The sequence below is a fragment of the Ricinus communis genome, chromosome 5 (assembly GCF_019578655.1).
Source record: "Ricinus communis isolate WT05 ecotype wild-type chromosome 5, ASM1957865v1, whole genome shotgun sequence".
Lineage (NCBI taxonomy): Eukaryota > Viridiplantae > Streptophyta > Magnoliopsida > Malpighiales > Euphorbiaceae > Ricinus > Ricinus communis.
Window position 1 is genome coordinate 22235074 of NC_063260.1, and position 62939 is coordinate 22298012.

Sequence of the window (62939 nt, forward strand, 5' to 3'; positions counted from 1 at the left end):
CCCATCAAAAAAAAAATTTAAAAAAAAAAAGAAAAGAAAAATATCCGGGACTGAACAACGACGATACAGTTTTGGGAAGAGAGAGCGCTAAAGAGGAAGACGTCTAGGCGAGCTAATTTCTTCCTTTTTTTTTTGATTTTATGTCTAGAAATTTGCCTTAGGGATTTTGTCTTTCTGAATGAAAAATTGAGAGGTGCGGCGGTGTGTTCTAAAAAGGAAGACGTCTACGCGAGCGAATTTCTTCCTTCTTCCTTTTGAGTTTCTATTTAGAAATTTGCCTTAGGGATTTTCTCTTTATGAATTGTAAAATAGGAAGTGCGGCGGTGTATTCTAAAGAGGAAGATGGTGTGTTCAAATTGTTAGGTATATGCTTGTAGTATGTGGTAAGAAAATATATTAGGGTTAAGTTAGTAGATAGTAAATTATAAATTTAGTGTTAGAGTATGTATATTAGTATCAGTATACTATATGATATATTAATATATAACTTATATTTTTTTTATAGAGTATAAAGTACATTATAATATTATAGTTATTTTTAATATGTAGTATTTTTTTTAATTTCAATAATACTTGCTTGAATTACATAAAATGATAAATATAAAATAATTTTTTTATAGAGTATAAAGTATTTTATAATATTATAGTTATTTTTAATAGGTATTATTTATATAATATAAATAATTATTAATAAATATATGTAAAAAATTCGGTTCTACGGTTTGGTCCGGATCAGTACAAGACGGATCGGTTCTAATACAATTATGGTACGGTTTTTACTAAAGAACCAGTACCATATTGTAATAGAAAAAAAAATTCGGATTAGTTCAATTCAGTTATAAAAAATTTCGGTTATTTCGGTTATGGTACTTTTCGTTATGGTTATTCGGTTCAGGCGGGAATCACCGAGATCCATGCTCAACCCTAATAGTAAGTGATATTGCTATTATTGCGAAATCTTATATATCTTAATCTTAATATAAAGTATTTTCTTTTCAATCTCATATTCTTCACTTTTTAGATATTTTACATTTATCTAACTTGAATTTTGAAGTCAACAGAGTGAAATGTGGATGTTAGATCATACAGTGTATTTGAAAAAATTTTAATTTAATTAAAATTTTGGATTGAATTTAAGTTTATATTTATAAATAATAATTAAATTGAAAACCAAGCTAAAATAAATCAAAGCTGGAATTTATATAAGTTAATATATTATTATGAAAAACTTTTAGCTATTTTATTATATTACACTTTGATTGTGGTTCATTTACACTCCTACTTATTCTCACATTTAAATTTTCGATTCACAAATTTTAAGTCAACCGCATCTCTCACACTTAAAATTAGATTTATATTTTAATGCTATATAAATTTTATAATTTCTTATTTTAGTGCTAGCAATCTGTAAATATTATTATGTTAGCAATAACAGATATTTTAATAGTTTATATTTGAACATTAAATTATTATATTTATAAGTGGATTCAATTGCAAAGTAAGTTGTTCAAGAATGTTATTGCAATTATATCTAATTACAATTTTTATACCAGTTTCATTTAGATGTCAATTATATTTTTTTAATGTATTAATTAAAAATAAGATTTAAAATTGTATTTTCTCTAAACGTTAGAACTGAAAATATCAGCGAATCGAATTGTGTTGAACCGAAAAAATTGGTTCAATATGGTATAGTGCCATTTTATGTTTGATACGGTAGTGATTTAATTTTTTTTTAAAAAAATAAAATTTAATACGATACTGATAATTTATAAATAACGGAATTGAATAGATTCGTGCTCAGCTCTAATCCTAAGTTATAGAGATTGGCAAGTGAATGCTATTCTGAGACATGTCAACATATATATTTCATTATTTAATCAATTATACATAAGAAAATAATCATCCTAAAAGATTTTATAAGTATATACCCAAGACTTGATAAACGTACATGTATCTAAACTTTATTATAAACTTAGAGAGACTAAATTTTATTTTCCTGGACGTTAGGTGAATAGGCATTTTTGGTTGCTAAAAGTTTCCAAATTAATCTTAGAAATTGATTTCCAAAACCTGGAAAAAATATGTTCATAATAGAAGGAGTTCCATTATGTGATAATTGCTCTTTCAGAGATTGAATCATTCTGAAGCGTCATGTTGTCCATGAGTTTCTACATTTGGCTTCTTAATTTGCAAGACATGGCAAATTGATAAACAAAGTGACAAACTCTACTTGCAAAGCTCATTAGGTGTAATATCACAATGCAGACCTAACTAATTCCATATATAGTTTGGCAATAATCAGAGAGAAAAACAACTTGGTTGATCGGTTGCCCTGCAGACTAACATCCTCCTAAATACTCGCCACACCATCTCAGAAGAACACTAGGCTAGCATAATCTGAGATTAATGGTAATGATTATAGTAATAGGATCATATGCCACAAAGATTCCGGATACAGTTCAACGATCATTGCGAGATTAATGTTAGAAATTGATTTAAGAAGCTGGACAACTTTGAAAAGTATTTTCGTAGCAGGAGTTCCATATCTGAATGCAACCTTCGGAATAGTTGCTGTATCAGAGATTGATGTTGCCAAAGAGTTTCTACAAGTATAGGATGAACAGCCCAAAACTGCAATATGACAATTGCATTGCAGACCTGACTAATTCCATACACAGTATAAAAATTCAACTTGTTGATCAGTTGCAGATATCTCAGACTAATAACTGTCCCCATCATCTCCTAAGCTTAATGCTAATGATTGTATGCGCAGTAAAGGATTCCAAATTACAGTTCAACACTGCAAAAGACCAACTAGCTAGCTTCCTCAGTTGCTTTTACTTCGTGTATGGATGTTTCTCCGTGAAGTTATGCTACTTGGCGAACTATCATCGTCTAGGGGGGGCCCGAAAGCTCCTGTTGATTCCTCACTGGTAGTACATTGATTATCTTCACCCACATTGGATTCATGATCACTGGCAACCGCCTTCGGTATAGTACCATGTTGAGTACTGCAGAAACAAACCACTGTTAGCTACATTTGATGAATTAGAATTGAGTCACGTGAGAATTAATTAAATTCATGCATGAACTGAAGGATTGGAGAATAATAAACACACAAAAGAATCAATTAAGCAGCTAAATACTACTTCTCTGTAGTTACCCAAATTCAATCAATACCCTATTACAAGAATCAATTCAATCTATTCAAGATCAATTGTACTACAACTGTGTCTTGATTTTTTAAAATCTTTCAACCAAAGAAAGAAACACCCAAACACGACTTATCAGAAAGAATCTAACCACAATTAATAGAATACCCAATTACAAGAATCAACTCAAGAATCATTCTAAAGCACTTCAATCTACGCTATACCCTGCTATTCTTGATTCTTTAGACAAATACTCTAATCCGCAATTTTTTCTTGCTTAACTAAGAATCTCAAAACCGATATAAACACCCAAAACATAATGAATTCAAACGAAGCTAAACAATGAAGAATCTCCAAGAAACTATTAATAAAAAACACCGATAGTAAAGAAAACAGAAAAAAGGAATCCAAGAAACTAAGTACTCAAAGCCAAGAAAACCAAGAGACATGAATAAAAGAGAAATTTGATACCAAGATAACCTAACTCAAGAAAGGCCTAAAATGAGATTAATTAATCAATGCAACGAGTAGAGTAATATAACAAGTTATTAACCATCACAAGGAAACAGAACGTACTGGTTAAACAAGTAATCAGAATTCCAAGCATTTTCCTCTTCATCCCATTCATAATGATGCCTGATCAAAGAAGCATTCACGTCGCCCTGATTATGTGTCAACCTTACACGGAACATGTCACCAACCTTTGCCACAAGTGTGCCTGCTCTCCAAGCATTATTGCTAAAGGCATCAACCTTATCATCCTTGTGAAAATTCCATTCGTTTCCATCAGGTGGTTCAGGCCTCATAACCGCACTGTTAACCACCTCATTCAGATGCTTTGTTCGTGCTGCATCAGTGAAGACGGAACGGTACTTTACCATGTATTGGTTCTGTCCAACTATACCACTAATTATTGCTGAGTAGTATGATCCATCGTGCCCTCCTTCGCGCTTGTCAATCTCAACGACTTCATTTTCTACATATTGGTAACTCATTTTTCTGGGTAAGTTAAGGAAAAAAGAATTAATGGGAGATTTGAAGGAGAAATATAATTTTTCTCCAAGAAACGGGTGAAAGCTTTTCTTGATCTTGAGCCCGCCTAGCCAACAGATATATATGTATATTCAAAAACGAGTAATTACTAATTACTCCCTTTTTATTACATTGAATTCTTTATATTTTTACAAAATTTAATATTAGCCTCCCTCTATTTAAAGTTATTATAACGGACTAAATTATTATAAAAGATCTTAACAACTATCAAGTTTTTTCATAATTAATTTTTTATCAAATTGGAATAAAATGATTAATTTTAGTGAAGATAACAGTTAATTTTATAAAAAAGTTAGATTTAGTATTTAACAAAAATAAATAATTAATATTGTTTTATTTTATTTGCTTTACTTTTTAGCACAAGCTAATTCTAAAAATTTAAATATTAGAAATATTTATATATTTAGTGTAATAATATTAAATCATTATATGATTTAATTTTAAAATATTAAAATAAAATAAACATCGATAATTAGATATTATTTTTGTTATTATTTTGTTAGATACGATGATTAATTTATACTAAAAGTGAAAATCTCACTCTAACTTAATAAAAGAATAAATTATATTTGAGTTTAATATTGGATAAAAAAATTCGAAAAATAAATATAGATTTCCCCATTAAAAGTTTGAATTTTTTTTGTCTATTCTAAATGAAACCATCAGATGATATAATATATACATATTAATTATAACATTTAATATCGCTCTTCTTTTTATAACATTAAGAATATTTACCATCCATGTAATAATTAAGTAATGCAAGTTATTCTCAAATAAATCATGTATGATTTGTAATGGAGATCATATAGATTTCTGTTATGATGGGTGGCTGATTCATTTCCTAGAAGTTGTTGTATTCTGCTAATTGTTATTGGTGCTGCCAACTTTATAAGTGATTGGTGTAGATTATGCCAATTAAGTTGAAGGCCATTATAATTTAGAAGAAAAAAATAAAAGCAAATAATGGTCTCAAAAAAGGTAGAATAAAAAGGAAGAGGCAATGAGGAGAATATGATATTTATTTTTAGATTGATTCTTTAAGTTTGAAAAATTACTGTTATTATGGTGATGGGCATATAAAATTATATCTCAAGATCTAGAGGAAAATTTAAATTCAAATTTTTTTTCTTATCTAAACGCATCTTGAAGTTTTGACAAAGATCAAAATTTGAATTCTTTAGAACTTCTCTATCTTGATTGATCCCCGATTAAGAGAGGCGAGTGAGAAATTTATAAAGTCAGTCAATTGTTTCTTTCTTTTTTTTAGGAAAATTCTTGCATGTGCTTCCTTCAAACTAATGAAAATCCCTTTAATGTAAAATATTTTGTAAAGAATTTCCCAGAACTGGAGAAGTTTGAGCAAGTGTTTTTCTTCTTAAAAAGAAAAATACAGAAAATTGGGGCATTTTACTCTCGTTTGAAGACGAGCTATTGCCCAATTTGTCTCTCAGACACCAAATTATTCCAAGCTTTAAATTTCGATTGAATTTCTGCATGTGGCTTCTTTGCAAGACATGATAAATTTGATATTACCTTTACTAAGACAAACACACACATCCTTCACCATGAAAACCAAGATTGTTGTTTTTGCACATTTACGGTAATAATAATAACCATAAATATTAAGGAAAGACCGGCTTAGATAGCAAAAACCCTTAATCGTGATTAAAATTTGCGAAAGGAAGAGTGTTTATTGAGTTCACACAAGAATGAATAGTAAGTATCATGGCACAAGGCCAGATGGGGTGATTCCCATTTCCCTCAGGATTCCAGAACACTCAGGAACAGCTTGTTGCTTTAGGAAGCCAATGGGATTGGCAGAGCGTGTAGGACTAGCAATGCCATTGTGATTTGTGAGAGTAATTTGAGCTGCTTTCTTGACAAAGGGGTCTTGGTTTATCTCATTACAGTCAGGGTCTGGGGATTTTAATGGGATAATCTCGCAAAGCTCCTCCTCATGCTCTCCATTCACCGGAATGTGGTATGTCCCGGTCGCGTCAGTCTCTGCTTCCGCGCTAAAGGTTATAGCTCCACCTTCACGGTCCTTGCATTCCAGGCGCACTCTTGCACCTAAAACAACATTTTGCTAGAAATAATCAGGTTTATGAATCGCTACTCAGGTTTTGCTATGCTATAACAATAGCAATATATTTTGAAACTGATTATGCATTGGGGAGTTGTAATATTATAGTTGCATTCACAAGTAATTTAATCATAGGAAGTGTTTTGAGTTAGGATGGGAATTGAGAATGTACGTACCTTTGATGTATGAGGTAGCTTTGGTTATGAACTGAACACGGCAGGTGTCGCAATAAACCTTGCCCTCCACGGTGAAGTGAGATTCACCGTGGGCTATGCTAAGGAGACACAAGAAACAAATGGCAGATGCTAGAAAAAAGATGATATTGTTAATAGAGTTGGCCATTCTTATTCCTCTGGTAATTTAATTCTTCTGGAATTCGGATGGAGATCAGTAAAGAACTTTCCCTTTATAATGGGAAAAATATTTAAGAGTTTAATTTGAAGGAATTGTTTGATTTGTGAGGTTGTCATTTCATTATTAATTATGTGGTTATAAAACATTGCTTTGACCCGCTATTCTCTCTCTTCAAGACCTAAAAGCATTACGGTGGATTTATTTAAAGAATAATAACATAACTAAAAATAGGTAGCACAAGTAAGAAATGAAGTTTTTAATTTCTTGCACGCCTTAAGGAGGGTCCTCTTTTTACTCCCCTTCAGTTTCTTTGTTTGTTTCTCTTCTTATATTTATATATATTAGGATTGTTTTTAAAACGGCTGGCGAAGCTACCAGAGGTACACCACTACTATTGCTGGGTCAGAAGACGTTATTCTTTCTAGTGGAATTCGAGATACATCAGTTGAATATGATAGCAAGCTTGTAATTGTAATTGAGGGCTTTAAAAGCAAAAGGATCCAGGAGATTTGTTGGTGGTAGACATTTTGAGTTTCAGCACACAATAAGTTACTGATGAGGAGAAAATTGGATCCTTTAGGAGACAAATACCCATAACAATAAGCAGAAAAGAACAACTTCTATGAAATGAATCAGCCATCCATCGCAATAGAAATCGATCTGATCTCCATTACAAATCAAACATAACTACTTATTTGAGAATAACTTGCCTACCCCCAGCATGCCATAATCAATTAGACGGATGATAAATATTCTTCATGTTACATACTCCCAACTTTAACCTCCATCTTGTCTTTGACATAATTCAGAGCCTTGGCCTTATTTCTTCCCCAAAGAGCAGGAGTCCCAAGATATTTATCATTATCCCTAATACATCCAACACCTAAAATACTAGCAATTGGGATCCTGATCCCAAAAGGGTCAGAATTAGCCAAAACAATACCATACTTAGCAAAATTAAACAATTGGCCAGAAACAATTTGATATTCCTCAAGGATTTCCTTAACTTTACTAATTTCCTCCATAGAAGCAAAAAAAAACATAGTATCAGCAAATAACATATGAGAAACGGTATATTGATCTTAATCCCCTGAATAGTTTTGGAATTAACTTTACTAATGAAGGAGATTAGTAAGGGTAAGACAGCAAGCAGTTTGATTGTTATAAACTAAAGATTGCAAGAACGGCCTAAGACCTCAGCAATAATTTTACGATCAACGTTGCATAAAATTGATTAATAGAAGAACCACAAAAGCAATCGATCTGGGTCAAGGGATTGAAACTCCCGAGATTTCTACTATTTTCTTGTTCTGAATTGCGCACCTTAGGGATTACGACTATGTTAGTCCTATTAGAAGCCTTAAGTAGACAGCCTCTTTGGAAGGATTGATCCAGTGACTGGAAAATATCATTTTTAATCTATCTTTGGAAAAAGGCTGCAGGATACCCATCAGCATCAGAGGCCTTATATCTCTCCATAGAAAAGACAGCACCCTTTACATCGTCTTCTATAGTATCTGCAATTCATATCCTCAGCCACAAGGGGATAAATGCAAGAGAGGATTGTGTTAATATTAAGAGAAGATTGACCAATATAAACACCCTTGAAGTGATTAACCACTTCTTCTTGAATAGCACGAGGGTTATCAATCCATTCTCCAGTTCTAGATTTAAGTGTGACAATCTGATTTCTAATCCTCCCTTAATAGCGGCAGAATGAGCAAGAGTAGTTAGTAATTTTTGTCGTATTCTTTGAGCCAATTAACGTTAATGGAGCTATTGGTAAGCAGCCAACATTAGCCATTTGCATAGGTAATAGTTAACTATTAAGGTTAATAATCTAATAACTTTTTATGTATAGTTTTGTCAAAATTGTGAAAAAAATTACACTAAGTGTTAGGATAAAAAGCTTCAAATAGGAGATAATAGAATTCCACGACTGATGAGAATTTTACAGAGTATCAACTGCTGATTAATAGATTTCCTCTAGTTGGATGTAAAAAGCTATCAGATGCGAAAAAAGAGAAAAGGTTTCAAAGAAGATATTTCAAAAGCTGAGAGGTCTTTCTTCCATTTTTGTTTAAAATTTATCTTGAATTATGTTTGTGATCGAAACTCCTAATTTATGTCAAAAAAAGAAAAAAAACTTTTACAACCACTCAACAAGTTAATTAGATTGAATGGATTGAGGCTAACAAATAACCTCGAACATGGCTAGATGAATTTAAACTTTTAAATTTTTATAATTATATATTTGGTTTAAATTTATAAAAGAATTTATTTCATTTAAGAAAAAATTCAAGGAATAAGATAAAATAGAAATAATAAAGTTGAAAGAGGTATTTTGATGCTATGAAATGTATTAACTTAGTAATATATAATTCATTTGGAAATTCTACCTATTTTGTTAGAATTTAATTAACTAAAATTAATTTCACACAAATTTAATTATTTAAAATACTAAATTAATTTTCACACTATTTAAAGTATATAAATTTTAGATTCATAAATTAATTTTATAAATCTTATAGACTTCCACCAACAGAAGAGAAGAAATGGAATTATAAGATGCAAAATAATTGTTCTGTCTTTTTAATTAAAAGAATGGAATGTTTATTCTATCAGCAACAATACAAAAACAAGAGAAAAACACTTGTAGGCGATCTTTCCAATCCTCTTCAAATTTGGTCAACAGCAATGGAGACGCATGCTTTCAGGAAGCAAATAAGCTGGCAGTCCAAACACAAGACATTATCACGAAAACAACTACTGAATTCTTGAATTTCTTGGAAACTAGGAATTCCTAGACGTATCCAATTTTCTCTTGGTTATGGCATAATTGCTGACCACCATTGGCTCCACTGCAGTATGATAAAGGATAAGATAAACTAGCCATACAAACTTAAGGTCACAACTCACACCACGGATTAACAACTCAAACCAAAATAACAATAATAATAACAACAAAAGAAAGTTTGCTAAATGAGGAAACAACCCACCGCCGCATCTTCACCTCCATTAGCTTTATCATCGTGCTTGTGCGTTTCCTCAGCTGTAGTTGCAGGGAACTAAGATGAAAGATCAACAAAAGAGGGGGGAAAGCAAGTACAAGCACAAGACTAACTCATTTGAATTGCAAAATTTATGAGACATATGGTTCCCTTAAGTTGCAGCTAGTCCTGTACAAATATTCTACTTATATGAATACTAATTCCTGCCAGTACTATTACCACATCCTAACAGATCCATGATCTTAGCCTTCTGCAACATATGACTTTTGCATGAAAATCGCAATACATAACTGAATGCAGCAGTATTTGAACACTCATATAAGTAACTAAGAAACAACCCCTACCAAATGATCAGATAAACCTCCTCACACAAGATCATCATCCAGTGGTTAATCAAGCAATTTTAAAGTGGGATACTCCCAACAAACTTAAGACACATTTTCGCTGCATAAAGTAACAAGTGAGCACAGGCCCTGGGAGAAAAGATAGCACCTGAGAGATAGTGCTTACAAGGCAAAAATTATAACGCAAGCTGATGTTGAATGAATGACATAATTGTCCTTCAAAGCAATGTCAATAAGGAAGTGCATCTGAATTAATCATTTACTCTGTTAGGGATTAATTACCTCCATCCTCCGGGGTGTCAGAGGTCCATAATATCAGATTGTCCCTCGAAAGCTGCATGATCAATGTGTTATCTTTGTAAGATTCCTCACTCGAAGTATCCAACTCAGAGATAGCTTCATCAAAAACTTGCTTGGCAAGGTGACAAGCCCTGGGAGAAAAAAGATTCGACATCCATTCCAAAAGGAGATATTCTATAAATCCAAACTCCTGAACAAAGATGATAATATGGATACCTTTCAGGTAAATGTAAAATTTCGTAGTAGAAAACTGAGTAGTTCAAGGCCAAACCCAGCCGAATGGGATGTGTAGAAGGTAAATTAGCTTCCACCATAGTAAAAGCTGTCTGCAAATAATTGGTGAAACGAATCGGATATTTCAAACTGAGTTAGTACAATTTTGAAATAAGATAACCATCTTAGTATGGAGTATTACAACACAAACATTTTACAAAAAAAAAAAAAAAAAAAAACAACTAAAATATAATAAAACAAAACCAACCGAAGGGAGCCACTAACAATACATACAAAATCAAAAGAATTTAAAAAGCACTCACATCTTAAAATAAAACACGTTTGATTCAGCAGTAGCAGAAGAATGAATAAGATGGTCATCAATCACAGTCATGATATCACTGCAAATACTTGAAAGTTCTGATTCAACTTTCTTTCTATATCCTTTTATGCTTTTCACATAACTTTCATTTCCTTTAGCTTCCCCCTTTTGCTCAATTGCAATAATATCCTCCACGACGCTCTTCGTGCACCGGTTACGTTTTTATAACCTACTGAAAGTAGGTTTCTCTCCTCTACTGTCGATTCTACATCTAGTTTCGCTACTTTCTTCATTGCCTCCGCCATTTCTACATTTAAGTCAAAGCCCTAAAGTTTAACTAACACTTTGTTTGGTTTGCATTAATTGTTATTGCAGGAATTTTAGAACTGAAACTACAAGTTACTATTTCAAGAAATGAACATCAACGAGTCTTTTTTTTTTTTTTTTTGAAATAAAAAAGAAAAGAATGAATAATCTAGTATCGCAATAAATGAACAAATAGATATATAAGCTACTGTTTATCGTTTACCCTCGTAGCGTTCGGCTTGCTCGGCGAGTTTAGCGGTGTAAACCAAGCTGTCGCGTTCGGTGAGGGCAGACATGATTGATGATCGATTTGATTCGATATCTGTTATATTTGAAAATGAGGAGAGGTTCGCTTCTCGCTCTAAGTCGCGCTTTCTCTGAACAATTCAAAATAAACGTTTACGAACCAGCTAAACATAGCAGCGTGTATTTAACACGTCCGGCGGGATTTGTAATACTTTGTTTTTAATTTGAGAGTAACGCAAGGTAAATAGTGAAGGATTTTTTTAAAATATTTTTTCATTTATTTTCTTCTTAATTATATGTAGTTTATTTATTTATTTATTTTATATAATTCATAAATAATAAAATAGTCATCTCTCACGTTTCATGATATGGTTTGTATTTGATATTTGGTAAATTAATATTTTTATTAAATATTAATTACTAAAATTGATTTTATTTTCCATTAAATATTAATTATATCATTATTTTAAAACTAAAATATTTAATAATAGTTAATAGTTTAAATTTTTATTATTTATTATAAAATATAATATTAAAAATAAAAAAATACTTATATATCATTCTTTCCAATAATTATTGTTTTTAGCAATAAATCCACTTTTCAATTTTGAATATATGTATTATATTATATGAATTTTAGATATATATTTAATAAATTTATAGTTTGTTCACGATGAATCTGTTATTATTTAATTTGTATTAATTTATTTGTTGTACAAGCGGTATATTCATTACTTATAAAGTGTATATTCATCTATTATTAGTGTCTGGTTCATTAAACATAAATTTTAGGTTCATTATCTATAAAATGTATATTCATATGTTAGTAGTTTAGATTCATTAAATATAAACCTCAGGTTCATACTTAATGTTAAATTTACTAAACATAACTTTTAGATTCATTATCTATAGTGTATATTTATATATTATTATGTCAGGTTCATTAAATATAAATTTCAAGTTCATTACTTATAAAGTGTATATTTATATGTTATTAGTTCATGTTCATTAAATATAAACTTCAGGTTCATTAAACATAAATTTCAGATTCATTACTTATAAAGTGTATATTCGCCTATTATTAGTGTCATATTTATTAAATATAACTTTTAAGTTCATTACCTATAAAGTGTATATTTATTTATTATTAATGTCATGTTCATTAAACATAAATTGTATATTCATTAATTTTTATTGATGAATCTATCTTAACAAATGAATATATTTTTATTTAATTTTTAAATTTTTAGACTATAATCTATAAATTTCAGATATACATATGATAAACCTATAATTTATAACATATGAATTTACAAATTATTTTATAAATTTAAATTATAATAGTGATGTTTGGATTTAAATTAAAAAATGACAAGGAAGATAAAAATAAAATTATTTATATTTTTTAGAAATATAAAATTACTTTTCATTGTGTTTATTTTTACTTATGTTGATTAATATTTTTTTAATTTTAATATATAGTATTTTCATACTAGCATATTATTAAAAAATAAATTTATGTGAAAAGAATTATAAAATATATTAAAATATAAAAATTGAAATAAAAATATAATAATAAAATTATTAGTATTTAATATAAAATGTAAAGTTTGAATGTAGTAAAAAAATTATTTTAGAGTATAATAATTTATGTGTCCTGCAATGAATTTAAATTTGTGATGTTAGTTTATTTATTTCTTTTTAAGTAATTAGATATTTAATCATATTTATAAATCCAACTTTATAATTACAAAAACGTTTAACTTAATTATCTGTTAACACACACATATATTTAGTTTTGAATATATGATGCATCGTGTACCCATATTCAGAATATAACAATCTGACCCGGGGCCAGGAGCAGGACTGTTGAGGGCGGCTTAATTCTGGACCGGGCGCGCTATTTGAATGTGGGTAGCACGACACGATGTAGCAATGAAACGATTTTTATTTTTTTATCAAATTACTATTTTAATCTCTTTTTTTTAAGTAAAATAAATTATGGCTTCACAATTGTCAATCTTTTAACGACTAAAAATTTATTATTTAAAATTTTAAAGATAAAAATTTATATTATTATTTTAATAAAGAAATCGGAGTATATTAAAAGTAAAAAGTGAGGATGGTTTTATTTATATTTCAAATGAGAGGACGAAAATGCAATTAAAGTGAAAATTAAGGAGGAAATGTAATTGCTCTTCTTCTTTTCTTTTTATTTTTCATTTTTTCGGTTAAGATTTAAAAAGGAGCAAAAGAAAAGAAAAGAAAAATGTTAGGGGCATTGGATGCCTCAAAGATTCAATTCCAAAGGCTTGATCTTTAAATATCAGCTTTTTAACTGGATTGTGCTTTGGAATATTAACTTTTTTATGCCTGCTTTTTGGATGCTAATCTTAAGACTCCACAAGGTCATGCTTGGCTTGCCTAAGAACATATGAACACCGAACTTGCCAGGACATAGAAACAGTATTAACTCTACGCCAAGCAATTCGCTTATCAGACTAAAAACTGTAGCAAGCCGAAACGTTTTGCAGACAAAGAATAATCTTTTTTTTCCTTTTTTATAAGACGGAATTCCCTCAATTTTATATTTTCTAATAATTTTATTTAATTATTTTAAAATTTTAAAATAAATATATATGTTTTTGATTTATTTATAAAAATATTTTTTCTAATAATTTTTTAAATTTTACAATAAAAAAATGACGTTTAATTTTACTTAATAACATAAAAATTAATATGTAAGAAAAGATTTATTACATTTAAAAATAAAATCACGTGAAAGAATATACATTTATAAAAATTTTAATAGTTATATTATTAAATTCAAAATAAATTATTTTTATTTTTATTAATTCATAATTATTATTTTTTTAGCAAGCACAGTCGACTTCCTACATTATTTTATTCACTGTCAAATTTTAAAAAGTATCATCATAAAATATTTTTGAAAACAAACTAAAAGGATAGATACTTGTTTTAAAATTTTAAAAAAATTGATAAAATTGTTAAAAAAGTGTAAAGTTCAAGATTTAATTTGTAATTAGAACTTTTATAAATCTATATTGTGCAAAAATTCTGCATGTTTATAAGTACAAATGCACTAGCATGTAGCTCCTAATAGCTACAAGCTAGCAGTAATTAGTGGGGAGGACGAGCATTCCTGCTGCTTTAGGCTGTCTGCAACATGAGCAATTACTCCAGCCCCAGCATTATGAAGCCACTCATTCTTCACCTGAAATTGGAACAAAATTCAAATCAACAACTGAGGAAGAAAGATTTAACCATATGGAAAAATCAAACAGAGCCAATACATGTATGTTGTTGTGAGCAAAGAAAGGCCAGAGTGCAGAGTGGAAGCTGACATCAACTTTTTTCCATCCCAACTGCTGTAAGCCGCGTATCATTTCCTCTGTTAAGAAAATGTAGTGGTCACTACTCTTGGTCAATTCCATAGAATTTGATCTTCTGCAATAGGATTTTACCTTCCATGAGTTCATGATACTCCACTGTGTTTGCCATACTGGGTTCATTTTGTGCTGCCTCCTTTGCTTTTGCAGCTTCTGGAGGAAAATGAGGGCCGTCAGATGAGAAGGGTGGACAATACTCAACATCCACAACATGCTTGTAACCATCCAAAGATCGCTGAGGGGGCTGCCAGTCAAGGAATAATGACAATGTAAAATTTGCTAGCATACTATGATTTAATAATCAGGTGAATTCTTGCACTTGGGCAGTCCTCATTATATCACAAAAAAACACAAGAATAACACCTCAACAAAATCTTAAATTCTCTTCACTGATGGTGCAATCCATGATGGATACAGTACAATGCAATGGAATACAAATCAACCTCACCTTGACAAGTTCCTTCTCTCTCCTTATGGAGGATGTACGCCAGCCTACCATATCTAGCTAATGTCAAAGAAATGCAGGGAAAGCAGAATATTTGCAAGGAAAATAAACATAGTTTGCTAAGAACAAAGAGAGATATTCAAGTAGGATACGATCATAAGATACATTAGCATACAGGATCCGACATCTAAATACACCAAGGGCAGATCTATCACCAAAGTAGAGAAGAAAATGTTACGGATTTTTATTTTAGAATATAGTCAGCTATAGTGATACATGTTCACTTACAGAAATGGTCCATCTTCACAATCTGAAGCCATCCTTAAAAGCAGGGGCGGCTTATTAGGTTTACCATCAGTAAGAAACAGTTGACTCCCAGTTCGGCCAGTAAAAATAGGAGCAATTGGTGGAGCAAGTTTCTCTAAAATGGGAATTCCCAAGAGAAATGGAAGCTGAGAAAAAAAAAAATAATAAAAGAGAACATAGATCGTTAAATGTTAAAACTTTTCGCAGTTCAGATGTCATATACATCTTCCAACTGTCATCTTATCAGTTTACATCCACTTTTTTTAAAATAATCTCAAGTGATTCATGATATTCATTAACAAAATAAACTCGTAGATTTTCCATGTTTGCTGGGCTGGTTAACTTTTCTTCATTTTGAAAGAAGTTAAGATATGTACTTCGAGAAATTTACTGACACTAGATCTTTGACAAACCAAAGTCATCAAGTTCCATCAAACTTTAATCATGCAGAGCAACTGAAGCTAAGCACATTCTTATCTCAATCAAGTCTTACCTAAATTAAGCACCTTAACTGAAGTTATTCCTCTTAGAATAGTACATTAACTGCAGCTAACAGTATTATCCCATTTAACATGCATTGCTGCCATACCATACTTTGAGACCTAAAGCTGATTGTAAAAAGTGAAAGAAAACCTAAATGACCATGCTAGAATGCTGAATAGCCTCTCATACTAACCTTGGTTCTTCTCACAATGTTTATGCTCAATGGTTACAAGCTAATTATCTTGGGATACTGAAGCCTAACTGAATTTTCTGCTGATGGTTCTTTTTCCCTTTCTGCTTTTTGCAATTTTCCTCCTACTTACTTTAGATGTTTTGCAAACAACATATTTTTGCACAAAGAATGAACAGTAAAATTCTGTAGAAGCATTCTGCTACCTACAGTTCTTTATTTTACATGCTGTAGACTATGTACTGCAAGATTATGACCTACCATTTCTTTTTTGTTAACATAATTAATGTTATAGATGTTGAAAATACTGATCAAGCCTTCGGCCATGTTCATATGTTAAACAGCACTGACTTGTAGGTTATCAAACGCACAAAAAGAAAAATTCAACTCTGACTTATTAGAAAAATCATGCTTTTGCAGTTTCATACCCAAGATTCTTCATATTTCTTACTCAAACTCCAAATGTTGAAATGCAGAGCCTTTAAATCTCATACAAGGCAATAATTCGCATGTAGGTCAAAATCCATTCTTAAGATACATCTAGCAAGAAGCAAATGTGACTTTATTTCCTCTACTGACAAATTCAGAATTAGAAAAAAAGGCACATCTGTGTTGAATCAAAATGTGCAATATCAAGGGGAAGGGAGAAGAAAACCTTCAAGTAAAATGCACACCATAATGGAGCCATGATCAGCATCAGCATAGGAACAAATAATAGAGTAACACAATTAACAGAAATATCCCACAAAATGAACCTGCTTTTTTCCTCTCACTCCAAGATGTGGAGTCGCCAGAGTAACAAAATTGATAGGATCCAACCCAGCAATCGTCCCTCGTCTGGCAGAAGAAGCTGCTTCTACATTAGACACTGTAGAATCAGCAACATCATTGGACTGGCCAGAACTCAATGCATTCTCTGAATAAAGAACAGCAATGGCATATCTCGCAAACAAGCCACCAAGAGAATGTGCTAAAAAGGAAATCTTTTTTAAACTGTCTGTCTTTTCTACAATTTGCATAACCTGTTTATAGAATTTAGGAAAAGCAGAATAACAAGGACAATATCATTGATGATGTCACAGCTCATTCCTAGGAAAATCCAAGAACTGCAAGAAAGTACTAGAGACTAAAACCAAATGTACAAAAATGCAAGTATTTGAAGGCTCACTTCTTCTGCCAGTCGCTTTCCAGCTCCATCAATCCCGGAGAAGGTTTTAGTGTAGGTATTACATGCACTTGCTGCAAACATCCAAAAATAATGATATTTTATAACTAGGATCACAAGTCCCTCCATTAGTTAATTTGCTGTTAATAGGAATGTAATTTCTACCGGAAGCATCAGCTATTCAGACAGATTCTACACTATTCTTTTTGCCCATACTATCCCATGTTAACCAATAGACACCACTTAAGCTCCATTTAACATCGCAGTGCGCTAAAGTGCTTTTCAAAAAAAATAGAGAGAGCATTTGAAAACTGTTATTAGAGAGAATCAAGTTAATTGACCAAAAGCAATTTTGACAAAAACATTTTATACAAAGAATAACAAAAATCAATCTATTAAATTAAAAAAAGTTTCTAAGCCTACTCTTTTTATACCCAACAACAATCATGAACAGGCTTTTTATTATACTAAGCAATATTGTTTTCCCTCTATTGGTGCCCATATATCTTAACCAAGTTCCCCTACCATGTTTTTTGAAGATTTTGATTTTAAACTTTCATGCTTGACAAGAGGGCGTGTACGTGTGTATATATGTATGAAATCACCGCAGAGATCCGGATAAAGGAGAACATGGCAAAAGAGGAGATGAACATACCATATATTAGAAAATTTCTTCCAAGACGCTTTTTTAACTCTGCTTCTACATATATCCAGTCACTTGGGCTGCATTTTGGAACAAAAGCATATACAAATGACACTGTTAGTTGACATCTTTTTCCTAACTCCAAACTTGTGTGCTCAATGACACATTCTCATGCAATAAGAATCAATTTGTTTTATATTTTGCTTGATCCTGATGGAGATTTAATCCTCATCAGTTGTGATTAATTAATTTCACCTGAAAGTGTGCCTTTGCTGCAAATTATACCAAGCACATAATTGATACTTTTACTACTTCTTATTTCTTACTTTGGAGTAAATTGGTTTGTTCAATTAATTGATCAACATATACCTAGCCAAGATGCCATGAACTAGAACAAGAAGATGATCAGGCTCATTATTTCCATTCACAACTCCCTTGGATGATGCAAAGTTTCCTCGAATAGCAGTATTCATAGCTTGAGCTCTGAAGTCTTGATGTCGCCAATTACTATTTACACCTGCAATAAATTTCTATTATCTCAAGCACAGTTGAGCAATATATGCATACATGCGGCATACATTTGAATTACATGCCAAAACTAAATAAAAAGTATTACCTTATTTATCTCAAGCACTGTGGCTTGAATGCAAAGAAAACTAAACTCAGCTTGCTGATTAGATTACGTCAAGAGTCTTATCTGATCCTTATAGTTTTTCTTAAATTTCCAGGTGCTATAAGGATCTATGGATCAAAATTTAAGTTCCTCTTTCTTTTGCTATTTTGGTCCTTACGACATAATTGGATTTAAGTTCACAAGATTCTGAGTCCTTCCATCACTTTTAGTTTTTTTCTTATAGACAGGATAGGTATCTAGAACAGGTAATAATTTACAGAAGATGATGTTAATTTTAAGGGACTCCAAACCAGAAAATCCCCACTGTTGCTTTTCCTTCCACCTGTCTGTCTCTCATCTTAAGACTTGCTAAAATCCCCATTGAAATTTGAGAACCGCTTAGAACAACGTTGCAATAAATTTACTTCGTGTCGAAATCTCAATATTCAATTACTCAACTATAACTAACCTTCATGAACGAAATTAGCAAACATCCAAGAAGAGGTATAAAATTAACTCCAATTCAATCTAAAGACAAAATTATAATGCCAAAAACAAATGATAACCCAGAAAACCAAGTTCAAAAAAGAATAAGAAATTTACCAGAAAAGAAGTTTAGTCCGTGAGAAGAACAGCAAGAACAAGAAGAAGAGGAAGGCAAATGCGAGGAAGAAGCAGAAGCAGGTCCTCCAAAGGCACCATTTCTAAAGTTATTATTATTACTAAAAATCGGGGAATACCCACACCACCGAGCTTGTATAAGAGAAGCCGTTGCCATCTCTTTATATACAGCTAAATAGATAGAGAGAGAAAAAGAGTTTGGAACCAAATTCCCTAAAGTTTCGGATTTCGATGTTGTTATGTCAGCATCATGCCCACAAGAATTGTGGCAGCAAGGGAGGCACTATTATAAATAATCAGTTATATATCAATATCATAAGTAACAATACCCAGAAGAGTAACAAAGCCCATTCCTTTTGTTAAGCTTCGTTGCTGCTGCTGCTGCTGCTGTTGTTCTATTGTGCATCATCAATGACTCAGCTACTTCAGTTCAGGAAAAATGTATCCTTCTAGTGATAAGTTTCCAAGAATGGATAATCTACAGGAATTAAGGATAAATTTGTTCTTTTTCAGAAAAATTCACAGGCAGTGAAGTTATTAGACCACCAAAAAAAAAAAAGAAAAGGTTTCTGAAGCTGGAGGAGAAATATGGAAAAGAGATGGGATTCGATTTTGGTCTCACCGACCAATGGGATTTCAGAGTTGTGAATAAAATCCCGAAGGTCAACATGCAGTTCATAAGAAAAAGAAAATTCCTCAGCTCCAACAGAAAAATCCTATTTTAATTTTTTCATTCATCCCAAATTATAGTTTCTTTTTGTGTTATTAGTTTAATAATTAAAAATTAAAATTATATTTCAATTATTAACATAAATTTTATTATTTAAATTTTAAATATTTTTATTTTAAACTATAAATTTTATTGAATATATTTTTAAATTTTTAGTATTATATTATATTTTTTATTTCAATTTTAATAGCTAAAAACTATATAACAACAATAAATGAGTTTACAAGTCTAATTAGATTAATATGAGTAGTTGATATTAAGATGTTTGATAAGAATATTTAGTAACTATAAAAAGAACTAACATTTTTCATTTATATATAAACTAAAAATAAATTATCTTTTAAAAAAACACATCTTACTTAATATTATTGTTTTGAATTTTAAATTTATATTATTATTAATAAAAATCCATAATTTAGAAAAACTATAATCTAAATATTATAAGATTTAATATTTTAAAAAAGCTAAAATTAACAGTCATATTTTTGAATTGAGTTTTGTATTTTATTAGTGAGGCTAAACAGCAAATTTTGTTAAAACATTTTAAAATATAAAATCCAGTTTTGAAACAATTTCTTTTAATTTTCTTTCTGTTGCTTTAGACCATTTTGTCATGTTAGGTTAATGAACTGGTGGTGGTTACCTTAATAAATAAGTCTCATCAAATGTCAATTCCTATAGTTGAATTTCAGAATGTAAAAAGAAATAGAAAAGATGTCGGGCTGAAATTCATCGCACGTTTAATTTGAATATAATCTATCATATTTTCATATCTTATCTTTTATTTTAAATTAAATATTTGTTATCTTTTACTTTAAATTAAATAGTTTATATTTTATTATAAATTTAAATTTAAATTTAAGATTTAAAAAATAACTATTCCTTAGATAATAATTAAAAATATTTATTAATAAATAGAATAATATATAATTATCATTTATCATATCAACAATAATATAAGAGTTATAGTCTAAGTATCATTAGAATTAAGGCATCATTGAGATAAAAACAAAAGCTAAAGCTTGGTTTTGCTAATTTATAGATTTAACATGAAAGTAAAAATCATGCAACGTGATTTTATGTATTTTAACAAAAATGCCATATTTGTCATTATAATAAAATTCTAAAAGAATTAGGTTTTAAATTTACAAAACTCATGTTTAGATCAAGTAATCAAAATCTTAGAAAATTAACGTGTAAAATATTTTAAAATTTACCCTTAATATCCATCATAAGAACTTAAATAGCTATTTTGAACTATTAATTTATTTATACAATTGTTAATTTATTAAACTTAATATATTGTTAGAAGTAAAACAATAACTTATATGATAATATATGACCTAATAATAATATTATATTAATGTTATATTATATATATATATATCATGCTTTTTTTCTTCTTTATATGATTTTTTTCTATTGTTTTAAATATTTCTTTTGATTTATATAAATTTTTTTTAAGCTCTCTCTTTCTTCTTTAATATTATTTTGATAATATTTTAATTCGTTCAGAAAGCAAATATAGACCCGTAATCCCTAAGAAAGAAACCCATATATTCTTAAATAGTAATATAGACCTTTTCTTTCTAACATTCAACAGTAATTCAAAACAGAGTGTTTTGTAAGTTCTATTGTCTTTTTCTTTTTCCATAAACAGAGAATTTTACTTTTATTTTTTTCCTAAGTTGCGTTTTTTCTCTGCAACTATTTTGACTCAATTATCATTTTAATTTCTAAAAATAAGTATAATATTATTTTGACATGGTTGCTGGAAAGTAGCGAATAGCTTATCAATTTTTAAAGTGTTTAGTTAATTTTTTTAAATAGCAAGCGGTGGTCATTAGGATGTCTAACAATTCTAATTAAAAACTTTTCTAAAAATAAATACTAACTATCTCACTATATTAAGCAAAAACACTAACTCTTTTATATCTCAACTAATGGTAGAAGTCTATTTAAATCTGTAGTAACATATAACGTACACATGTGTTATCTTTACCATTTGAAAAAGAATAATCAAAATTAAAAACTAAAAGAAAAGAATAAGAGATCGATAAACATCACCTAAACCTTACCTACCCACAACTAAACTATCCTTTTTCATTAATATCATGAACCGGATGAGATAAACAACAACGCCAACTACTTTAGTCAGATCAAAGACAATACAACTTATCACTCTACTTAAAATAATAATATCATAAGTTTTTCAACCATCGATGTAGAATTTTAAAAGGCCGTCAAAAAGTATTTTCCATGATTATTAACATAAAAAAAAATATTAAATGAATTTACTAATTAACAAGAAAGAGATTTTATTATTTTATTTGTTTGGATTTTAAACATGTGATAATTCCGGATTGTCTATAAATATAGTTAGAAAGTGCCATACATGATTGTCCGCCCCACTTCCTTCAATAATCAAATCAATAATTTATTAAATATATAATGAGTGTGTTGTAAATAATATATTATAATTTTTTATATAGTCTCATCTTATTAACAGAAAAACTCTATAGATACAAGTCGTCCTAGAGTACTAGGTCGGCTCAGACTCTTCAATTAAAGTTTGATTATGACATGTTCTCTAAAATTTCTAATTATAGTGAAATATAAAATTGGTTAATTTTCTATCTTTATCAGACATGACAAATTCACCTATAATATTTAATTATCATGTCCAATTCTATTAGAAATATTAACATTACTACCGATATAGTTTCATTAAGATTTCTTTCAAAAAAGTCAAGAGTTTAAATTGAGAAATAAGGGATTAAATAGTTTTTCTCAATTTGTTCATAACATTTTTATACTTTTGCTTTTTATAATTGGCTAGTAAAATATGACTATATAAAAGTCAAGCGTCAAGACTATGATGTACTGGCAATATATAAAAAGATTTATAAAGCCTCTCAGTCTTTTATTATATAATTTTTAAAAAATTAAACAAATATTTTACGACTTACAAAGTAAAGACATTCAAAATCTAATTACTTATAGAAAATTATATCAGTTTTTTAATAGATTTTTAATGAAAATAAAAAATAAAATTTTCTGTTTACTTGTACTATTCTTAAAATTAAAATAGAAGACAGTTTTTTATGCTTTCGAATTACAACTAAATTATAAAAAAATATAAAAGTAAATTTAATAATTTTTATATTTTTTTATATAAAAAGTAACTTGTTTTCAAAAAAAAATAAAGAATTTTCACTTTAATTATTCTAAATATATTATTTATATTTAAAAATATTATCCAAATAAAAAGTAAAATATTTTTATAAAATAAATTATGTTCTATAAATTTTTTATAAAGATACAATATTTATTTTTTTTAAAACTAGCAAATAAAAATAGAAAAAATTCTCCACATGTGCTGTGCGATACTTTAGATGCAACTTGTGGAGTCGATAATTGCAGTTTAGAAGCCGTATATAACAAACGACGGATCCATTCATAAAATCAAAGTTTATGATTACAAACAGATGACATGTCGTTCATTTAATGCCAAATGAGTAGTCTTCATTTTCGGCATTTCAAAGTTCCAATGCCACCGTTAATTAGGTAAACTCTAAAGTGACTGAAGTATCATGAATGGATATTCTTTTTTTTTTTTTTTTGAAAATCAGAATAGATATTCTATTAGATTATATAAATGTAGTATCATCTATTCAAATTTTAAAAATTTTAATTTTAACATGTGATTTAGGTTCTTTTAACATTCAAATTTATTTTGTTATAGGTTTTTGAATAGATTGATATACTTCTTTTTTCTAAGATTAATAAACTTTATCTAATTTAATAAAATAATTATTTAAACATTCCAATTTTCTTAGTAATCAACAATCAGTTGATACATTTTTTATTTAGTCTAATTACTAGTTTAAATTTAAATTTTTAATTTTTAATTATTTTATCTAATTTTTTTATATATGAGTGATATTGATATGTCTTTTTTAGTACTCGCAAGTGCACGAACCGTTCATATAGTAAGGGTAAGTTCACCACAAGGTCGATCTCTCAAGGAACTATAAGGTCACTTATTATAAAAACTAATTATCAATACAAAACAATAAAAGTAAATCTAAACCCTCTAAATCAATATTTTGAGAGAATGATATTCATAAAGTAAAGTAATTGAATAATAAATAAATATGAAATGCAATGCAAATGCAAATATTTATGATTTAAAACTATATGTTAAAAATAATATTTAATCTAGCCATTTACTTAGTAAGCTCATTGTTTTACTTTATGTCTAGATCTAATGAATGAAATGGTGATGTGCTTTTTTCCCTAAGTTATTCAAACTAAGAGTTTCTTATACCAACATAGATTAAAGCAAAAATGATATTTTTAATACTTTTAAGCCTAAAGATTTTCATAACAATTACCATTGTTAAATTAATACGATGGTTAACTAACAATAATAACTGAAACTAATAAAGATATGAAGGTAAAGAAATCATTCATTAAATAAATAAATAATAAGGTTGATACAAAAGTAAAAAAAACTAAACTAAACACTTATAAAAACTAGCCGAACATATTTAACCCAATGATCATGGTATTAAATAGAAAGACATAAAAAAGTAAAAACTCCCTCCAGCTCAAGAATTTCTTTAAGTAAGAAGAAGATTGGTCCTCAGTCTCCACTTCTTGAAAAGCTCCTTAGATTTTAAAAAGAGTAATGAAAACTAAAACTATATATTTATAGAAAACTGTAGATAATTATGGAGAGAATAATGGTGGCAGGTGTATAGAGCAAATAGGAGAAAACTCCCCTCATTCTTTCTTCCTTCCTTCATTTTCTTCCTCTAGAGTTTTGCAGAGATTTATATAGAAGAGAGTCCTCCTCTAAATAGATTTATCTAGAGATGATTATACTAATATAAATCTATCTAATAGATAAGACTTTAAGTATCTTAATCTCCACCAAATACTATATCATAAATAACTCTTAATATAAATCCTAATAATTATACAAAATGACTAAAATATCATTTGGACCTTATAATTAACAGTCAATGCGTCTTAATCTTGAGCATTGACACGAATATGTCCCGTTAAGCTTCTTTTAGCTCCATATTTTTCTCTTTTTGCTAATATTCTTGAAAATAGACAATTAAGCTTAAGTGAGGCAAAAGCACATATTTTTACCATTTTATATATAAAAATATATCATTAAAACTTTAAAATACCCTTAAATATCTATGCATAATTTAGATCGATCATATATGAATAATTTGAGTTTAGTTTGGATTTAAAAAGTATAATAATTCGAGTTTGATTTTATTTTTAAATTTATGAAAATTTTTAATTGAACTTGAATAAATAAATCCTCAACTCGATATGTTCATTAACTTTTAAGCTCATTAGACAATACATGCTCTAATAATAAAATAATATATATATATCTATATATTATATTAAATTTTTTTCATTATTAATAAAGTTAAAGAGTTCTTTTCTATCTTTTATATTTTAATATATATAATAATCGTTTCTAAAAAATTTATTAAAAGAGGACTTTTCTTATGTTAGTTGGAGACTTTTTACTTTAAACTTATTACTTTTCATATTTTTTATAATCGATTTAAAAATTCTAATATTTTGAGCGATTCAAGCTTGACTCAGATTTATTTTATCTTTTTAATTTATTCAAGTTTATTTAAAATATTTTAAACTCGAACTGATCTTAATTACTAATATAATTTTATTGAGCTGAACTTGAACAATAACATATTTGCATTAGCTCGATTCATTTTTACTCTTCATTTCACAATTTAAAGATTATATCCATACTTTTAATTTGCTTTTAAAAACAATGTCTGGTTATAATGTTTGCAATTTCACACAGAGAGAAAAGATATAGGGCAAATCAAACTCTTGCTAAAAAGAAATCTGTGGTTAAAAAAAGGGTTGCATTTAGACATAGGATGTTTAAGAAAAGTACATATATGCGGGAATTTTAATGACATTTAAATATAATCAGTTTGCCAAATTATTTCTTTCACAGTAAAATTATAAGAGTTACCACCTAAAAGTATTTTTAGATATAAATTAAGAATATACATAATTGTTCTTAAATTTTTGAAATAAATTTACTAAAAACTATAAAATTTAAAAATTAATTAGTAATTAAATTTTTATTATAATAATTTATATCAACGTAAGATATTTATAATCTTTTCTATATATTGAGTTATTAAGACTATCAATTAATCATTTTTTGATAAAAGAAAGGAATAACAATCTGGACATGAAATTTTTTAACTTATAGTTTTTAGTAAATAATTGGTTGATACACTTGAAATCTAGTTCAAATAGCAAGATCGAATACTCTTAAGAGGTAGAGGCTTTGAGTTCAAGTCTTTACTTATACACTAGGTGAAATTTTATCTTGATGGGCCAAATTATGCCTTGCATACCGAATCACCTTGTAGAGTGGTCCGAGGCAAGGCCATACGTACAGGACAATTCCCGCTTCTTAGTTATTTTTTTTTTTAAAATTTAAGACTATGATAAATTATAAAAATTAATATTATATTTAAAAATTATATATTAAGTAAAAAATTTTATAGTTATAAAAATTCATTTTTTATCTACGTGTTGTACATTGTTGTACTTATTTTAATTTTTAATAATAATGTAAATTGAGTTTATAGATAGAATTAAATAGAATTTTTATTATTTTATAATTATTTATGATACTTTTAAAAATAATAATGAATTAAATATTTTTAGTATTTTTTTAAATTTTTATATATAAACTTAAATTCTATATATTAAAAATAAGTACATATGTCCAAATGTGTCAAAATATATAGTAACGCATGTCAAAAAATTTATATCTCAAAATTTTATATATATATTTATATTATAGATAAATAAAATTTAAAAATTAACATAATTTGTAACACCTTTTTTATTTTTTTAATTAGTCATACTCTGAAAAAATTAAAAATCAATATATGTTCGACAAATGATAAAATAATTATTTATTAAAATTAATATAATATAATTTTTAGAAACTCTTCATATATTAAAATTTTATATTATTGGTGAATGTAACTAAATTTTTTTATAAATTTGACAATTTAAGTATTTCATCAATATGTAATGATAATTCTATAGCTAAAGTGTTATATTTTTATAATAGACATCAATATACATAATTCATAGGATATTGTTTGTTGTACAATGTACATTTTGTATTCTATCAACTTTTAAATGCTCATTATTTTAGTGAAGAATATTCATCATTTATATTTTACATATTTATTAATTTGTTCTTGTCAATTCAGTAGCTATAGCTTTATATATATTCCTCAAATCACTATGAAATATTTGTTTCAGATGAAAATAATATTGATTCTTTATAAAAGTTAGATTCATTATTTTTTTGATGCATATTGAATTATTTTTGTGATTGATATAAGCACTCATCATTTATTAGCATAATATTCATTAATTTATTAATGGATATTCATTATTAATGAACATGATTAATTAATTCAAACGGACATATATAACATAGGCGTAATATAAATCATCTTTACAATTAATAAACAAAAGTCAAGTTAAAGTTATACTACGATTATTTATATTGTGGTATAAATATCTTTTCAATAAAATAAATTTAATAAAGAATGAACATTAGTATATATTTAATGAATACAAGTTAATAAACAATTAGTACTGATTTAATGAATATAAATTTAAAAAAAAAACGCGTGTCAAAACTCTGATGCACGTGTTGTACCTCGCCGGACCACATTACAATGTAGTCCAGGATGCAAGATATGAAGCTCTACTATATGGCAAGTGTGAGGAGATAAATACCCCTGTTGTGTAGGCCACAGTCTATTGGATCTCCCATGAATCAAAAGAAAAAAATGGTTGATAGAAAATCAACTTTTCTAATTTTAAAATTATTAATTATGTTGCTAGGCAACTTTTTATAGTTTCCAGACCGTTGGTTGTTTGATGAACCAACTTTTAATTTTTTCCATATTCTTAGTTATACTATTAGTCAATTCTTTTATTTTATGATATGTTTTGAGTTACGTGACAATATCTTTATTCGTCTCAGTAAGTTTACTTATTGAGAGTAAATTGAATGTAAATAAAGGTATGAAAAGGACATTGTGTAAAATAAGATCGAAATTGAAGGAAACGGTTCCAATTTGTGTCACTTTGGCTGTTGAACCATTAGGCAACTTCACAGAACAACCAGTTACTGAATAACAAGAATCATACAAATCAGTAGAGCATATACTATGTGATTTGATGCTCCTGTGTCCACAATCCAAGGTGCTACTTTCGATTTAGTATGCAAAAGTTGTTGAAGCATACCAAAATTAGATGTAAAAAACACTAACCAATGTTTACCTACAACAATGGGACTATTAGAAACTTCATCAAGTAGTATCATCAACTTAAGAACATGTTCTTTCGAATATTCAGTTTAGCAGAAGATCCAACCACATTTGTTTCATCATTCGTGATGACTTGATTAGTGATGATTGAGAACTTGAATCATCATTATTCTTTCCCATTATGAATTTGAAATGAGGTGGAAAACTTATCAGCTTATAGCATTTTTCCTTCATATGGCTTGTCTTTCCATAATGTGTGCATACAAGTTTGATTTCTCTTAATTGACAGCCATAATAGGTGCATCATTCAGAGTTTGTGATTGTAGATGAATTGATCTCTGGCTCTCCTCTCTCTAAACCATGTTGTAAGCTTGATCAAGAGATGGAAATGGCTTCATGATGATAATCTTGACCTTAAGCTTTGGAAGGAATCATTAAGTCCGTTTAAGAACTTGAATACATAATCTTTTTATTGAAGATCTATGTATGTTTGAAAATAACTTTAGTCGCAACTTCCACAAGTGCAGTGAGGCAATGGCCTAAGATTCCTTAACTCTTCCTATATCTCATTCAAATCAGTAAAATAGGCATCTATAGATTTGGATGTTGGATCCTTAATCCAACATTAGGCTTATATGTCAAGAATTACATATTGCACGTTGTCATATAAGACCGAGTCCAATTAAAAATGATCTAATAAGATTTAGGTAATTGGAACTTTAATGTGTTTGATAGGATATGAGCCTTTAATGTGTAGAGACCTAATGACAATTTCTATTTTTATGATGGACTAATATAGAAATATCTAAAGATAACATTAGGGCTTTGTTATCTATATATATATATATATATATATATAGTGGTTATGCTCCTCATGTCACATATAGGGTTTTATTCTAAACTATTATCCCATAATCAGTTAGAAAATACAAAGAAAACTAATGGACTCTCTGCTAAATATGTGTTGATCTGGAAGGCTAACTACATGTCTCTAGAGAGCAATTAATCGCTGTGGATTTAAGTACGCTTCCGCAGATATATATATATTAATTTATTAATTCTTAGTGATTATACGTGATTGGTTTTAGGTTTATCGGTGATGGTTTTCAACCTAAAGTTTCAATCTAAACACTGGATCCGTGAATGATTGAGCTTAGTTAATGTTGCAGGTGACAGATTATTGATTCATCAGGATGAGAGAATCTTTAATTCAACTTCTCCCATATTTGACTTGCTTTTTCCATATAGAACATAGCTGATGCAATCAGAGATGATATAGATCTCAACAACCACGCGACCAGCAGGTTATTGCAACGTATCCAGGCTAGATACAAACGACTCTCTGGTTTAGGCTTAGGAATGCTTCCATCCAAGAAACCCTGTTTCTATCTAATAAAAACAGCAAGTAAAAAAAGATCTTTTCTAAGAGCTAAAATTCATGGAAGTTAACTCTGGAGACACAAAAATTGAGTTGTGATTCTCGGAATGGGACAAGTAGCACGGTGAAAATAGATCTTCGAGAGGATCAACATAATGATTTGAGCTGACTTCCACTGTTGTTGAAGTAATCAAGCTTTCAAAGGAAAAGAAGATGAACAAGTCTTGAAAAATGAAGATGATTTTGAGATTCTATAACCGTTTTTCTCCAGATCTTATTCTAATGCTCTGATACTATATCAAGATTAGAGCAAGAGAGGAAACAAAAGAAAGAGCATGAGAAATGTGTGTAATATGTATACTCCAATAAACAGTTACATCATCATATAAGTACAAGATTATGTTATTGAGCAAACAATGAATGATTGACACCTTAGCGAATTCTATTTACACCATCAATTAGTAACTAACTAACAATTAGTTCACTGCCATTGAAGATAATTTGTGAAGGAATAACTTGCCCGTACAGATATATTATACTAAGTTGTTATGGATAAGTGGTACCTGTGTCAGAGTATTTTATTTTTGGAATTGTTATGAAAGTCAAATCCAAATTAATTCTATATAAAAGATTAAGTAAGCTCATATACTATTTTGGATTCTTCCAGCTAATAATTTGAGTTTTTAGGTTTAATTGAGGCTCAAATGTTGCAAATTGGAACAAAAACTGCAACATATTCCATTTTTCTCATCATTTCAACATCTATGACGTATTAGATTAATCTTTTTCAGTTTGTGATATATAATTGTGTAATATGAATGAAGAAGAAGAATTAATATAGGTGCTTCAAGAGGTTTTGATCTTTATATCCCGGACTGAAAATTAAACCCCCAACAAAATGGATTCAGCATACAATAAATATATATTGAAGTACTGCCTCATATCATGTGTATATCTTAGAATGCTAGTAATTTGAGGGCATTAATCATATGAATTATTAGACAAAACAAAACCATATATTCTATAACTGTACACGCATACAAAAGGCAAAAGGAAAAAAAAGAAGAAGAAGAAACTAGTCTTAATACATTATCTATCACATTATGGAACAAGCATGAGGATTTTCATCACTAAACATAGCGGTAGCCTGTTCATCAACAGCCATTGAATAAGGGGGTGTTTGATAATAACCGTAGTCTTCATTACTGTAACCATGTTTACGATAGTTGTATGAAGAGGTGGAGTACTGAGTTGCATAATAGGTAACTTCAGGTTGAGTTTCTTGTTGCTGCTGATACTGGTACTGTTGTTTGAAATTATAATATTCAGGATTATACGGATATGGCCATAGCTCAGCTCTTCTTCCTGTCTTCCTTACTGCTTTAAGAACCTTCTTCTGGTCTGCCCAGCCCATTACTGTTACTTTTTGCATGGTCATGTCTATGTCTATGTCATCCACTCCTGATAAGAGGTGCAAAATCAAGTTTATTAAACATTAATCAGACCCCAAAAGCTTGCTAATATAATTAATGTTTGTATATAAGACTTACCATCTAGCTTTTGAAGAGCCTTCTTTATTTTAGTCTCACAGCCAGCACAATCCATATGCACTCTCATCTCTGTCATCTGAAGAACAAAGAATTAAAAAAAAAAAAAACATTTAGTTTCAGTGCGTCTTGACTACAATATAAAAATATAGTTTCTTGACATTATAACATGTCCGAAATGATTGTTTAGTCTCACAACTCGGCTCGTTAATTATACTGATGGAAAAACCAATGAGCTCTAGAGCTATGAAACAACGAGTTAAAACTTATGCTGATGCCACTTCTTGCAATGGTTAATTACAAAAGTCTTAATCTTAATACTAAAGTTTCCAATTCCAACAAAAAGACAGATGGACAACATTTGTTATGAACATAATAAGTCATGAACGAAACACGCAATAGCAACGGTACATACACTCATTAGACATAGGCATAGAAAGAGATATGATGTTAGTTACCGTCATGTTGGGAGGTCTTAAGAACTTTCAGTTAGCTAAGAGGGTTTTGCTGCGTGCAAGTTTAAGAGGATCTGTGATGAAGAAATATATGAGCAGAGGGGTGCTACTTAAATAGAGGTTAAGAAAGGGCGTTTGGTTTAATATTGAATCTTGGGAGGTAAGGCAAAGGTAGAGGGATAAGAAAGAATAAAATAGTAAATAGTGCCCACTGACCTTTTCTTTTCTCTTTTCCTTCAACTTGCTTCTAAGCGACAAAACTTGAGCCAATTATTCGGCAGAAAGTGCATAGCAGCTGCTTACAAGTTAAAATGGAGGTGGCTTTAATTACCTTTACAAGAAAGAGGGATCTGAGTATTTTTGATGGATTCAAGCATATTCATTTTATCTCTCGAAAGTTAATAAGTAAGAGGTACATTACCATTTTGGTCCTACAGCATAATTTAACCTATTCAGCATCGATATTGACTTGGTTATAAACTCTCTTTAAGGCTAAGTATCTTAATTGCCATGTTGAGTGTTGTCTATTATTATTGGTTTTTGCTTGCTTGGAACCTACATTTTATTGTATGGTTTTGGCAACCACGTAAAGAGAATGTTGTTTAATGGGATCAGATGACGCAAATGAGAAAACATTAAATACATATATATATATATATATATATAACAAGCTAACAAACACAATAATAAAATCAATAATCAAGAAGTATAACAAAGGTTGAAGATTTTATGAATTGCGAGGCAATTTACTGAAATTTGACCTTGTATTTGTCTTTCGTAATAGAAACAAACAAGAAATGACATTAATGCTAGCTGTTGAAGCCAATGTTGTCAAGTATTAATTAGATTGCAATTTCTAAGCAATGTTCCTATAGAAACTTCATATATTCCCCACTTTGAAAGTCATACATATAAATAAATATCTTTCTTTTGGTTGACAAACAATAAAGGGAAAACATTTGGAAGAACAAAAGAATCTTATAACAAATCAATTTGATATCATATGTCCCTTCTCGTATTATTATCTCCTTGTGTAGCATGATGTGATATAAGAAAACATATTCCAAATTTGGGTTAGATTTTATTAGTTTGTAAGGATTAAATAAATTAATATTTTTATGTAACATATTAGACAATTGACATAACAACAACAATACCAATAATAATAAAAATAAATTTCATTTACTCTAAAGTAATGCAATGGGGTAACGAAAACTTTTAGTGAACAAAAACATATTTATGCAATAAATTGAAGTGAATAAGAACTAAAAGATATTTATAATTGAAAGTTGATTTAAAGAAACTATTGGTTAACTAGTATATGGCAAATCATTGTCACATAACGCATATGTCATCTCGACAATTTGATTATTCAGTTCCATGGCTTACTTTGCTAAATATTGCAACTAATCTCTTCTGACAAGAATCATGATTTCCTTTATATATAATTATCGTCATTTTGTGAATCGACTCAAAGTATTACAAGATAACATAAATTAATTTCACTAGTTCCATTAAAAAAGTGTTCATTTGCAATCAATTAAATTGCAGGTTGTATTTCAGCAGTACTGATATGATTGGTTAATAAAGTTATGACAATCTTTCTTTTCCATTAATCAAGAAATTCGACTCCAAATTTCCCTATCATAACAAGGATCCAACCATAACTTATTTTCACAATTTATATTTGTAAATCCTTCTGTCTTGAGGCATGTGAACAATGACTTGGTTTGACTGGAGTTGCAGAGATAAGTTTATATATATATATATATATGAAAACTAGCTAGAAATACCAGCTTAACTGTTTAATTCACTTATGCATCAACAAGAAATCTAGCCCGGCAGCTTTGCCGGTAAAGTGTCAATTTGGCTCTTGAATTTGGAGTCTACCGGCAATTAGCTTATATTTTAATTTCCTAGCTAATTTATCTGAAAACTTGACAAAAACTGTCAATTTACTCCAACCAAATTTTTTAGTGAATACGAAAAATCCAAGTTGGTCCTTGAACTTATAATAAATGTCAATTTTTATACAAATATTTTTTCATCGAATTAGAGTAAAAATAATTAATTTTAATATAATTTATTCTAAAAATCGAATAAAAGTAATTAAATTATATTTTAATTAAAAACCTTAAATTAAATATTATTATCAAATTCATACAAGATTATGCTTTCAGAACGAAATCTTATATTTTAGCAATATTTAGTCTTAATTTTTAATAGAAAAATAATAACTTTTCAATCTCAATTAGACCTTCACCTGAAGAAATATTAATAAAATTATTTAATTTAATATTTGCCAAAACTTATTTAAAAATATTATTTTAATTTTTTAAATTATTTATATAATCATCGGGTGAAGATCCGAAGTACTAATTAAATTATTACTTTATTAAAATTAAAATTAAATCTTGTTAAAATATAAGATTTTATTCTATTTTATAAAAGTATAAATTTTTTGAGTTTGATAATATTATTTAATTTTAATTTTTAATTAAAAATATTATCTAATTATTTTTATTAAATAATATGAATAAATTACAATAAAATTAAAGAATTTTACTTTAATTCAATAATTTTTTATATAATTTAATTAAAAATATTATCTAATTTTTATATAATTTTTTTATATATATAAGTTTAAGGACCAAATTAAACTTTTTGTATTGAGTAAATCTTCTAATTTGGTTGAGTTGACAATTTTTGCCAAGTTGCTGAATAAATTAACTGATTGCCCACTGATTCCAAGTTGAGGAACAGATTAGTTTTAGCCTAGCTTTGCCTATATTATTAGCAAACTTTTAGAATTCAATAAAAAAAAAAAAAAAAACTAGTTACACGATATAAATATCAAAATAGTAAGATTGCATGATACTTATTTTTAGATATATTAAGATGGTTGAAGATAAATTTACTTCAAATTTGACATTATCTTGTTAAATTTTAAAATTAAAATCAATCTACACTTTTATCAGTTTCACCAATCATAATATAAATCAAAGTTAGAATCAAAGATAAAATTTAAAAGAAATTTTGCTCAGTTACTCATTTATGCAATATCTTCAATTTATTCAGAAGAAGAATCGCTGGATAAAAAAATAAAATATTCGAATTTTACGACCTACCACTAGCCCATGACACAAATCCCCTACGAGTCTTCTTAAGATTTCGTTCACTAACTAATGTTACCAAGGAAAATAAACTAATTAGCGGGTAGGATAAGATGCACGCAATGCAATGCCACAAGCACCTCCATAGGACCCAACATCTCTCTGCAGTCTCATGTATCCACCTTCTCCCCATCCCTCGCCCCATGAATTCTTGATTAACCAATACTTTGTACCTTCTGCACTCGTTCCATATCCAACTATGGTAATAGCATGAGTCAATGTACTCCCACAATCTTGGGGCGGGAATATTCCACCCCCGTAGTACTTGAAGTTAAGTTCAGAAGTTGCATCAACGGCGGCTGATACAGGTTGCCTTGCTACCGCGCTTTTTAGAGTCTCCTCGTCAGCAGGTGTTACATCTACGTAGCCACTTATCCTGGCTGCATTGTTGCTTGGTCTGCACATTTCTCGCATTAATTGATACGGGTAATATGTTGCGGAGGCTAAGCCTTGGTTCTGTATTATGTATCTGAAAGCATTATCCATAAAACCGCCGTTGCAACCGTTACTATCAGGTACACAATCTAGCAATTGCTGTGCCGATAATGAGACACCGTTGCCTATAATTCCTTCAACAGCTGCTGCAGCTGAAAAGGCCCAGCAACACCCTAAGTGCAAAGCCAAAGCAAAGTGACATATTAGAAGGTTAATTAAGTCTTGGATATATGTATATGTACCTATATATATTGGAGAGAGAGAGAAATGTTACCACATCGACCCTGGTTCTTAACAGGGGTGACGACACCTCTAGTCCTCCAGTCTATGCTCTCAGGAACATTAGCCTCGTAAAGAACATCACTGGATTGAGTCGTTTTGGTCGTTATATTTGCTGTTGGGAGTACTTTGGGCATCTTGTATCCAGTATAAGTAGCAAGAAATTCTTCATCAGTTAAGTCTGCAAAATGGTTCAGACCTAACTTGTAAGTCCTATTGAATGCATTGTTGAAATTCTCAATGTGTTTCAAATTTTTTTTGAATATATGAAATCGCCTCTCTTTTTCTTCATCGTCTTGATAAGTCCGTCCATGGCGGGCCATCCATTGCTCATGCTTTTCAGCAACGGCATCTTCATCGATTAATGGTCGAGGCATGGCTTGAGACACCCATGTCACTAAAATCATTAATACAATCGCAAGCTTTGTTTGGAGCGGAAGAGCCATGGTTTTGTTTAATTTGTAAATGGCTTGAATCTTGCTGTGCATGTAGTTTTGAGATATTGTAGATCGTTCAGTGTGTATATATAATATATTATAAATATATATATATATATATATATATATAGAGAGAGAGAGAGAGTCATGCATGGGTTGTCATTTTTGTTGAGTTTTTAGCTCCTAGTAAGTTGTTGGGTACTTAACGTTCTAGGCTGTCAAATTCATTTTTAAAATTTTGTTTGATCGGTTCAAATAAACTTCCTGTAATATAGCTATAATAATGGAATAACTTATCAGATAATTCTTTCTTTTCTTAATCCATGAGTCACAAATCAGATAATTCATTGCTAAGATGAGCCAATCAACTCAAATCAAGACAAAGTAATCTCAAGGTAACAAGGATTAACACCAGCTCTACAAAAACAATGCTAACCATAAACAATATCATTAAAAGTTCATAGACATATTTATTTAATTAATTTTTTTTTATATAACTATCGGTGCGTGTGTCTTCTGGTATCACTAGACTTCTAATGCTGAGGACATATTGCAACTAACAATACTCCACTTTGTTTAATCTTTAATATATTAAGTTAAACAAATATATCATTTGAAAGAACGTAGATATAAATCCTTTTCGTATTTCCAAAGATAAACTTTAGTTGGATATATCTATTTAAAAATGTGTTTTTAATAGATATATAAATAATAGTCACATATTTAATTATTTAATACTATGATTGATCCATCTAATCAAGTATAAATATCATAAAGCATAACGTCTAATTTAATTCCTATACTTATCCTTAAAAAATAAATTAATTCTTTTAATTTTTCCAAATAATTTTTAAAATATAATTATCAATTCTAGTTCATTTCAATTTTTTTCAAGATTTGAATAGGTGTGCCTTACGACCACAACAAATAGCAAAGGAGTTGAATGAAACATGATAAATCAAAAATCATTATCTTAATTGAATAATTATTTAGTCTAAATAATCCATTTTTCTCAATCAAACAGACCTAAAGATCATCCCTATGTTTCAATAAAATAAAATACAACAGTAGAACATTTAATCCGAAAAATCCCAGGAACAATTTTGAAGCATATCAACCTTACTAGTCTTAGGAAGTAGTAGCAGACTACCAGACTTGGCATTGTGGCAACACCACCACCGTTTTGAGCATATAACCACTACTGCAGATCCCGGACACACTATCGGACTTGCCTTAGCAACACCACCACCCATGACCGTGACGGAAGAAGCCAAGGCACAACATAAACAAAAATGGCTAAAGAAATCACCATAATTTACTTCCGGCTAAAATGAATATGGCTGGATTAACCAAACTGTGCTCATGAAAAAAAATTGTACAATTTTAATACTTTTAATTTTTTTAACAAAAAAAGAATTAAATATTTGATTAACTAACAATCTAATTTTCTCACGACGGTTTTTCTAGTTAATTGAAAATATTAAGAAAAAAAGAAAAGAAAAGGAAGTAATTCTTGTTCACTGCTTACTGGTTACACTTCGTAACAATTATTGGAGGCAAAATCACAAGCCAAGATAAAATAAAAGTAGACTCCAGGTATATTGGACCTTAATTCTTCTTGTAAACGGCATCCATCCTCTAACGTCTTCTTTGGGATGTGTAGTTTCAGCTTGCTTAAAATATCTTTTACATTCTTTTATAAATTAAAGTTTTTTTTATAAAATTTAGTAATATGTGAATTTTCAATACCATTTTAGCTATTTTAGTATTGTCTCTTTTAATTTAGTAAGCTATAATTATAAATCAAATTAATAATAAAAAATTTGTACTTAAATAATACTAACAACTTGACACTATTTTACGGAATCTATAAAATTAAGAATGATTATTCCTTTTCTAAACAAAATAACTACTGAATTGCCTAAGAAATAACTATGTTGCTTGCTGAAAAAATAAAAAAAATAAAAAGAAAAAGTTAAGAACCGCGTTAAATAATTAAGATATTAAATATCGAAAATACTAGAACAGTAGCATAACATGAATAGCAAGTACATTGAAATAGTGGTATGATGACTAAAGGCACAGAGTCATCTCCTTCACCGTATATAATAACAGAAAACAAACTATTTGTTCAGGAGGCACTGAATAAATTAATCAAGGGTAGGATAAGAAGCTTGCATAGCAATGCCACAGGGACCTTCCATGGCACCAACCTCTCTTTGCAGCCTCATGTACCCACTTTCCCCCCACTCCTCGCCCCATGAATTCTTGACCAGCCAATACTTAGTACCATCCTCGGTCGTTCCATATCCAACTAAAGTGACAGCATGCGTAAGATGAGTCCCACAATCTTCTGCCGAGAACACTCCGCTTATGTAACTCTTGAAGTTAGGTCCAGAAGAAGCATCAATGGCGACTGATATAGGCTGCTTTGCCACTGCCCTTTTTAAGGCTTCCTCACTCTGGATTACGCTTTCATAACCAGTAATTCGGGCTGCAACATTGCTACCGGATCTACACATTTCTTGCGTTTGTTCATATGGGTAATCTGTATCTGAGACTATGCCTTGATTTTGTACTATATATTCGAAAGCTTTAATCATTGTACCGCCGCCACAGCCGCTGTTATCTCCGACACAGTCCAATAACTGCTGTGCCGAGAGCGAGGCACCATTACCTGCAATCCCTTCCACTGCTGCCACCGCTGAAAATGCCCAGCAACATCCTACATTTTTGCAGTAGAAAGGCAAATATATTTAGATTAAGAAGTTAACTAGTCAAAGAAAAGGAAAAATCAAACTTTTATATTTGTTCTCGTTTTCAGTTTTAATTAATTTCATTAGTAGACTATATTTCTACAAGGCCAGTACTCCATGGTTTTACAAAGTCAACTTTTGCATGTTTGCTACGGGAATATAATTTTAATTATGTGTTATTTTTATTGTCAACTAAGAAAATACACTCGCCATTTCACTTTTTCTTTTTTAATTTTAAATATGTATTTTCACTTAAATAATAGAGTAATTTAAATTGTTACCAGTTTTTAAAATTTATACTAACATCATCAATGATTATAATGAAAAAGATTTAATATTTTTTATGTAGTTGTTAAATCAATTTCATTGAAAAACTAATAGAGATAAATCTTTATTATAATAGATGTAAGTCTAGATTGTAGCGAGTTAAAATGAACCAATATCAATCATTATCATCATTTAATATGCTACATCAATTAAAATAATGGTAATAATATAGTTTAAAAATCATTGACTATTTGAAACGCATGCTATTTTTTGTTAAGAAATAACTACATATTTAGAATTAAACAAATAAAGAACTACATGTATTTTCTTTTACTTTTTTCTATGATATATAAGGAAAAGAAATATATTACTTTCATCATCAGTTTACCATCGGATGAATATCGAGGAGTGAACTTTTGAGTTCATTAATGAAATAAATATAACTAAGTAAATTGAATTTTTGAAAAAGAAAAGAATCTTACCACATTCACCTTGGTTCTTAACGGAGGTAACCACACCATTTTCCCTCCAGTCTATGCTCTCTGGAACTTCATCTTGGTTATAATAATTACTGAAAAATGTTGGTTTTACAGTTGTGTTTGCCGTTGGGAGTGTGGTAGGCATCTCGTATCCGTTGTAAGTAGTAACAAATTCTTCTTCGGATAAGTCTGAAAATTTATTGAGACCTAACTTGTAGGTCTTGTTGAATGCCTTGTTGAAATTTTCAATGTAGTCCAAGTTGTTCTTGAATATCTGAAACCGCCTTTCTTTTTCCGCATTGTCATGGTAAGTTCGTCCATGACGAGCCATCCATTGCTCATGCTTTTCAGCAATGGCTTCTGCATTCAGTAATGGTCGGGGCATGGCTTGAGAGACCCACGTCCCTAAGATCATCAGCAAAGTAATCACAAGCTTTGTAATCTGAAGTGATAAGGCCATGGTTTCTTGAAAACCCCTAAGCTATAAAATATAAGTAAGTTCTTTTGTTTTTTGTAAGTTGTGATGGGTGAAGTGGGTACATAATTGTTATGTATATATAGAGGATGAATTGGTTATTCTTGTAGATGTCATGCAACCTCTATAACGTCTTCCTGGGGTTTTAGCTTCAGCTTGCATGGGAAGTATTGACAAAGTTACTCGGTTGATTCATTTTTCTTGCAAGCAAAACGACTCATATGTTTCATTTCCTTGCATTGTTGAATACCTTACGTCTACACGGGAGGGACTGATTATTTTTCTTTGGTGGGACGACTTGTTAAATTTCCCTGCATGTTACATAGAAAACAGTTATGTATTTATTTTTGGAATGATTACAGTCTAACCCTCCTATTCGGAGGATCAAAAAATTATTAAAGGTAAACTTTGTTTTAAAACAAGGGAATCAGAATTTGTAATTTGTTTTGATCCACCGATAGAATAATAAAAATTTACATAATTGATAACCTGTAATTAAAATGAAATTTACTCAAGTAACATATGATAGTTTTAAAAATTCATACACCCTTAAAATATACGAAAAATTAGTTTAATTTATAAAAAATATGAAATTGATTGTTATTTTTAGTAATTTAACAATAAATTTCGCAATTACAAAAGAATTTAATATTTTTCATAAATTTACCAATTTTTCTTAAATCATTCAATTTCGTAAAAGTTATCATTTTTTCGTAATATCATTCATTTTTTTGTAACTAGTTTCACTTGCAAAAAAATTAGTATAATTTGTAAAAAAAAAATAAAGATAATTATCATTTTTCATAATTTAGCAATATATTTTGTGATTACAAAAAATGTAATAAATTTGTAAATTTATCAATTTTTCATAAATTATTAGATTTTACAAAAGTTATTATTTTTTCATAATATCATTCATTTTTTTCATAACTAGTAATATTTACAAAAAAATTAGTATAGTCTGCGAAAAAAATATGAAGAAGATTATCATTTTTCGTAATTTAGCAATATATTTCGTGATTATGAAAAATTTAGTATTTCTCATATCAATTTTTCATAAATCATTAAATTTTGAAAAAAGTAATTATTTTTCGCAACTAGTAATACTTATGAAAATTAGTATAATTTGTAAGAAAATATATGTGTTTAAAATATAATATTTTAATAATAGAAATACTGACTCAATCCTTCTTTTTTTCTTGTCATTAGAATTCACGTTATATTCAAATTTAATTGATAATTCCACGGAGTCTAAAATAGAATTTAATATTAAATTATAGTACTGAAATTAAAAATGTAAAAACTATTATTAGATTTGATAATACGTATAAAATAAAAATTTCTTTAACAATTAAAGAAACAACTATTTAGTTTTAAAATATATAAATTTCTATAAAGTATATAGTAAATAGTATATATAATATTAATGTCAAAACTAAAATTGTAGGTTTGATTAATCTCAATTATTTCCAATTTATTTACTTCCATTTTTCTGTTAGGAAATTATTACATCAAGTGTAAATTGTTTAAGAATTAATTTTTTTTAATTTAGTTTGTTTGAATTGTATTTTAATTAAAAACAATACAGTTTGATTTATAAGAATAAGAACCACTATTCTATGACTCGAGAATTTGTAGAAGCGCACCAAAATATGAACACCTCCGAAGACAAAACAGATATTTACAAAACAATTCAGTTGTTGTAATCAAATCAATCAGTCAACTCCTGGAGTCTTCTCTATTTTCTACTTCTACAAATGCGAATCAACTGCACAATTGAAGGAGTTCGACAGGTGTACGTACCTGAATGATCTTATTTGCATGATTGGCGGAACTGTTTTCTAGAATTATATAAAAGAAAATAACTAAAAGGGTTTTTTTTATTATTATTCTTTAAAACGTCAAAATTCTAACCTTCTTCGTCGAGATACAATTAGTGAATCAATTATCAATTTGCAGCCAAGAATCAAGGCACCAGTTCATATTTCATATCTCCCAATTATAACTGATTTATGGAAGTCCAAAATTATAATATTGTCATGGTACCAACCATTAATTCATAAAACCTTAAGTAAGAATTATTTAAAAATTATAATCAACAATTCATTTCTTTGGATTAAGAGTTGTGAAATATATGCACGCATTAGGATAAAAATATTGATTAAGAAATTGAAGAACATAGAGAATAATTTGCTTAAGATAAAATATATCAAAATAGTAATTAAATGTGTTTTTCATCAATAATTTTACTTAAGCATGCATGTACTAACGATTATTTAGGGAAGTCCAAAATTAAAATCTGTTATTGTGATCTTCTCCCGTTCAAGTTATATATATATATATATATATATATCATGTTTGCAATTTATACCGTTAATTTGAAATTAAATAGTTTAGGTTAATCTAAATCTAAAATTTAAAAGATAAGTAATCTTTTATTAGATAATAAATCTTAATCATTAATTTTGAATTAATTGTGAAAAATATTTAAATATAGCTTTCATGTTCAACTAATCCATAACGCTTTTCCTTCAATTTAGGAGAGGCCAACGGATTTACATATGCAAAATGGTATATTAGCTCTCTCCTTGGCTTCTCCCTACAACTCTCTGTGTTTGATCGACTCAATTAAACGATTATTAGAAAAGAAAAATTGTACTTTTCAAAAAAATATTTACTAATGGTAAGCAGATAACGAGAAGTACTATTATCAATAGATTATTTAACTGTAAATAAAGGAGAGGAATTATCTTTTTTAAAAGTGCAAATCCGATAAAATAAATAAGATAGATTTATGCTTATAAAACTTACAAACCGAAAATTAATGCTATATCAGATTAAAATTTAATAAAAAAAAATTATTTGAAAAAAATATATACAAAAGTAAAAAAAATAATAATTATAGAATATATTCACCTACTAACATGTAATTTATTTGAAATTTTATCTATTTTGTTAGAATTTAGTTTAGTCATAACCAATTGCATGCAAATTTGATGCCAAATTAATTATTACTTATATAAATTTTAAATTTATAAATAAATTTTATAGTCTCATCGAAACACAGCTTAAGAGACCAATAAAAAAAAAAAAAAAAAAGCTTTTGCTTAACCAATTATATGAAAAACTTAATACACGCACACGTCTTTTATATTACACAGTTTTTGTCTCTCCGGTGGTGCTTGCTATATTACTCTGTTAATGTTTTCATCCTTTACAATAAATTTTATGATACAATGTATAGGAATATGCTCAACATGCCAAAACGCATAACCATCTTGCCGGTGACTCTGATGACAGGCACCTGCAGGCAGTCTCTGCAAAGCGATCCGAGATTGGATTCTATCTTCACGTCCAAACAAGAAAGACAAGATCTAGAGGATAAATTTAGTGAAGGAACTGATTTACGCCTTTAGACTCACTGGCGGAGCCGGGGGAGTGAAGGGGTCATAGCCCCGCCTATTGGGATAAATTCTATGTATGTAATACATAATTTCAATATTAGTTTTGTTGTAAAATTTTAGTCCTCTCTTAAATTGATTTTTGATTCCGCCACTATTTAGATTAGTGTGACAGATCGAAATAAGAACAAAAATATGAATAGGATTTAGCATTAACAATGTGTAGCTTCAAATGTCAGAGGAAGTAGATGAACCAAATGACTTACAATACGTATGAAATGGTAGTTGATCCAGGTTCAAACAGTATCCCTGACCAAAAGAAATTATTACATGATTCAGGCAATCCAACAATCAATCATTCAATCTGCAGTGACTGAATTTGAATCCATTGATGCTTATGCTCAAGTGGTGTATCTAATGCGAGACTCTTGGCCAGATTTTTCCCTTTTTATGTGGTATACTTTTCTGCTTTCACAAATTATGCTTCTGACAAACATATGTGATCCTCAACTACGAAACGACATACAAGTCAAACAGGTAAACACAAAGCAATATGAGATGTGATCAACTAAGCTATCTTCTTTTTTTAAGAAAAATGTTTTTACTTGATCAAGAGTAGTAAGATTTCCCATAACCAAACCTTTGTTTCGATGAGAAACAGCATTACAGATATTCACACGTCAGCAGATTCTTATTTTTCTAGGTGTCCCGGCCACCAGCAAATGAACATATAAACAAGCTGCTTTGAAGTAAACCAATTCTGGAGGTTAATACAATGCTAGGCACTTTGTTTTCACCATTAAATTTGTCCTGTGCATAGGATCACTTGGTATAAATAAGGGCTTTTCCTCGAGTGACTTCAATCAAACAAATTAGCATCAAACTAACTTATAATAAACAATCAACCATGGCAGAGAAGAAGGAAGGAGGAATTGTTAAGAAGGGTCAGGAAGAGGGGCTCAAAATGGCAATTTCAATTCTTGAGGAGTTTGAACTTCCTCTGGGGCTCCTACCCCTTGAAGGTGTGATTGAAGTTGGTTTTGTTAGGGATACTGGATATATGTGGATCCTGCAAAAGAAGAAGGTCGAGCACAGCTTTAAGATGATCAGCAAGCTAGTGAGTTACGACAGCGAAATAACTGGCTATGTCAGCAAGAAGTTGATCAAGAAGCTCAAGGGAGTGAAGGCTAAGGAGCTCATGCTTTGGCCTCCAGTTAGTGAGATAGTCATTGATGACTCGGCCACTGGCAAAATTCACTTCAAGAGCCTTGCTGGCATCACAAAAACTTTCCCGGTTGAAGCATTTGGTGCTGGCCAGTGATCTATAAACAAAGTCGCCGTTGTTTAAGGTCCACCAGGCACCTGCAAAGATCTTCACGCTTCAAATTTTAGATATAATCGTCCTTTTGCTGCATTACATTTCCTTCATTTTCCAATTCTGTCATCAAGGATTGATGAGTTAGTCATACCACTGCTAAGAAAAACAATAAGTTCAAGATGGTGTTTTTGTGACATAATATTGTTTTAGAACCTCATATGAAGTGTAAACAAGAACATTATTCTTAGTACCAGAGTTTTATATATATATATATATACCACCTTGAAATGGGTTTAGCCACTGCAATTAGAAGACTGTACGCAGTCCTTTCTTTCTTGATTCTTTATCTTCACCCCCTCAAATGATCAATATTGAGATAATAATAACTATAAAAAAGAAAAAGCTTAAGAAAGTCGGAACGTTTCAGAAACTAGCTCCAAGCCAAAAGCAGCTCCACTTGCTGTCTCCAGTGTTGAATAGATAAGCATTTGAATGTTATCAAAGACAAAATTTTATTAGTGAGATGATTGTTGTGATTCTTTAGCTGATTTTGCTTAGGATAGGCAACCAAGCATGAACAGAAACAGATTATGAGACCAACTCAAGTTAAGAAGGGGAATAAGGTGGGACATGGTTAAATTCAAAGAAGGGCTCGCATTCCAAATAGAACAAAAATATGATAAACTGCATGCCAAAATTTTGAAATCAAACTTCTAGTCATTTATAGAAAATCACCAAGAACCTTGAATTTGTTTCGGCTCCGATTGCTCTTTTTTCTTTTCCAACTTACTTATTCTCTGTTTTGGTGCTTTACAATTATTGCTTGCATACGACGTCGTCCTGAATTCGATTATTTATTTATTTATTTATTTACAATTACTAGGACTAGACTCCTGAGCTTTCGTGTTTAACTTTGGGACATGTTTTTGTTCTGGTCTGCAGATGGTTAACCTTTATTTAGTAAATAGGTCTATGAGCAATTGGGCTTACTGTTGGTCTAATTCAAGTTTAGTGCTTGTTATACTGCTCTTCTTCTTGCTTCGTGAATGGCCCGCTAAAATCACCCTCTTTTTTATGTGTTCGTTTATTTCGTCATCAGCTATTCTCTTCTGCATACTGTCAGTGTGACCTTTTCCTTTGTTTTTTTTGACTTGTCCTAAGATATATTACTACTTAAATTTGAAGTGATAATTATTGGTTTGAAATTTTTTTTATCCTTCTAATGTTTTTGGATTGTATTAAACAAAACAATGCCACAAAATGATCTTTATCATTACTGCAGTGTGGATATTTCACACCATAGTTTGTGGGCGGGTAGCATTAGAAATTGTTCCTAGTAAAAACAACATGAAACACTGCAACACTGCTCCCATATTAATTCCTAGTCCAGGGCAGAAGACAGAATCTTGGACAGACTCATGAAGACTTCAAGCATTGATGGGCGATCATTTGGATCATGAGCAACACAATCTTTTGCCAGTTGGGCTATGGAAAAGGCAAAGTGTAGAGGGATATTGCCTCTCAAGCAAGGATCAATGAAGGCCTTGAGTTTCTCTCTCACATTGTCTCCTTCAAGCACATTATTTATCAATGCAAAAAGCATTTTTTCTTCCCCATTTGTTTCACTCATAACAGCCTTTTTTCCTGATAACAGCTCTAGTATCACTACCCCATATGCAAAAACATCTAGCTTGGGTGTAATCAATCCATTCTCAAGGTATTCAGGAGCCATGTAACCGTTTGTGCCAACCACATGTCTTGTCAACTGGGGTGCACCTTGATCATCATTGGACAGCTTTCTTGCTAGCCCGAAGTTGGTAATCATGGCTCTGAAGTTACCATGTAAGAGAATATTGCTTGTAGTCAAGTTCTTGTGAACAAAAGGAGGGGTTGTGTAGTTATGAAGGTAAGTGAAGGCATCAGCCACGTTGTAGGCAATCTGTAGTCTTTGCTTCCATGATAAGGAGGAAGAAACGGGATCATTCTTGTAAAGGTGAAGCCAATCATCCAAAGAACCATTCTCTGCATACTGATAGACAAGGTAAGTATTGCCTTCATGTACACAGAAACCAGAGAGCCTAACAATGTTAGAATGGTTCATTTTCTTCAGTATGTCTATCTCACTGGAGACATCCCCTCTCATCGCCTTCACGGCAGCATGGTCGCCTTCAAAAATTCCTTTGTAAACAGAACCTTTGACTCTATTATCTTCACTGAAATTGCCAGTGGCAGTCTGTATGCTATCGAATTTGTAGATGATCAAGGATTCAATAAAGAATTCAATTCCCACATGTGAAACAGAAGAGGGATCTGTTTTAGTTGCATTGGGCTCTTGAGATTTCTGAGACGGACGGCGACAGAAGTACCAAAATGAAAATGCTGAGAAGGCAACAAGAACTAGCAAAACAGCTCCAATTCCAGTACCAAAAAACACCCACTTCTTGGAATTACTGGATTCTGTGACGGGAAAGACTTCTACTGGTGGAGTGCGGGTGGGAGGTGGAGAATATCCTGGTAAATCGACAGTGGAGGGCTCACTTAATAGAGGAACTAAAATTGGTGTGAATGGATATATCAAATCGTCTTCCAACAACTCATTTGCATCAAGTACGCTTTGTTCATTAGCGTTGAACAACTCGGCAATCAAAGAGATATAGTCGCCCCAAGTGACCATATATGTGAGCATGTACTTAACCCCAGAAGCAGTTTGGTTAGGCGTAGGGCAAGCGCATCTCAAGGGAACATGGAGATCCGAACCAGCATACAATTCATTTAAATCGTATGGATTTTGTTCCCACAAAGACTGGCAGGTAGTTAGGCCTTGGTAAGTATCATTTGCCAATGTAAAATAGTTCTCGTTCTCATCTTTGATCCTGTAAGTGGCATTGTGCTGATAGTAAAGGCCTGCGTGACAAGAACAATTGACAGGGACTACTACTTGCTTGTTGGTGGGGATCGTGGCCACATCACAGGAGATGTTGTTCATTGAGGCAATGAGGGTTGCTTCGCTTTGGCTGCCCAGTAGATAGCCGATTTTGGCTGGAGAATTATAAGGAGGGTTTGCACGGAAAGTGATATAGGATTGGCAGGATGATTGCACACCATTGCACAAGTAGCCTTTTGTGCTAGGATCAGAATCATGACAGTCTAGTTGGTGGTTGTCTACATATGCTTGTTGTGCTTCCAAGACTAAGACACCATACTGCAAAATTAATAGAAACAGGAAAAACAAGGTTGAAAAGAACTTAGAAGACATCCCAGGAGGAAAATTCTCAAAGGGCACACACACTCAGATCGATCCGAAAGATGATAGTATTAAATTAGCAGAATCAGAGAGGTGGAAAGACGAGTGCTTTGGTCTGGTTTAGCTTGCCTTGGTTGCATTGCCATTTAAACATATCATTGTCACTTTTTGGCAGAGTCCAGAGGGCAGAGAGACCACAACCACACGCTGAATTCCAATTCCGAAGACTACAAAGACTCATGAGTTTGTGAACATAATTATGGAAATACAGAGTGTGGCGGGTCATTTGGTTTCTTTGTCGTGCATATGATAATTCCATATTTTGTTTCTTTCTTTGCGTGTGGGGTATGGAATTACGACCAGTAACTTCTGCGGTAGGTAAGAGTAAAAACGAGTCGAGCCCAATTCCAATTAGTCGTCGCTCTTCAGGTATGGCTCCATCAAATTATATTATTGACTCAGATGATCTCCAAATCTAAATACTTTAAACGAGCTAAAATAAGGATTTGGATTGGAGTCAAATTCAAACCATTTAAAATATTAAAAACTTTTGACACATTATTTACTTATATTATATAAATTAGAATGAATAAAAGTAAAATTAAATTACTAATACCGAAACTAACTGAGAAAAAATATGAAAAGTAATAAAGTCTAAAATAATGTAAGAAATTTATAAAATATTAAATAAAAGATTTTATTTTACTAAAAACAAAATAAAAGTCTCTTTTAATAAAAAAATCTAAAAAAAAAACTATTGTGATATATTTAAACATAAAAGATAAAAAGATATTTTATAATTCTATTTTTATTATTTTTTAGGATTAGTATAAAAAAGTATATTGTAATTTCGTCATTTGACAATTTTCAGTATGTGGTATTTTAACGTGGCTAAAAATTGTAACAAAAAATATATTTTATCATTAAAAAAAATCAATTGGCAAGGATTTAACTATTTTTATTCCGACCAATCACTGAAATTATATTTTATGTGTTTAATAATATACATTTAGAGCTTAATAATTCAAAACATAATTATTTAACCATTAAATCGATATCATCGGACCAATAATTTTTTAAATTGCAATTCAATTATCAAATAATAAAATCTCTATGATCAAAGTGAACATAGATGAATTCTTACAAATTGAGACTTTTTAACTACGAAATACATTTTTATCATAATTTATAACCACATTTCAGGTATATTCAAGTTCTATTTTCCAAATAGGCATTGCCATTTTATTGTTTTAAGTTTGCTGTTTGATCAGGTTAACAAATGACTTAAACATCTTAGACTAGAGAAAATTCTTTCCATTTCATTGGATTTCATATGTAAGAAAGCTTTTTAATGTTTTTCTATTTATTCTACTTTCAATTAATAGATAATTTTTAATTTTTATTTGTATATATTCTTTTATTATATAAATATTTTTAATCTTTAGTTGATTTACATTTAAAATTCTCTCTCTTTCTCTCTCTCTCTCTCTATTTGTATATATATAACATTTCCTTAACTTTTCATTTTTTAATTTTTTTAAAAATTTCATATATTTATACCATATTGTGTTGTGTCGTGTTTTCGATTTCCGTGCAACCTAAAGATAGGAGAGATAAAAATATAAAGAGATAAAAGCAGGACCGGTGAGCATAAACATAAAAATCCTCAAATGCATAAAGAAGGAACATCCACAAAGAAAAAATTACAATAATATGGCATAAATATTCAAAGCATACAGCAGCGAAATGCAACTCTGTTTTATGTAATATCATGCAGAAACTAGAAGGGAGGAGGAAACAAAAGTGAGCCATACCTTCTCTTGGTGGGATCAGATGAACATAATAGGAAGAGGTTCTATCTACTCTTTAAGCTCATTCATGAAGACCCCATCAATTCCTATGGATGGAATGTGAGAAATCTTGGGCCAATCTTCCCCATTCTCCAGCTGACACCTCTCTTTTAGCATAGAAGTTAGACAAGTCAAGGAAGAAGGCAGCCCCTCTACTGGCAACGACTTGACCTTTGGGCATTTCCAAATCTTTAATTTTCTGAGACAGGAAAGGTGTTGAAGCCCCTTTAGTTAAAAGACTTCAGGTTTTGAAGATCTTTTGAGTTTAAGAGGTAAGAGTACAAGGCAGCAGCATGTTCTCTAGGAAGGATTCGACATTCTCATCTTTGCCAATGGTCAAATTTGAAAGAGAATGGAGTCTCAGCAGACCCCACTACATGCGGCCAACAATTAGTATCTTGCACCACTGGATCAGAAGTGTTTCCAATTTAGAGGGCAGAGCACCTGTTGGAGAAGACCCTAGTTCTTGACAAATGAAGATCACCAATTTCACAAGGGAAGGAAGGAAGCAATGCATATGTCCAGGCAGCTCTGTCAAACTCAGAGTAGTAAAAAATAAAATTAATGGGCCAGTAATGGCTCCTGGTAAACCAACTACTTAGAGAGGGGCTTACAATTAATGGGTAGGAATGAATGTATAATCTCTATTGTCTTCTATTGATTTGCGGGAAAGCCACCCATCCCACAGAATACACCAAATCTTGAAAAAGCGGCTTAAGCTTTTGGAGCCACTTTCCTGAATCTAAAGTGCAGTTGTTGTTTGTTGACATTTTAAGGCGTATTTGATTCGAGTCTACATGGGCCTATCCTTGAATCATCGTCTGTTTCAACAAGTGGTTTGATAAATCATCGTGTCTAATTTCTTATTTCACAAATACTATATATATAATATTTATATATTAATAATATTAAATATTAAATTAAATTAATATATATTAATATATAATATATTTAAATTAATATATATTAATATATAATATATTTAAATTAATATATATTAATATATAATATATAGTATAATAAATTAATAAATAATATAAATTAATATACAAATAATTATTATTTATAAATAATTAATATTAGAATTAATAATAATAATATATAATAATAAAATAATTATATTTGTTTTAACAATTACAAATAATTATATTATTATAATTATATAAATTTATTATAATCTTATAATAATTTAATACTACTAATACTATTATATGATAATCTAATACTACTATATAATAGTATAATTATAAGTTCTTTTTTTTTTTCTTTTCTTTTTCTGCTTCTAGGAGCCAAAGCTAAAAAGACTAACAATTAAAAATTTCAAGAACTGAATTATATCTTATTTCGACATGATCTTGAAGTTGTTGAATCAGAGTATTTTTAACTCCATGGTAAGATCCTCAGCTAATAAACAAGAAAATGAATTCTTAACGTCCGTCACCCACTTTGACAACTGAAAAATGACTAAACAGCTGCTTTATTTGACAAAGAGAGTACATTCATAAACATATGCAGTTGGTCTGCAGAACGGTGGCTACAGGTGAGAAGACAAGAGAGAAGTTCGTAAAAGAGTAAATTCATAAACATATGCAGTTGATCTGTAACATGGCCGCTAAAGGCGAGAAGATGAAGAATTGTTCTTAAACAGACTCGACCTAAATTTGGATACGGGGCATATGATGTCTCTGCAACACTCAACAAAAAGAGATCAAACCTAAGGCTTTTAAATAAAACAAAAAAAGAACACCATTACTCAGTAAACTACACTCCACGTAGGACCTAAAGCTTCGACTAGAAACATTCTAGTAACTCAACTCCTACGAAATCTTCCATCCTCGAAACATCTTAATCAAATGCATCCTAGTAATGCTCAACTTCTTCATATCTAGTTTCCAGATTGGCGCAACTCTGGGCGAACAAAATCTGCATCTGGAGGCACTGAAATATCAACAGTTGGCCTCAACTGAGCACATACTTCAATAGCCCCATGAACAGGATCTGACATGAAGTTGCTAATAAGGTCCTGATTGATGGAAGTGCCTGCATCCACAGCTACAAAGGCTTGTTGGGTAAGAATGTAATCAAAGCGTGGCGCCCATTTTCTTGATCCTAATCGGGCAGTGGTTGAACAGTTATCAACCATGAACGAGACACCTCTAGCATGCATGAACGGATTCAGTGAATCCACAGCTTCAATCAAACTCTCATTGATGATCTCAGAATACGAGTGCCCCTTCTTCCTCAAGACCTCAATCTGATAATTTAAATGCACAATTAGTTAATTAACACAATGTATTGCAAAACTTCATTAGTTGCCATGAGACAGCCAGCAAAATTTAGAAACAAGCAAAAGGCTGATCTAGCAACAATTAAAGGACCTATTACCTGAGCCATCATTAGTGCTACAAACACTCCAGCAGTGAAGGGATACAAAGGACCCAAGTCACCATTGGGTCTTACTGCTCGAACACGCTCACCCACTTTCCACATTCGTGTTTGATCAATCTTACCCATCGGGAAAGCTGGTAAACCCTCTTTTTCCTATGAACAAGTATAAGCAAGAGCAAGAATGATTAAATAATGAATAGATCCATCAGAAATGACAGCATTTAACATTCATGAAGGTGGCAATGCATGGCCTCAACATACATAGAATCGACGCCCAGCCAAAACAACACTTCTAATCTCACTACCACTAGCAACGTCCTCATAACACTCATAAAGGATGTCCATGCAAGGATAGTAGGAAGCACTATATGCAGTCTCAAAGTCCCTTTTGCCCTCTTCTGACAATGCATTGTAAACAGCCAACATGCCCTGTGAAAACACAAAGAGCAAACAATAACAACGAGAGAAGAAAATCAGTATTGAAACATTTATGCATCAGAGAGACACAAAAAGTAAGTATGAAGCCAACCTTAGTTGAAATGGTTTTTGATACAATTCCTGTAATGCATTCAACAGTATTCTTGTAAGCTAAATCTTCACTCATTCCACTCTCAGTGTACCTTCTGAATAAGCACTCAACAACTCCATGAACAGCACCAAGTAGTATGCCTAAGACAATCACAAGGTCAATTATAAGGCACTTGATAATTTTTAAGAATGTGATAACACAATTCACACAGTATTAAACTCACCACGCTCCCCAAAAATGTCACTCCTATACTCCTGCTCCAGTGTGGTGGCAAATGTAAATGGAGACCCCAGAGCAACTGACCATCCCAAGGCAACATCTGTAGCTCTACCATCAACATCCTGCTCAAGAACAAAACAGAAATCACATTTTAGTAAATTCTCTTGAGAATCAGCATTAACTGATTACAGAACTAACACCAGAGAAATGGGGAGAGAGAGAGAGAGAGAGAGACCTGGTGGACAGCAAAACTGGAATTAATTCCGGCTCCATTTATTTCTTTTCCCTGAACATAAAGCCTCCTTACAGAAGGCCCCATCCCCTTGGGGCAAACAGCAATAACACTTATGTTCTTAGGAAAGTCAAGCCCCAAAGATTGTAAATGTCCCAGAAGAAAACCATGGGAAAGCCCAAGGATGCTGTTTGGTTTCATGTGGGAGAATATCTTTTCATTGTTATCTGCCTGTAGCAAACAAAATAAAATCCAAGTTTATCTTCAATATCTGTGGAGTTATTTTCTCAAGGAATCAACAACTATCCCAAAGGCCAAATATCAAAGGAAACCACTCAACATCAACAATGATGAGATATTAGAAAAATTGATGTAGCATTGTAGCTACTACCACAACAACTGGTAGTAGTTAGCTATAGCTGTAAATAAAAAAAAATAAAAAAATTAAAAAGAAAAGGTCCTGAGTTCAATGTAGTGGCGAAGGATATTGTAAAGGCCAAAACAGTAAAACCTATCTAATTGCCACAAAAATAAAGTGAATAAATTACAAAGGATGAACCAACCTGTGCAGCATCAGAAATCAATAACAAGACAAGATCACTGCCAGCAATGGTTTCCCATATGTCCCCCAAAGTTCCGTTCTCCTCAGTGAACCCTGCAGCACGAGCTTCGGCAAAAGAGCGGGAGCCCTTCCTCAGCCCAATCTGTAACACCAAGACAATGAAAATAAAATCTGGATTTGATAACATCAATAAAACAGAGAGGTAGAAATGCAAAACATTTATCAATCACATGAACAACAACATTACAAACATAACCCAAAAGATGAAATAGAACTTGCCTTTACAACAATATCAGATTTTGCATCAGCAAGAGAATCCCTCAAATTCTGAGCTTGAGCTGGCCCCTAAAAAATAAAATAAAATAAAACCTAGATATAAAAGGACTAATCCTTAACACTTGGAAAAAAAAAATCCTTTCAACATTTCCAAGTAAGCTAAGTATGCAGTAATTAGCTCAATAAACAAAAATTATCAAGACCTGAGATCCCCAGCCAATGACACCAATCTGCTTAATCCCTTTAAAAGCATCAGGCAACAAAGGAAACAAGTCTCTCCCTCCTCTCACAATATACTGCAATAAATAAAGAAAGAAAAAGGAATTAAATCAACAAAAGAATCGAACAAAACAAAACAAGAATACCCAATTCAAACAGAAAATTACTACTCATACTTCATCATGACCAGCTAAAGTGATCTTTTCTTTCTTGAAAACAGAGGTGTCAAAATCAAGCGACGTCGTAGGAGCAATAGAAGGACTTGAAACCATTTTAACTGAAAGCGATGATGATCTTTGATTTAGCGGGACATTTTGTTTAGTATGAACACGAGAAACCAGCGACTTTAAGGTTGGCGATGATGTGGATATAAACCCTAAAGTGGATCTTGAGGGGTTATGTTTAAGTGATGATGACGGTGAGAGTGATGGCGTGGAGAGTGCTGACTTGGCAGTGGTAGCGACGGAGGAGGCGGCGGCCATTGTTGAGAGTTTGGAGGAAGTGTGCTGTGTGGCGCTCGAAATGGGAAATAAGCAGGTGAGTAAGACTTGCGTTGTTTAAAAGAGGGAGTATGAGTTTGTTGGGATTTGGTCACGTGGTGGAAGCAAATTGAAGACACTCGTGGACGAAACGCTGTCGTTTGGTAGATTTCTAGTTTTATTTGCTTGCTTCCGTAGGTGAGTGAGACTGCGGAGTTAGTGGCATGAGCATAGTCATAAACCCTAATCCTCTCGGGACTTAAAATTAGACTAATCACATTTTTTATCCTCTGAAAATTTGCCAGTTCTTACAATTGAACCATTAAACTTCATTTTAGTTTAATTGAACCTCAACTTTGCATTGTGCTAATAATAACCCTTCTTGTAACACCCATTTAACCCGTGAGTGGTGAGTCCCATTATTGTTACAAAACATGTTAACAAAAACTCAATTGAATTATTAAATATTAAAGTAATAAACATAACTAAGAAAATCAAATTTATCTTTTAATTTATATTAATGTTTATCCATACTCACTCAAAAAAACAACAATATTTTCATCACCACCACCACTACCCTTCTTTCTCTCTCTATTTTATAAACTTTGATAAAATTAAAAGTTATAATTCAATCTCTAAGTAAATAAATAGTTTTGGAAAGCCCCAAACAAATCCTTCAATCCAAAGTTGTCTAAATTTAATCTTGATTTCTTTACTTATGAGATGATTGTTGTACTGATGATTGTGGTGGCTACTACAGCTAATGAAGTAAAGTTATCAATTTGGTTTCACAATCCTTAAAAGTGATGACAACAATAATGAAGAAAGAAGAAGAAGTTAAGTAAAGGAAGAAGAATGAAAAGCTGATGAAGATGATTATGAACAGTGGTGTTTGATAGTAGCAGCAATTATAAGCCACTTGCCATTACATAAAGTGGAGATTATTTGTAATAGTTCTCTTATAGGCTTTGTCATAAAATCTAACAACTTTTCAATAATTGTTAAAAAATTAAAGAGAAATGTTTTATGCAATCTAAGTTTTGAAGATATTCATGTTCTTATTGTGTTACTGAGTCTTGTAAATAAATATAGTGATTTGAATATAAGTTATTTTTCAGTGAAATAGAGGCTAAATTATCTTTATTGTCCCTGAATTTTGAAGTTAATATTACTAAAGTCCATAATTTCTAATTTGTAACATTAAACTATCTAAATTTTTAATTTCAGTATTACAAAAGTCTCTTATATCATTTTTCAATAAAGAAACTACCGGAAAGCTTATGTATCTCATCATATAAAAAAATTTAATTTATTAATTTATTAATTATATTTCATAACATTAATTGGACTAAAAATATATAGAGTAGAATGTAACTTTCTTCTTATTTTCTCACTCAACCTTTAAAGCTAAAGCAAAATTTTAATTTCTTTCATTTCTTCACTAGCCAAACACAATAAGAAAAAAAGTAATTTCCTTCGTCTCATCACCATTTTCATTCTTGCCTACAACATGCCACACACAATAGTTTAAAGGGCGTTTCTTGGCCTCTTCTTTTATCTCTCTCTCTCTCTCTCTCTCTTTTCCCTGTGAGAAAACAACCGTAGGTTGCCATGCAAAGGACTGAAGTCTCATTCTTCATCTCTCTCATTCAATAACATTGACAACGCTGCCACTACATAACAAATAGAGAAAGAAAAGAAAAGAAAAAAAATAGACCCACTTAGCCACAAGAACAGCAACAACAATTACCTGCAAATCATCATACAGCGACAACAACTATTTCATCCTTTTTTTCTTCCAAGAACATATTTCCACCAAAAACAAAATAGTAAGAAAATGAAGGAACTAATTTTTTTTTTTATTGTGTTTGACCAGTGAGGAAACTAAAGAAAGAGATTTTTTTTTTATTTTAAAATTTGAATGAGAAAATAAAATGACAATTACATTTTGCTCCATTTATTTTTAATTTATTTATTTTTAGTCTAATTAATGTCATAAAATATAGATAATAAATTTATAAATTAAATTATCTTACACGCGGCATGCCACATCAACTTTTCCTATTGATTTTTTTTGTTTGACAATTGGTACGAGGAATTTTATGATATCAAAATAAAATTCAGACGGTATATTATTATAAATTAAAAATTAGAAACTATAATAATACTAGCTCTAAAAATCAGAGACAGTAAAAATAATTTAGCCCTGAAATAGAATAAAGATTACTCTATACATTAATAGATCTAAGTGGTTCTCTTCAAAAAGAAGATGAGCGAATTACAAAGAGGTTGGTAAGAAGATAATAAAGAAGAATTGAAATTGTACTAACTAAAGAGTTTAGGAAACTTATGGATTTATCCTCTACAGAAAAGGAAACAGTGGATCACGAATTGGTCAGATGATGATTTACAAAATCATTCATAGATTCAAGAGGATTTTCTATTTAAGTTATTTAATTCTCTTTATATAGAGAATTTCTTTTGTAACTTTCCTTTAGCAGTTATATGGTAATAGTATCCTATTTCTTTAACTTAAGACTTAGTTTACCCACCTACTATGGCGTCTGATATCAAGAATTAGATGCTAATTACTTGATTCAAACTATTAATGAAGGATTCTGAAATCTAAAGTTGAAAGACTCGATTAAAATAATGTTAAGGATCCAATTTAAAAAAAGCCAACAACTATAAGGACCTAAATAAGTATTCATCGCTTAGTAATAATAATAATAGTAGAACGAAATCTTTTTTTGTATTTTTATGATATTGTTATTATTGGAAATTTATTTTCAGTTTAAGAAATATTAGAAATTTCCGTGCTAATATAACAAAAATGAATCATAAAAATGATCTTTTGTAATATAAGAACTATAAAGTATCATTATAATTTAGATCCTTAGTTTTTAAATTATTGGATCTTTTAACCAAATCCAATAGTGATCTATCAAACGTAGCGAACTAAAACAAAAATGGTTGGTGGGTTGTTTCAATTTATCATTAATTTTTTGTGGCACTTGAACAGGACAAAGGATCAATTGGTCCAGGGGTCGTGAATTGCAGCTGTAACTTTATCTTAAAATCGCATGACACAAGAATACAAAAGAGGGTATTAAATAATAAAATAGCCATTGCCCAAAAATACGTGAATTTTTTAGAGTTGGCTCTTCCTGTTTTCCTTCGGCCATTGGCCTCTCATTTGGAAGAAAACTGAATTAAAGCAAACTGTACATCAAATCAAATTTACAGTAATAAACTCGTGGCTCCTGGACGCACTGATGTTGAACTTTGACATTGTCTACAACAATTGGCTTCTCGACCGTGGGCTAAGACTGGCCACATGGTTTGCTTTTCCTAGCTATTTGGGCTTGGTTAGCTTCTTAATTTGGGGCTTTGACCCATTAATTTGAAATAAATCAATTATTTTTCTTGTTAAAAATTGCCCGATATTAAATTGTCTTATGGCTGAGATTAGGAAAACAGATACAAGAAGTTGACTATTTGGGAAGTTGAGAAGTTGTGCGACAAAGGGGTGCAAGCAACAGGGGGCAGTTGCACTAGTTCACTTTTTCTTAATTCAGTATGGTCGGATTTTGATACGTGGCCTTGTTTACTCTTAGCAAGACTTAGTCAGTAGTTGTTACAATTTATTCCACTTAATAAGCTAGTTAGAACTAGTCCTAAGCATGTTCACGTTATTGTTTTAGTGCAGATGTGCCAGGTGAACTGGCCTTAGTCTTTTCCTCATTTATAGCCTTGTTTGTTAAATTTTGAGCTGTAAGACTATTATAAATAGTCAGTCTTGAGTTCAATAAAGGACAGCAAATACATTACAAATATCCTTCTTCTCTTCTTCTCTCTTCCAACTTCTCCACTTATAATTCAGTTCCAACATTTTGGTATCAGAGCCGGTATCAACAATGGATACTCGTGGTAAAACGAATGCTGAATTTCGTAATGATGTTAATGAAGCATTAGCTCGTCATGAGTCTAATTTTGATCAAATTCATGCTACCCTGCAAACAGTGTTAACTGAGATACAATTCTTACGTATCTGTCGCATTAACCCCACTCCCCAACCTGAAGTCAACCCATTTTCCCAAGGAGAAACTTCCCATTTTCCGAACACAATCAAACCTCACACTCCAAATGACCACCATCACCACCTCAAGCTATACTTCCCAAAATTCAATGGAGAGGACCCAAGTGGTTGGATTTACAAGGCAGAACAATACTTTGATTTTCGGAACATCGATCCCGACCATCGAGTCCAACTAGCCTCCTTTCATTTAGAAGATATTGCCTTACAATGGCATCGATGGTACATGAAATTTCGTGGACCATAAAATTGGAACGAATTCACCAAAGCAGTCCTCCTTCATTTTGGTTCAACAGATTATGAAGATCCCTCTGAAGCTCTTACCGCCTTCGACAAACCTCCACCGTGGCGTGCCTTATCAAGAAGCCTTTGAAAACTTTATCATCAAATTGATGGCCTACCCGAGGGATTTCTTGTTGGTTGTTTTATTGCAGGACTACGAGATGAGATTCGTTTAGATGTGAAAATTAAACAGCCCAAAACATTAGCCGGATGCTATAGGAGTTACACGGTTGGTTGAAGAACGTAATCGACTACGGGGAAAAAGTCACCGATCCAAGCCGCCCAACCAAAGAACAACGGCATCAAAATAAACTCAACTTCGACCGGAGTACTAGGCCCTCCACCAAATTCAACGTGGGAATCCCAATGCAAATGCTAATCCCACCACCTTCAAGAATCACTAATCAAGAGGTGAGGGAACGCCAAGAGAAAGGATTGTGCTACTATTGTGATGAGAAGTTCACCCCGTGGTCATCGATGTCGGCCATAATTATTCATGATAGAAGATGCTCGGCCACTCAAGCGTTGATGAGGATGAACAAGCTAAAGCAGAACCTGATTATCAAGATGTCACGACCCCACCCGTGGGCCCATGACCGGCACTAGGGAATGGGTAGGCTTAAGGCCACCGAAACCCGTAGTAAGCCCGACACTCACCGGATTTAAACAAATCTCATCTCAAATTAATATTATTAAAACCATAAATTATCTTAATAGTTACACTTTACAAAATTACTTGGTCTACCGGAAAAACTAGGCGAGACCCGGGCTCGGAAAATTTACAACCGATACATCTACTAATTACTACTCATGAGAATCTAAGATTTACCAATTTACATACCAAATCAAATACATCACCCGATGATGAAGGAGTCGGGTTACTTGAATAAGAGTCATGGAGAACTAAATACAAATCAAAAATAAGAAAATGAGTCTGAGAGTGAGTTAAAATCAAATAATCTAGGGACTATTGCTTCTTCTCGGAAAAACATAGATTATTCAAATCAGATATCAAACCATACTATAATCATACCCTACTATTTCCTTCACATAAAATATTAATCATTCGAATCAAAATATCAACCATGCACGTGAAATACAAATCACATTATAATCAAATACTATAATAAATAAATAAATAAAAATATATATTTACTTTTACGGGACGAGTGGCTCGGTAGAACCCTAAACCCCAATTCTAGTAGCCTTTCGGCTCTTTTAATCCAACAGGTCTGGCGCCCAGAGAGCAAGCTCGATCAGGGTCCTTACCTCCAGCCTGAACACTTGAATTCCAAATAAGCCGGCGCCCAGAGAGCATCGCTCGATCAGGGACCTTAACTCCGGCAATCAATCGAACTCAGCCCAGAGCAAGCTCGATCAGTGCATAAATCCATAATAACCTTATATCCATGATCATTACCGGTATGACGCGTCCCGATGTAACCCATCAAAGTGGCATGTTCTACAAGCCACGTTTCCCAATTCGCAATCATCACATATAATAAATATCATTATCTGATGAACTCATCCAACACATATCGAAATAAAGATTAAAGATTTAAGATAAAACGACGTGCAATTTGTGAGGGAAAAAAATAATAACGTTTGTCTTATTATAACATACTAATAATAATATTTATATTATTTCAAATATTAATAATCAAGTGAAATCATTTATTTTGCGATACTAATAATCATATTAAGCACAAATTCTAAATAGCATATTAAAATCAGACTAGCAATAGCGCAAAGATTAAATGACTTTAACTCACAGGATTGGGCGACCTCCTAGCTCTGCTCCGGTGCCTCGGTAGGAGCGAGCCGAACGAACTGACAATCTAATCATGGAAAACAATTTATCAATACGCTGAGACAATCCATCATTAATCCTAGGTCTAGACTCCCGGATCGACTGCCTAAGAATCTCGACTCGGGAACTACCAAAATTCAGTGAACCTCCCTACAACACGAACATTACCCCCCGTAAAAACGGGTCCAGGACCTGCCAGAAAAACACTCCAAATACTTAACGATTCAAACAATAGGAGTCGGGTCCCCAAACTTCACTATTTCCCGACTCCGCCACACAGCACAAAAATACAAGGCAGTCAACCGACAGACAATTATTTTTACTCACAATAATCATCAAATACTCAATATAATCCAATAGACACAATTAAACCAAGAATTTCTAAAATTAACGGGCCAAGATAATTACCGAGACGCTCGATCGCTCGGTCGACTCGCCTCCAGCAGCCGGAGTCCGATCGACGATCCGAACACACCATCGGACTCACAACGACGCTACCGATGACGATTCCCGCTTTTGATTTTTCGATCCGACACCCGATCATCCGGAGAGATTTACGGACGATCTCGACCGTCGATTTGCCAACGAAGCCCGATCGCCACGAAACCAAATTGCCATCGCGAAGCTTGAGCGGAGGAGAGTCGGGATATGTCCTCCGATCATCCATCCTCCCACGGAGCTCGCCGGAAAAGCCCAAAAACGCCGGTACCGCCACCATTATCTCTCTCCACCGGATCTTCCGTCTCCCGGCCACCACAGCGCCGGCCGCTAAAAGAAAGCTCGCCGTAGAGGAGCCGATCGCCACCCAACTCGGCCGCCAACAACGCCGGAACGGCTTGAACACGCCTGAAGCCGCCACACGCGCTCGCCGCCACGCCAGCCAAGACGCCGCTCGCCGGAGGCCACGCCGCCGCCTTCCTTCCTTCTTCTGCCATCGCCTCTCTCTCTCTCCCGATCTCCTTTCTCTCTCCCCGATTCCATTTCTTTCAATATCGACATTAGGCCTCCGAACTTTTCCTTATTACAATTTGGTCCCTCAACTTCCTTAATTACTTACAATTTCATCCTGCAGAATTCCAATTTGACCCCCAAACTTCTTTTTAGTCTTTCAATTAAGCCCCTAACTATTTAATTTGGGCCAAATCCGAATTATTGAAAATACACAATTAAATTAAATAATCAAATTCCAACTTAAAATTTAATACTACTAATCAATTATAATACCAATTTTCCCAAAATTCTTTTATTAAAACATCCTTTATAATTTCTTCCAAAATTTTCCAATATATAATTTTATTTATATAAATATGCATTTGGAAAAAAAATTTTGAATAACCAAAATATAATCATTTCTCAAATAATTTACTTGAATAATAATAAAGCTAAAATTAACTTAAATAAAAACTCACTATTAAATATATAAAAAAAATTCCGGGTGTTACACAAGACGTCATGCCCGAGATTTCTTTCCATGCTATTTCTGGAGCTAGTCACCCACAAACTATCCGTGTACCGGGTAAATTAAGGAACAAAAATGTGATTGTACTTATGGATGGGGGCGTACCCATAATTTTGTTGATCAAGCCATCGTCACCAAATTTGCATTACCCATATTGCGATAAAAAATTTCAAGTCACCGTCGCCAACCGTGATCACATAGAGTGCATGAGTCTTTGCAAAGATCTTACCATCCACATCCAAGGTAAATCCATTACCGATTATTTCAGGCTTCCTGTGGCGGCTTGTCAAGTAGTTTTAGGAGTACAATGGTTGGCAACACTTGGACCAATAGAGACAGACTACTAGAAATTGACCATGACCTATAAGGTTGGAGGAGAGTCATATACGATCCAAGGTCTAAAGCAGGGAACTTTAGAAGCCTTATCTGATAAGGAGTTCCATTGTCTACAGGGTACTGGATTCCTATTCCAAATCTCACTCTCTCCAAATATTACCCAACCAAGTCCCCACCC

General features: G+C 31.2%; 8 protein-coding genes and 1 pseudogene across 9 annotated transcripts; 1 reads left to right on the forward strand and 8 right to left on the reverse strand.

Moving 5' to 3' along the window:
• Nucleotides 1–5849: 5849 nt before the first annotated feature.
• On the reverse strand, nucleotides 5850–6693 carry LOC8259237 (olee1-like protein). The gene is made up of 2 exons (XM_002522531.4): nucleotides 6471–6693; nucleotides 5850–6281 (listed from the first exon to the last, which is right to left on the reverse strand). Exons 1-2 carry the CDS (start codon nucleotides 6634–6636, stop codon nucleotides 5935–5937), a joined length of 513 nt encoding a protein of 170 aa, XP_002522577.2. The 5' UTR covers nucleotides 6637–6693; the 3' UTR covers nucleotides 5850–5934.
• Nucleotides 6694–9217: 2524 nt separating this feature from the next.
• Nucleotides 9218–11866, reverse strand: LOC8259235 (annotated as a pseudogene).
• A 2555-nt stretch (nucleotides 11867–14421) lies between these two features.
• On the reverse strand, nucleotides 14422–19865 carry LOC8259234. Of its 2 annotated transcripts, none has more exons than XM_048374489.1 (11): nucleotides 19249–19865; nucleotides 18402–18549; nucleotides 18045–18112; nucleotides 17393–17463; nucleotides 16980–17246; nucleotides 15534–15697; nucleotides 15398–15453; nucleotides 15249–15292; nucleotides 14876–15044; nucleotides 14705–14802; nucleotides 14422–14625 (listed from the first exon to the last, which is right to left on the reverse strand). In XM_048374489.1, exons 1-11 carry the CDS (start codon nucleotides 19421–19423, stop codon nucleotides 14515–14517), a joined length of 1371 nt encoding a protein of 456 aa, XP_048230446.1. In that variant the 5' UTR covers nucleotides 19424–19865; the 3' UTR covers nucleotides 14422–14514. The 2 variants fall into 2 exon arrangements, with proteins under 2 accessions (XP_048230446.1, XP_002522574.1); XM_002522528.4 differs by having other exon boundaries at nucleotides 15249–15301; nucleotides 19249–19860.
• Nucleotides 19866–30729: 10864 nt separating this feature from the next.
• LOC8259233 (heavy metal-associated isoprenylated plant protein 28) lies at nucleotides 30730–31890 on the reverse strand. The gene is made up of 3 exons (XM_002522527.4): nucleotides 31764–31890; nucleotides 31309–31384; nucleotides 30730–31219 (listed from the first exon to the last, which is right to left on the reverse strand). Exons 1-3 carry the CDS (start codon nucleotides 31767–31769, stop codon nucleotides 30855–30857), a joined length of 447 nt encoding a protein of 148 aa, XP_002522573.2. The 5' UTR covers nucleotides 31770–31890; the 3' UTR covers nucleotides 30730–30854.
• Nucleotides 31891–34783: 2893 nt separating this feature from the next.
• Nucleotides 34784–36182, reverse strand: LOC8259232 (ervatamin-B). The gene is made up of 2 exons (XM_002522526.3): nucleotides 35643–36182; nucleotides 34784–35541 (listed from the first exon to the last, which is right to left on the reverse strand). Exons 1-2 carry the CDS (start codon nucleotides 36133–36135, stop codon nucleotides 34970–34972), a joined length of 1065 nt encoding a protein of 354 aa, XP_002522572.2. The 5' UTR covers nucleotides 36136–36182; the 3' UTR covers nucleotides 34784–34969.
• A 1910-nt stretch (nucleotides 36183–38092) lies between these two features.
• Nucleotides 38093–40114, reverse strand: LOC8259231 (zingipain-2). Its single transcript, XM_002522525.4, has 2 exons — nucleotides 39590–40114; nucleotides 38093–38809 (listed from the first exon to the last, which is right to left on the reverse strand). The coding sequence occupies exons 1-2, from the start codon at nucleotides 40044–40046 to the stop codon at nucleotides 38235–38237; spliced, it is 1032 nt and encodes a 343-aa protein (XP_002522571.2). The 5' UTR covers nucleotides 40047–40114; the 3' UTR covers nucleotides 38093–38234.
• Nucleotides 40115–42609: 2495 nt separating this feature from the next.
• On the forward strand, nucleotides 42610–45027 carry LOC8259230. Its single transcript, XM_048375015.1, has one exon. It carries the CDS (start codon nucleotides 44370–44372, stop codon nucleotides 44781–44783), a length of 414 nt encoding a protein of 137 aa, XP_048230972.1. The 5' UTR covers nucleotides 42610–44369; the 3' UTR covers nucleotides 44784–45027.
• Nucleotides 45028–46031: 1004 nt separating this feature from the next.
• LOC8259229 (protein LYK5) lies at nucleotides 46032–48481 on the reverse strand. Its single transcript, XM_002522523.4, has one exon. The coding sequence runs from the start codon at nucleotides 48034–48036 to the stop codon at nucleotides 46162–46164; it is 1875 nt and encodes a 624-aa protein (XP_002522569.2). The 5' UTR covers nucleotides 48037–48481; the 3' UTR covers nucleotides 46032–46161.
• Nucleotides 48482–51335: 2854 nt separating this feature from the next.
• On the reverse strand, nucleotides 51336–54862 carry LOC8259228 (ketol-acid reductoisomerase, chloroplastic). The gene is made up of 10 exons (XM_002522522.4): nucleotides 54476–54862; nucleotides 54284–54376; nucleotides 54084–54149; nucleotides 53806–53946; nucleotides 53246–53473; nucleotides 53015–53132; nucleotides 52792–52931; nucleotides 52524–52691; nucleotides 52260–52415; nucleotides 51336–52128 (listed from the first exon to the last, which is right to left on the reverse strand). The coding sequence occupies exons 1-10, from the start codon at nucleotides 54779–54781 to the stop codon at nucleotides 51760–51762; spliced, it is 1785 nt and encodes a 594-aa protein (XP_002522568.1). The 5' UTR covers nucleotides 54782–54862; the 3' UTR covers nucleotides 51336–51759.
• Between the last annotated feature and the right edge of the window lie 8077 nt (nucleotides 54863–62939).

Bases quoted from the DNA above. Each gene is read 5' to 3' on its own strand.
- LOC8259237 (XM_002522531.4), bottom strand. From the start codon at position 6,636: ATGGCCAACTCTATTAACAATATCATCTTTTTTCTAGCATCTGCCATT. The intron at 6,282-6,470 runs GTACGTACATTC...ATGTTGTTTTAG, and splicing joins AGCTACCTCATACATCAAAG to GTGCAAGAGTGCGCCTGGAA.
- LOC8259234 (XM_002522528.4), bottom strand. From the start codon at position 19,423: ATGGCAACGGCTTCTCTTATACAAGCTCGGTGGTGTGGGTATTCCCCG. The intron at 17,247-17,392 runs GTGAGCCTTCAA...TTCTATAAACAG, and splicing joins GAAAGCGACTGGCAGAAGAA to GTTATGCAAATTGTAGAAAA. The intron at 15,302-15,397 runs GTATCCTACTTG...GACATTAGCTAG, and splicing joins TGCTAATGTATCTTATGATC to ATATGGTAGGCTGGCGTACA.
- LOC8259233 (XM_002522527.4), bottom strand. The intron at 31,220-31,308 runs GTAAGTCTTATA...ACCTCTTATCAG, and splicing joins GGCTCTTCAAAAGCTAGATG to GAGTGGATGACATAGACATA.
- LOC8259232 (XM_002522526.3), bottom strand. From the start codon at position 36,135: ATGCACAGCAAGATTCAAGCCATTTACAAATTAAACAAAACCATGGCT. The intron at 35,542-35,642 runs GTAACATTTCTC...CTTTGCACTTAG, and splicing joins TAAGAACCAGGGTCGATGTG to GGTGTTGCTGGGCCTTTTCA.
- LOC8259231 (XM_002522525.4), bottom strand. From the start codon at position 40,046: ATGGCCTTATCACTTCAGATTACAAAGCTTGTGATTACTTTGCTGATG. The intron at 38,810-39,589 runs GTAAGATTCTTT...GCAAAAATGTAG, and splicing joins TAAGAACCAAGGTGAATGTG to GATGTTGCTGGGCATTTTCA.
- LOC8259230 (XM_048375015.1), top strand. From the start codon at position 44,370: ATGGCAGAGAAGAAGGAAGGAGGAATTGTTAAGAAGGGTCAGGAAGAG.
- LOC8259229 (XM_002522523.4), bottom strand. From the start codon at position 48,036: ATGTCTTCTAAGTTCTTTTCAACCTTGTTTTTCCTGTTTCTATTAATT.
- LOC8259228 (XM_002522522.4), bottom strand. From the start codon at position 54,781: ATGGCCGCCGCCTCCTCCGTCGCTACCACTGCCAAGTCAGCACTCTCC. The intron at 52,932-53,014 runs GTGAGTTTAATA...TGATTGTCTTAG, and splicing joins TGACATTTTTGGGGAGCGTG to GCATACTACTTGGTGCTGTT. The intron at 52,692-52,791 runs GTTGGCTTCATA...GTGTTTTCACAG, and splicing joins CAAAAACCATTTCAACTAAG to GGCATGTTGGCTGTTTACAA.